Source organism: Nuphar pumila, chromosome 17 (assembly GCF_984573655.1).
Source record: "Nuphar pumila chromosome 17, dmNupPumi1.hap1.1, whole genome shotgun sequence".
Taxonomy (NCBI): Eukaryota; Viridiplantae; Streptophyta; class Magnoliopsida; order Nymphaeales; family Nymphaeaceae; genus Nuphar; species Nuphar pumila.
The window spans coordinates 63626128-63698216 of record NC_143265.1 but is presented as its reverse complement, the minus strand read 5'-3'; the positions used below and the strand labels follow the sequence as shown (position 1 = coordinate 63698216).

The 72089-nt window shown below is 36.5% G+C and overlaps 3 protein-coding genes across 4 annotated transcripts in view; all 3 read right to left on the bottom strand.

Moving 5' to 3' along the window:
- The window catches only part of LOC149812049 (uncharacterized), an 8789-nt gene extending 4485 nt beyond the window's left edge, over window positions 1-4304 (bottom strand). The window contains exon 1 of one of the 2 annotated variants that reach the window (XM_089993269.1): window positions 4169-4304. In XM_089993269.1, coding sequence (XP_089849395.1) covers window positions 4169-4288 — 120 coding nt within the window. In that variant the 5' untranslated portion in view covers window positions 4289-4304. The remainder of the gene's footprint in view (window positions 1-4168) is intronic. The other variant, XM_089993268.1, reaches the window with a different exon arrangement.
- Window positions 4305-17094: 12790 nt separating this feature from the next.
- On the bottom strand, window positions 17095-30005 carry LOC149812048 (ubiquitin-conjugating enzyme E2 variant 1D-like). Its single transcript, XM_089992750.1, has 5 exons — window positions 29860-30005; window positions 17920-18059; window positions 17718-17843; window positions 17509-17635; window positions 17095-17420 (listed from the first exon to the last, which is right to left on the bottom strand). The coding sequence occupies exons 1-5, from the start codon at window positions 29885-29887 to the stop codon at window positions 17362-17364; spliced, it is 480 nt and encodes a 159-aa protein (XP_089848876.1). The 5' UTR covers window positions 29888-30005; the 3' UTR covers window positions 17095-17361.
- Window positions 30006-38328: 8323 nt separating this feature from the next.
- Window positions 38329-70851, bottom strand: LOC149812047 (uncharacterized). The gene is made up of 7 exons (XM_089992965.1): window positions 70686-70851; window positions 69710-69932; window positions 41606-41676; window positions 41377-41454; window positions 39719-39806; window positions 39460-39515; window positions 38329-38935 (listed from the first exon to the last, which is right to left on the bottom strand). The coding sequence occupies exons 1-7, from the start codon at window positions 70849-70851 to the stop codon at window positions 38844-38846; spliced, it is 774 nt and encodes a 257-aa protein (XP_089849091.1). The 3' UTR covers window positions 38329-38843.
- Between the last annotated feature and the right edge of the window lie 1238 nt (window positions 70852-72089).

The following is a 72089-nucleotide window of genomic DNA, read 5'->3' as shown; positions in this document are numbered from 1 at the left end:
TTGTTCACTTTGGGTTATATGGATTTAGATCTAACTTTTAGAATTGACGAACCTTCCGCTCTTACAGAACAGAGTACAATTAATCAAAAGGCTGCCTCTGAAAAGTGGGAGAGCTCGAACAAACTTAACCAGTTGCTTTTGCAATCTCAGGTGGCTAATAATATTCGAGGTGTCATTCCTCACTGCAAAATAGTGAAAGAATTTCTGGGAGTCATTGATGCTCAATTCATCACTTCTAATAAGGCAAGAGCTAGTACGCTCATGTCCAAATTAGTGTCTATGAAATATTCTAGGAACAGTCACATCCGACAACATATTTTAGAAATAAAGAATATTGTGACTCAATTGAATGACATGAAGTTTGACATCTTTAACTCCTTCTTGGTCTATCTAATCTTAACCTCGTTACCTATTGAATATAGACCCTTCAAAATCTCCTACAACACACATAATGACGAGTGGTCTTTTAATGACCTCTTGGCCAAGTGTGTTGAGGAAGATGAGAGATTGAAGGGTGAGAGGATGTCAAGTGCACATATGGCCTCTCATAAGAATAAATAGAGGTCGAGGCCAAAGAAAAGCTCCTTCAAGAAAAAGAATCAGATGGAAGCCATTGAAAAGACTTCAAACTCTCAGGCGAAAGCTAAATTCTAGTCAAGAGGCTCTTCTATAAAGTGTTTCTTCTGCAAGAAGAAGGGGGATAAGAAGGTGGACTGCTTGAAGTACAAGAAGTGACTAAAAAATAAAGGTAATAAGTCATTCATTTCTTATGAGTGCAATTTAATCCATGTTCCATTGCATAGTTGGTGGATTGATTATAGTTCCACGGTACACATTACCAACTCTTTGCAGGCATTTTTGAACAAGAGGGAACCAATAGAGCATAAAAAAAATATTTTTCTGGAAATAGGATGTGTTTGCATGTCAAGAATGTTGGGACCTGCAGAATTGTGTTAGAGTCTAAATTCATATTAGATTTGGTCGATATATTCTATGTTTCATCCTATAGTCGGAACCTGATTTCAATTTCAAAACTTGATAAGTTTAGATTTGTATTTAAATTTGAAAATTCTAAGCTTATTATAATGAAAAAATTAATGAATATAGGTTCTGTATATATGTGTGATGGTTTGTATCGATTAAGAATCAAATTTCAAATTCGGGAATCTCACTTCATTGAGAACACAATGATTGATAATAAATGTGTCCTAAAGAATGATGAATTATATCTGCTTTGGCATCGAAGGTTAGGATATATCTCTAAAGAGAGAGTCCAAAGACTCGTGAAAGAGAAAATTCTTGGATCTCTTGATTTTACGAATATGGAGCCATGTGTTGATTGCATAAAGGTTAAGCAGTCTAACACATATAAGAAAGATGTCAAATACAGCAATGAAAAGTTAGAAATAGTGCATATGGATGTGTGCGGTCTTTTTTTACCGTATTATACGGGTGAAAAGTATTATGTCATCTTTATAGATGATTACTCACGGTATATATATCTCTACTTATCATTTAAAGAATCTAAAGTCTTTCAGATTTTTAAAGACTTCAAGAAAGAAGTAGAGAAACAAACTGATGAAGTTATTAAGGTTGTCAGGTCTGATAGAGGTGGTGAATACTATGGTCATTTCACTGAGATGAAACAAAAGAAAGAGCCATTAGCATGGTTTCTAAAAGAGGAAGGCATTGTACCTCAGTATACCATGTCTGGTAGTGCTTACGAGAATGGTGTAGCTGAAAGGAGAAATCGTACGCTTAAAGAAATAGTTAAAGCGATGTTGAATCACTCAAACCTTCCTTTGACCTTGTGGATGAAGCTCTTAGGACTGTAGTGCATATTTTGAATAAGATTACTACGAAGGTTGTTCAAAAGACTTCTTACGAGTTATGAACAGAAAGAAAATTTTCTTTGTTATATATGCGCATATGGGGATGTCTGACAGAAGCTAAACTGTATAACCCACATATAAAAGCTTTTGATCATAGGACAACTAGTGGTTTTTTCATTGGTTATCCTGAAAGGTCAAAGGGCTTTAGGTTTTATTGTTCATCTCATACACCATAGATAGTGAAAATAGATAAAGAGGTGGACGGTTAATGCTTAGTGGAGGAGGTTACGTGAATGTGGAGTGTCCACATTCACTGAACCACCTCCCTTACCTCCACTATATAAAGAGGTGGTTGGGCAATATATGATGTGTGACACTGCATATCCTTAGCCTAGCCCACGTCAAGTTTATTGGGTTTCGGGTCATGCTCACTGTTGACCTAAGCTCTGGGCTCATCGTGGGCATCGACCGGTTGAGGAGAATGTCGAATACCCTGCACGTGCTCTATGGCGAATACAGGTACGCTTTCTGTGTTTGTTTTACAGAAAATGCCAACATTTTGTCCCCATTTATATCAAAAAGAAAACATAAAGGGGTTGAACAATTTTTATCATCATGTCAATTCTCTGATATGGCACCGATGAAAGTTCATTGTGAAAAAATTTGAGAAAAGAAACAAAATCGCACGAATTATAGGAGAAAGATCGTGAATCATGTTCTGAACTTCACAATATACATGACCAACTTTAGTAAAGTCGATTAACGACTAGTTTTATTCATGATGTAAACATAAGGACAGATGGTGGAACAGTATCTAAGATGCTCTTTTACACCCATCTTTGCTTTTAAGGTATATTGGCTTACAAAGAGTTTCAATTTGTTATATTAGACAAATAAGCTTCAATTTTCAGCGGAAGAGATTAAAATACTACCTTAGAAGAAGGAAGAATAGAGGAGGGGGAAATATTTCAGCATGCAAAAATCACCTAAGATGGTTTAGGCTTTAGAAGTTCCATTTTCTAGTTACAAGATACATGCATGTGTAAACATACACACATGTATGTATGTATGCATGGGTGACACTACAAGGCAAAGAAAATAACATACACTCATGACCATTGTCATTACTAGAGCAATCTGAGAGCTATACAAAATCTTCTTCAAAAAGGAGACATGTCTTTATAAAACAACTCTGTTAGTTTCAAGATTAGAATATCTAACTCCCCATTAACTTGTAACCTGTGTTTTGCTTGAAAACCTTTTTGCAAAGAGCTAGCAATGATGACAAAAAAGGATGCAAGCCAAACATTTTGAAAACAAATTATCTGAGACACTTGTAAAAAGAACGTGATATGGTGCCTCACCCAACAGCTCAAGTTTACGTTTGATCAATAAGTTAACTGCAATCTAAAAATCTTTGGTCCAAAGATTTGGCCATAGACGTGAATGATACATCATAATAAGAGCAGACCCAGTGGTGCACCAATACGCTCTCTGCTACACCGTTCCAAGATGTAGTACGCATGCAAAGAAGTTTCATGAATCATACTATCAACCAGTAAATACTATGTGAATGCATCAAAGGTGCATACACCATCCTACCCCTTTATAGGCAAGGATTTGCAAGAGAGCTTTAATTCAACACAGGCTTAAAAATTGTAAGAAAGTAAACGTACAAGATCTCCAATCTTCAAAAAGTTCAACCAACAAGATCTACCAGATTATGCATATAACTGAGATCTAAGATTTAGGGTGACATAGGAACCTCAAACCTTCAAGGAATTATTTCTAAGGAAATAAAATTATGTTAAGATATTTTATGCTGTCAACAGCTACAACATGCAAACAATTCGTTTGACTTTCTACTGATATGATTAAAAGAAAGCTAGTGGCCTTTATGTGGTTGATAGCTACAACTTGCAAATAATTCCCTTGCCTTTAAGAGAGACAGGATCCTTAACTAAAACAACAAAAGGAGGAAAGACTGCAAAAGAAGAGTTGCACTTGCCAACTGCAAATAAAGCGTCTCAATTATCAAAGAAAACAATTCCAATTGCGTGACTGAACATCATAGACAGTAAAAAATACAGAGGCAACAACAATTAACAACCAGAGAAGACAAACCAAAACAGCCAAATAGTGAAAAAAAACTGAGACCAGCATCACAACAACAGGACCCCAACGAATGACAACCACAGAGAAGCGCAATTAACAGAAACAACTAGCGGTCTAACAAGATACGAGCAGCCATGCATAACAATAAGAACAGGAAGAAGAAGAAACAAAGAAAGAGAACAAAAGAAGAGGAGGGGGTAATTCTGGTAAGAATCACTCACCCACAATCCTAGATCCCTCGAAATCCATCGCCTTTGCCATAGAAATTTTCGATCTTCGAGGCGAAGAAGAAGAAGTCCCAAGCTTGCCAGCGACATGTTTTCAAGAATAAAGCACAGCATCTGATCTCATCAAAACTTCGACAAGATAATATCCCATTTCCCACTCCCAGTTGCTTATATGCTTTTTTTGAGAAAGTTGGTCACTTTTATCTGGGAAAATTACACATACATTTACTAGAAACATTATTTACAAAAAAGTTATCATTTGAACAAAAAAGGACAATCATGGCAGAGTCCATATGTTACATTAGGAATTAATTAATTTACTTGAAATTTATATTCGTACTCTAGCTGTCGCCTTTGGTCAATTTTATATTCCATATCATGCCTAATTTAGTGACTGTGAATCAAGGCAAGTAAAGCTGAACAAGCAAAGCTCCGAGTGTTTAAGCTCAGCTCGCTTAGCCTAACTAGCTTAATTGTAGCTTGGCACACCATGCACTGAACCTAATTCAAGCAAGCTCATCTCAAGTAACACATACACACACACACACACACGAAAGATTTATTAATTACTTGATGAACCTGTACAAGGCGGGCACCTCTTGTTTGTACTTGTCTCAGTACTATAAATGAGCTGGATCATACTTGACCTTGTCAAGCCTACTTTATAATTCTGAACATGGCTTTTACATGAGCTGAACCAAGCCAAACAGTGAGCTGTTTACTCCATTTAACCCTTCATTTAGTGATAGATGGATCAGTAACATTGCCTTAACAAAGTCTTCATATTCAAACTATAGTTACCAGAAGCTTCTTGCTACATGGGGAAGCTCGCTTAGGAAGCGGAAAACTCCTCACTTTTTCGAAATGAGTTGAAGCTTTGAAAAACCCTTTTCCAAAATATGGGAAACTTTTCTTTTAGTGAGAAGGTTGCTTTCTCTTTGTTTCTCAAATTGTTTCCTTTTCACTTCCTTAACATTTCTCTCACTTTGCGTCATTTCTCATTCACTTCCTCCCCACTTCATATGTTTTTTATATTAAAAAATATTAATTTTTATAACATGCTTGCACATTGGTTTTATATGGTTTTGTAATTGTGTTCATGCCATTTTTAATTTGCTTTTGTCCGCACTTCATATTGCTTTCTATGTGTTTCTTTTTTCATTTTTCATGTACTTACATAATCGCTTCACAACAGCTTCACGCTTCCTACTTCATAATACTTTTTAACACTCGTTTCCCCGCTTCAGCTACACACATTGCTTATTGTATCCACTTTGTTTCCTGATAACTATGGTTCAAACCACGCCAGGGTCATCCTCCACCTCCTCCACGAAAAAACAAAAGAAAAAAGCTTCCTATAAAGAAAACTTCTTCACTATGCCATTTTCTAATTGAGCATATTTTTAAATGTTGAAAAGAAAGGAATTATTATCATACAACTTTAGGGCATAAGAATCTCATGGGAGAGTAAAAAAGCTAAAAGTATTTGAACTTTGTTGCCACACTTAGGCTTGTGGTTTATTTATTAAGAGATGAGTACAATGTATGATTACACAATAAAATTACAACCAATAAAAATGTCATAACTAACAGAGCATTTAGTAAGTAAAATAATCAAACTTTGGCACTGAAAAGTGAAACTGCCATACGGGATTATAAGAGCATGAGGGTTCATTAACTCTGAAATTTTAAAAAGTTCAGGAACTTTTGGGGAATGTCACATATATGAACTGTTACTATAGGTGGATTATTAGTTACCATCTGGTTGGTTATTCTTGACTTATCATTGAAAACTAACTTGGTGACCAAGAGTATGAGTCGTGAGCCTTAGCTTTCTTGGTGGAAATTTGCTTAGATTAGCATCATGAATATCATCATGCGATACCCTTGCTCATTTTATACCCCAATAATTAAGGCCTCTTTTGGTGCTTTATGAATCCCATTTTCCTACTCGATGGGCCCTAAAGCACTGATAGAATAAATCTCCTTTTCCTTGCTTTTCTGTTCTTTATCTTTAACGTTTGGCTTTGCACTTTTGTTCTTTCTCATCATCCCAAGTTCGGAGAATGCCGTGGGCAAGAGGTTTCTAGATGGCATGCCTCATTATGTTTCTTTTGTCCAAGCACACTCAATTTTGAAGTCTTTTATAGGGGAGTCCAGGACAACAATTTCAATCAACTTACCCCTTGGTCTCTACTTTTGTGTTTTTTTTTTTTTTTTGTGTTAATATCGTGATCTTATACTGATATTTTTTAAAGCATTCTCCATATCAATTTATGTAGTTCACGCTTGAAATAATTTTGCCAATAAATGTTAATCCATCTTTTAAGGATATCGTTCTTATCATCTGAAATACCAACAAAATCATGAATTATTATCAAGACGAGAACCTTTATTGTTATCCACAAGCTTGTTTGTAGATACCAACCAAATAAATTTTCCATTTATCAAACCATAGGATAGAACAAATGTTAATAATTTTTTAATTTTATGGTATGGTTGGCATCCATGAAGTGCCAACAAACTCATGAAAGATGATGTTGATCATGTTGGATACCTCGAAATTTGTGACCTTATTGAACCTGATTTTTACATATACAAAACTTAAATTTCTAATAAATGATTTACTACATCAGACTACTCCACAAGTTTCTGCTCATACAAAAAGGGTATTTAAGCAGGCTTTGTGCACGTTTGTGTGTGCCTGTGCGCGTGTTCACGTGTTTGTGTATGCCTGCCTCTTCTTGTCTCTTAATTTTCAAAAAACCTTGAATTCTTGCCTTGTATCTAAGTCCATATCTATATCTGTATCTATGTGACAAAGATAGACCTTTTGTATTCTTTTCTTTTGCCCTATTTGATAATCTACATTGTTTAGCTTCAAAGAATATAGCATGATTTATCCACGTCCAATCACTCCTTTTTTGTGTATTTTCAAAACGGTTAGTGTGGTGAGCAATGAGATGATGGCACTTCAATTATGAGTAACATGACTATGTATTATTGATCACAAACTGATGTTTCAACGTAGATTTTCAAATTTTAAAAAGAATAAAAGGAGGGTTATAAAAAATTTAGTTTGAATAAAAAACTAAATTTGAATTTGAAAGGGCTAATGACAAATGTTGTTAGCGACAAATGCAATCTCCTAACGACAATTCACATGTCTTTAGAAAAATGCTAAAGACATATCATAAATTAGGTTCACTGTTAACGACAATCCATATGTTGTTATGTTGACGACACATGGTGGAAAAGGTCAATTGCTGATGACAATGCATGAGATCTGTGATGTGTCGTTAGGAACTAAAAATTTCTTTTGGTTATAACCTTAAATTATGGTATTGGATTGACCTAATTTTCTGGCTTGTTTGAAAGCTAGGATCTTCTAGTTTAATTCTTCTTTTGGTTGAAATAGTTATCTTGAATGCCAAAAATGAGGTTCTTTATTTTGGGATAAGACAAAAATACAAGAACTTTGATATATGAAATAACTCGATAAAAGTTAAGGTGTCTACAGATGCCCCCTTTTATTGTTGAGTGTGCGAAGCTCGATTGATAACAAAGAAGTAGACACACCGACTTTGAAATGAGAAAATGATTAGTGTTAATATTGTTTTTTTTTTTAATCTTGTAAAGAGACAAAGATATAAACGACTAACAATGCAAGATGACAACTAAAGGCATGTACATGGCTCAATGTGAGGGTCTCTATGTGATGCCTGTCTATATAGGCATAGTGGTATTGCCAAATGAGGTTAGATTGAAGACTAAGCTAGTATCTTGTCTCACACGAGGGCTTTCCCTAAAACTCAATAATTGTGAGCAGAAAGTCTTTGCTAAGAGATATCAAACAATTGACATAATAAATGCCTTATCGCTTGGGATCGCACAAAGACTTCTTTTTAAAAGATAAAAAAAGCTACAAACTTTTGAGAAAAAAGCATCAGAAAAAGAGAGACAATTTATAGGCTAAACATCATAAAGCAATGTAGGTAAAGACATTGAATAGACAATAAAGAGTATGCACCTTGAACACTCAATATTAATAGTCTTTCTAGACCCAAGGGTTTGGCATAGTAGAATAGAGCCTAGACCGTTTGATGGGGAGTCTAGGTTCAAATCCCATAGTTGTCACCCCCTGTGTAAGTTGAAGCTCTGTGACTCCCTAGGGTCAAGGGGTAAGTCCTTAGAGTTTTACGCTAACATGGACAACGACCATATGTAACAACCGCAAATTCACCTCAAAAAATCCAAGATTTATTTCTAAAAGAAAGTGAACTGACTCCAGGACTAATCTATGGTCATGCTTCAACCGCAACAAGCACTAGACGATCCTTCTGAGCGCAAGCGTGTCTTAATCTCCTAGTACCAGGTCTAGTACGAAACTACTAAAGACAAGACCTTTTGTTAAAAATCAAGTCATTATTTTAGTTTTCAAATGTGGAATATAACCTGAGGATCTAAGGTCCATCACAAATTTAATTTAATCATTCAAACCATTTATTTTAAACTATAATATAAAATAAATAGTTCAAATCACCATTCCAACTAATCAAACTTCGCAAACCTTAAATTTCAAGTCTATAAAATCTAACACCATCCACATATTTAGAAATCTTGGCCCATAAAACCATTATCATTGCCATGCCAGCCACTCAGTTCTCGCCACCATGCAGGAGCTAAGTCTCAGCCCCACCCTATGAAAATATAAATATGGGTGAGAAGTCACAGTTCTCCATACGAAATCTCACATTATCCAACAATAAATGATAAAGCATAAATCAGCCAACCATATAATTTATAAAACATAAAAGCATACGTAACAATTCATATATGCTTGCACAGAAACAAATTCAAACATACGTGCACTACAACATACTCAACAACTCAAAAATTCTTGCGATATAAATCAAATCAAACATACTTACAATATCACATTATACAAAATCAATGCATATATGACACATGAACCAAAGCATAATAGTTTCAGTATGATAGTTGTCTCACATGATATAGAAACCATGCATATCAATTTAAATATGTGTGCCATCTTACTTAATATATGCACCTATGCATACATGATACATAAACCAATTGCATACATACAACATGAACCAATGCATAACTCATGAGGTAACTTTTATCTCTGTTATTGACACTCATTGTTGCATGCATGAACATCTCACTCATAATTTATTTAGGTTTCCTCCTGACCCCAACGTGGGTACTATCATGATGAAACTCTGAAGAACAAGGCAGTTCTTGAAGTATCTTATTCACACACAAATTTATTTTATTAATGGGGTCCAAACATTCATTGGCTGGCATCGACCATCGTCACCCTAACCGAAACATTGGGCATCGTCACCCAATATCGGTTACGACATGGGCATCATCACCTCATACCAGGACAACTTTAAACATTGTCACCCTAGGTTGCCTCTTTTCTTGGTATACCACTATGTTTTCATCTGAAGGCAACTCTCACCGTCCTCAAGCCAAAATGGTAGAAACATCCTCTACTACCATGGTTGGGAATACGAACATCAATATAAGGTTCTTGGGGAAAACAATAACAAGGAATTTAGCACCACATTGTCCCCCACAATAGCACTGTAATTCCCCAAAATTTTATAAAAAAATTTCAAGGAATTTTTTTTCGACTTATCTTTTTGCAAGCACAACAAAATAGTTGATTTAAATCCCATTCAAACTTTAGGCGAGTTACAATAAACTCAAACACATACACACAACTGGATTTAAAGAATTTAATTTAAGATATTAATTCAAGCCAGTGCTCAAATAAATTCAGAGTTTACAAGTCTCAACAAAAATCCAACTTAATATAAAAATATCCAAAATAAAGTTGGATCCCCCGAGAAAGAGAACAATGATGATCCATTTGACACTGTCGAGTAACCTGCCATCAAAGCAGATCGTGTATTATCTATAAAATTTTAAAGTAGGGAGAATTACTCTCAGTAGTTCATATAGAATTGATTCTTCCTTTGCAGAGATTCAGGATATACCACCTAGGTCACACGATAGTTCGACCCCCTACGATCGATTACTGGAGACCAACAGAGATGCCTAGCTCTCCAAAACAACAAACGGTCGGCCAGGCGAGTGTACCTCCACCGTCTCCAAGGTGGTCCTGAGTTTGATTGGTTCAGTAGGTGTTATTTAAATTTAAGTTCATAAATTAATTTCAAGTGCTCTTAGTACACGGGCTCTATAGCCTAAGCTTCATTCTGGGATGCTTCAATAGCACAAGGTCGTTCATTAACCCATTCAAACAGCTTGCAATGTATACTCCACCATTGGGTAACTTTGTGCTTTGCCTCCTTGAGTCTTATGTGATTATGTGTTTGTTTACTATATTTTATTTTTCGCTTAGTGCCCAACAAGCACTCGTGGGTTTTGTTGAACCCAAACACACTCACGAGCCTTGCATATAGAACATACAACATACTTAATGCATAATGTTATAAAATCCACAACTTTAGACAATAATGCAAAATAGTGCATTTCATATGTCAATTTCATCTCATTGTCATGCAAACCACATTACATCATCAAGCATAGACTAATTTACATGCTCACATATTGACATCATACATTATGTCATTCACTACCATGCTTAATCATCATGGTCACATATGCATCCATCTTATCTTAATATCATGCCTAATGATACACAATTCACATTCTTATGTAAGATGATACATGAATTCTTAGCATAGATGATTCAACATGATAAACATTCATTAGACATGTATAAATCATCATATAATAGGTCTTACCCATCACCGATTATGATTAGCAATATGGCAAAATGATTAAGAATTACTACAAGCATTTAAGAAAATTGGCCAAAAATCACACAGAGTAGTATTGGCCCTTAAACTTTAACTAGAGTTTCCCTAACATGTCAAAAACAAATCTCCAAAGTCTCAGCTCCAAATTCATTCTCCATAAATCTGTGGAAATTGTAATAGACCCTTGTCCAAACAAGTTATAGGATAGATTTTGTAATTGCAAATTTTTTTTTGACTTGGAGAATTTCCTGAGATTTATTGTGAACTCTTTTGAAAAATCATTTCTCAAAAATCTTCTTATATGTATTGGCTTCCACTTAGAATTTTAATAATTTGTTTTGAGTCCTTTTGAATAGGTTTCTAGATTTTTCAAAATAATTGGTCGAAACAGTCCTGCAAATAGGACAAGAAAACTATACTCTATTGCCACAGTTGTTTCACCTTTAATTCTGATTCAAACGATACCAAATAAGATTTTAAAATCAAGCCCTACATGTGTAGAACATTTTAGCATTTTTATTTTTATTTATTGGATTCTTATTTTGAGAGATACAAATTTGTTTTCAAAACTGGTTGGGTCAAAAAAATTAAAATAGCATAACAATAAATTGCAAAATTAATAATCCATCTAATAACTAAGATCAAGAAAGCCATAAATACATTATCAACCTTAAATTCAGATGTTTGAACACATTTACATTGCATCACAGCAATTATTAAAGCTTTGTTATGCAAATAAAAATCAAAATAGCCATATTCATCATTAGGAATTCATACATCTTTCATGTTTTTATTCCAAAACATAAACTTATCAAACAAACAACTTAGCATTTAATCAAAGCATGATCATCATAATTTTACAAAGATATTATCATGCTAATTGACATAACTAGCATGAACTTAATTTAGTAACATGTTAATTTCAATCTATTCTAATCATAAAACATAAAAATCCATATCGATTTTGCCTAAATCCCTCTATAAAATATTTTTTCTTGATGTCAACATAGATCCAAGCTCAAATAAATTTTAGAACTTATAAATCATACTTGCAACATATAAACCCATCATTCATATATTAAATATGCTAGAAATAATTGAGATCTAATACTCAATCATAGATCTAATCCTCCCAAAAACCGATTTTTGCTTTAAGGCTTCAAGTGTTATTTTTCGTCAAACCGGTTTTCAAAAATCAAATATTGTAACGTGGATTCACCAAAATCGATTTAATAAGCCAAAATCAAATCCAATTTTGGTTGTTCCAATGTCTGATCCACCCTTGGTTCAGATCTTGAAATAACCCCTACGCATAACCCATGTATTTAGATCGACCAACACGTATGTGTTTGATGCACCTACCTCATAAACCGTCACATTAAAATGTCAGTCTCCGTTCACCAGCTTCGCACTCGAAAGTAATTCCTCTAATCTTGACTACTACTTTAATGGTTTCTTACAACCAAGGAAGAAAGAGAAGAGGAAAAAGATAAAAGGAAGAGAGAGAGTTGAAGATAAAAATAAGAAAGAGAGAAAAAGACAGGCAAGAGGGTGGAACACCTTTTCTTTGTTTGTTTCCTTTTTTTGTTTTTTTTTAATACATGCCAAAGACAGAGCAGGGGGATCAACCCTCACCTCTTTAAATAGGTGGGTCCCACTAGGGGCATCCACATTAACCTCTTTACACAAATTTAATACTAAATTGAATTCTAGTATTAATTTTAATTTCTTATTTAGTTTTTCCCAAATTGAATTTCGAATCCAATTTGGATCTCATTGGTATTTGGTTCAACCAAAATCTATAACCACTTATAGAATGGATTTCAGATATCCCAGATCCAGTAGTTAATTGGATTTTGGATCACTTTCATATTCAAATCCAAATATTAGATCCAACTTCATTTATTTGGGTCAAAAAGCCATTTTTATTAATACAACATTCAAATACATATTAACTGAAATTCAAGCTAAATCAATCCCAGTTAACTAACTCATTTTCAAATTTACTTAATCAGAACTAAAATTCTAAAATTGAGCAAAACTTTATCTTTAATTATTTCAATAATTGTCAAAAAATTACAGGTATTACAAGCACCCCTCTTAGGATCCTATGACATATGTAGGGCAACTTTAGAGAAATTAAGTACAATGTTTAAGCATTTTTTACCTCTTAAATATTTACTATTCTTGTCACCCATAACACATCTGGATTCACAATATTCTTAGCACATCATCCTGCTACATGAGCTTCATATTGGCTCAAGCATGCACATCATCATGCATCATTCGATTGAGCAATCTCCACTCAGTCACAACAGAGTACAATCATGTGCCAACAAGTACAATTAATCATATGCATTATAACACCATATAAACAATGCATTCATATGATTAATATATCTATACTTACTAGCACACAGCAATCAATAAGCCTACATGTAGCTTACTCATAAGTCATAATACAATCTAGTGCATTCAATTCAAGTAAGCATTACTCATTAGACGACATAAGTATTCATGCTCATAAGCCATATACCATAATCACATGTTGTATATGATTAACATAAGTATTCATATAACATCACAACATTATGCTCCCTACATGGTTCACATCTGGAATGATTACATGCATGTAATTCAACACATCCCATCTAGAGCAATCACATGCAAACAAGCAACAATAATTTACATGGAAAATATATAAAAACAATCTTTTTTCTATTAGTATAATTTTTGCCTTACATCACAGTTAATGAAACATATTCTAAAAATTTTATTGTATGTACACATACGTGTTAGCTATCTACAGCCGAAAACCTAGGTCAAATCTTATCCTGGATCAAGGAAAACTAAATCTTTTATAAAAACTGGTTTTTTGTTCATAAAACAAACATGTCTGATTTGACTTTACCAAAGAACCATTAGTCAACAAATTTATAAAATGAAATAAATTATATAGCTTGATGCATCTAACATATGCCTTAAAAGAAATCAGGTCTAAACTTTATCCTAATTGAGAACTAAAATCCATGCATTACAATCTATTCATGTTCTTGGACAAATTGTATTCTAAAAATTTTAGGTTCTGGAATAAAATTTTATGATTTTTAATTCTCAAACCATAATGAATCTGTGCACAAGGTTTTTATCATGTGCTCTGCAATATATAAACTAACTACTATAAAAATCTTGGCTATAAGCAACGAACAAATTGGGAGAAATAAATTAAACAAAAATATGTAGTATTTAGAGAATTTCTATCAAGACAGAAATTCTATGTTGATTTGTAGAGGTTGTATCTCCCAATTCGGACCTCAAATTAACCTAAATATTTTCTGCAAATTCTCCTACATGTCTGAAATATCTCTCTAAAATTTGAGAATTTTTTGATTCGCCCTTTTGGAGAACCATAAATTTCTTTAAAACTAGTCAGAATAAAAATATAGGATAGAACATAGCTTTCAAAAAATACATCAAAAATTTCATGATTTTCATAAAGAAACACCAAAAATATCAATCCAACAGTTTTAGATCTATCATAATCACATCATACACAAGCATATAAACATCTAAATATGTTATAAACACAGAAACAACCTAAATATCAACACAAGATCCAATATGTTTATGCAAGAAAACACTTTTTTCGTAAAAATGATTTTTAAAAAAATATATCAAGTTTATAAAACCTCCAAATAAAACTTATTACATCAAAATTATATTAGATCTAAGTATAAAGATATCTAACATGCTACAAACATCAAATCTAACGTGAAACATGAATTTAAACATTAATCTACATCATTCTTGGATTGAAAAATGAATTAAATCAAGCCTATAATTAAAAATGAATATATAAAATCAAAACTAGGGTTTAAAAAACTCAATATAACTTAAATCGCACAGTAGAAATATAATTTTATACTTGATCAACCTATACTAAATCCTAAACATGTTGAATAATGAGAAACCTTATACCTTTGATATATAAACGAACGAATAATACAATGAGCATACAAACGGGTATCAAAAAGTGACAAAAAACACCTAAAATACCATAGAAACTCAAAAAATAGATTGTAGATCTCTCTCAACTCAAGTGAATGTTGTTTAGTGCCAAAATACAGATCTTGTATCAAACCAAACCACACAAAAAAAGAAAAGGAAAATGAATGTGATCGGCCCCTACGACTGATCACCGAAAAATAACAATAAAACTCACCTAGGGTTTTCGTTGGTCTTCTTCTTCTTAACTTTCATTCTCTCCCAAAAGGTGTTTAGGGTTTATCTCATTTTTCTTGATTTCTCTCTCTCTCAAACAAGAAAAAACGTGAATAAGGGGAAGGTTAGGAGACTTATATAGAGGGAGAGTTGGGTTGGGTTTCTTAACTAGGAAACCTAATCTAAACCTACTAGGAGGTTCCTCTAGGTGATAGGGTGGCCTATTGAGAAGCTTGCGGATACAAAGACTCAACCAAAATCAATGTTTAAATTATCGATTCGATAGTCCTTGAAACATAGATCATCGTGATGGCCTTCAATTTAATCATACCCACTCGGATCACCCAAAAAAATAGTTGATGTGTTGCAATTAAGTATGAATTTCAGCCAATGATAGAATGCTCAAATCACCACCAATTCGGGCGTATAGATTGTCAATTTTGATGCCCTGAAGACGATGAATGTCAAAGTCGATTCTGATTTAATCAGTTAGCCACTAACTGACTAAAATTTTCTCCAAAACAATAATGATGTTGTTCGGAGCATCCCACCTTGATTTCCTAATTGGGCTCCCTGATCCACTCGTGATACCACTTCTTTATTTAATTAATTAAATGTTGTTAACTTTATTATTTATTAAATAAGTAAATTTTAAAAATTATTATTGATTTAATTAAATTAATTTTTAAAATTATTGAAAAAATGCTAGGCGTTACACCATAAGTATGATAGACTAAGCCAGCACGGCTAGGTCTCTGCACCTGGAGCAGTTTCTCCAAATAAAAAAAACATTGATAGTCTTTATCCAATATAACAAAACAATTGAATATCTAACAAGCCTTTGGCCTCTGGATTTCACCTTATCTCTGGCCTCTTTCTTTGAGTTTCAGACATTGATCAATTTTTATAGCTTTATTTGGATTTAGTTCTCTTCTTTTCTTTGGGTATCATACCCCACAAGTTTCAGCAATCAAGCTAATCAAGTTTATTATCTTCATACCTTAAAACATAAAAAAAAAGAGGAATTTGGCCCTGTGAACGTTCATAAATAGGAATTACAATGTGAACATGCAAGCCTTTGAGAAAACAAGCTTGAGAGAATGCGATTTGTTTTCCTTTTTTTCTTTTCGATCATCAAGATGGGTTATAGTTGAATGGGATTAATGATCACCAATACACCTCGTTTATGACAGTGCGACCAAACCGTCTAGTGTCCTATTCAACACATCCAACACTCTCAACAAATACACGCAAACAAGTCAAAATGCTACTAGCGTGCTCCCCAATCAGTCGTTTGTTCGATCACGTGAGATTCACCTTCTCATTTGAATGAGAAAGTGAACCTCATTTGAATGAGCAAGCAAACATAAAAAGGTAAGCTGTGAGAAAGTGAATCTCATTTGCCTTTGCAAATGAGAGTCACTTTCTAATTTACGTGAGATCTCAAAATCACATGTGATCTCAAAATCATTTCTTAAAGGAGCAGCCAAACATACCCTCAGTGCAGAACATGTTAAGTTCTTTGCAATTACAGTTTTGCCCTTTTCTCAACTGAAAAATCAGGCCCATTGATTTTTCAAGTGAGAAGCTTAGAAAAGTAGTTTTGATCAAGAAACCTAATTTTTCAAGCGAGAAAAGGGCAGTACCATCAAGGAAAAAAATCCATGGGCCAGATTTGTCATATTTTCTAGTTCGCAGCCCAAAAGTTAGTGCCATCTGCATCATTATAGAAACAAAGAATTAGTTTTGTGGACTAAATATCTTCCATATAATGAGAGATCTGGCAACCAGCTACATTATTATCAGCTGCCAAAGGTTGAAATCAAATTCCAGCCGAACATAACCAACAGAAGCCAGAGTCCATACATTAACTCCTGGTTTGAAAGACTAGTTGGAGAAATTCATAGAAAAGATATTAAAAAGAGCCAATCTCCAAGCCAGTGGTAGCCTTTCTTTCGGATGTTCTATTCTCTCCAAGGGTAGCGTTAAAGAATACTGCATAGATACATGTATTTCCAGGGCCAAACTCCAAATTTATCCAAATATGCCTAAAAGCTAACCATGTCTTCATTCCAATACTCCTTAGAGGGGGGGGGGGGAGTCTCCATCCACTGATCTTAGTTACATATTTACATATGACCTCAATTAGAGAATGCAACACCTGAGAACCACAGTTTTCTGATCCATTCGTTGATCCTCATTTCCTGAAGGAAAGAAATAAATGAGAGATGCAGAGTTAGTATTGCAAAGTCCCTGCTAAATTAGATCCTGTGAGAAATTTAAAATAATAACCTTCTGGTGGCTGAGCCAGCTTCCGGTTCTGAGGAGATGTCATTTCTTTCTTCAATTGAGTCAGGATGTCCTCCATTGTGTACTCACGTTGCCAGTTTCCTAGAATAGAAATTTGATTCGGGTCGACCTAAATCAGGATGAAATGAAAAAGTGAAGAAATTCTTCTGCCAAAGACCTGAAAATAACACAGCTAAGATCAATCCGCATACCAGTCCAGTTTCTTGATCAACACAGGTCATGTTTATTCGGGTCTGGAATCTAACAGTTGGAGGTTTATCTGGATAATCTTTGTCGCAGAATAGTTTTAATTGATAGATTTTTCCCTCGTGCACAGTCTGAAAAGAGAAAGAGAACTCGGTCATCCAGCCACAAAACTCATACACCAAAGTACAGTGGTCTGAAGAGACATACACCAGGAGGACCAATAATGGTCCCAGTCCATGATCGCATGTATATATCATCAGCATCATCCATCCCATAGCTGACAGTCCCATCACCAATCCCTTTTTCTCCCCTCTCAAGTTCTTCTAGCAATCTGAAATTTCTAGGAACTGCACAGCATTCACCACAATATAGTCATCATGAATATGCACGAAACATGAATGTGTAACTAAGAATTTTAGCCAAAAGTATAGAAAATGCTGATTTTAGTTGCTTGTCCTGTGATGTGGAGAACAAATAATTACCTAGGCAGTGCACCGCTAGATAAGGATACATCATGGTGGAACGAGGATGTCAAATTAGCTATTAAGGTTAAAAGAAAGTGTTATAGAAATCTAAGTAAGAGTCGTGATAATGAGAATTTGGAGAAGTATATGATAGCAAAGAAGGAAGCTAAAAAAGTAGTTCGAAACGCGAGGGATAAGGTATATAAAGAGGTTTATGACAAGTTGGATACCAAAGAGGGCGAAAAGGATATTTATAGGCTTGCAAAGATGAGAGATAGGAAATCGAGGGATCTGGGTATGGTTAGATGTATCAAAGATGAAACGCAAAGGGTTTTAGTCAAAGATGAGGAGATTAAGGAAAGATGGAAAGATTATTTTGATGAGCTATTTAATGGAATTCATGCTCAGGATCTTGGAGACTTCTTCATTTCTTTTCATGAGATGAATCGTGACTTCATGCGCAAGATTCAAAAGAAAGAAATTGCAGAAGCTTTGAAGAAAATGAAATAAAGAAGGGCAGTTGGCCCAGATGGTATACCTATCGAGGCTTGAAAATGCTTGGGAGAGAAAGGTTTAGAATGGTTGACAAATCTTTTTAACAAGATTTGGCGGACAAATAAGATGCCGAATGAGTGAAGGAAGAGTACTTTGATGCCTCTATATAAGAATAAGGGTGATATACAAGATTGCACAAACTATCGTGGTATAAATCTCATGAGTCATACTATGAAACTTTGGGAGAGGGTGATTGAGTCTAGGTTGAGGAAGGTTGTCATGATATCGGAGAATCAATTTGGTTTTATGCCTGGAAGATCAACTATGGAACTTATACATCTTCTTAGACAACTTATTGAGAGATATAGAGAGAGGAACAAAGATTTGCATATGGTTTTTATTGATTTGGAGAAGGCATATGATAGAGTACCTAGGGACGTTCTCTGATGGACAATGATGAAGAAAGGTGTTTCTCTCAAGTACACTAGTATAATTAAAAATATGTACGAAGGAGTAGTAACCAATGTCCGCACTTGTGAAGGGGTGACAACCAATTTTCCTATAACGGTTGGGTTACATCAAGGATCTGCTTTAAGCCCTTTCCTATTTGCAATAGTGATGGATGCGCTTACGAGATCAATTCAAGAAAATGTGTCGTGTAGAGTTGGGGTTAATGCTAAGTTAGAATTATGGAGACAGACATTGGAAGCAAGAGGTTTTAAGTTGAGTAAAAGTAAGACAAAATATATGGAATGGCGGTTTAGTAAGCAACGAAGTGTAGTGAAGCTTGGTGAGCAAGAAATATCGATAGATGATTGTTTCAAATATTTGGGATCTATCATTCAAAAGTATGGAGAAATTGATGGAAATGTAAATCATAGGAAGTAAGTTGGGTGGATGAAATGGAAAAGTGCAACTGGAGTGTTGTGTGATCGTAAAATGCCATTGCAGTTGAAGGAAAAGTTTTGTAAGACGACTATTAGGCCCGCTTTACTATATGGTATGGAATGTTGGGCTGCCAAGAGACATCATATTCAAAAAATGAGCGCAGCTGAGATGCGTATGCTTAGATGGATGTGTGGAAATACAATAAAAGATAAGATTCGGAACGAGGAGATACGTAAGAAGGTAGGCGTTGCACCCATTGAAAATAAGATGAGAGAGAATCGTTTACAATGGTTTGGACATATTCGGCGAAGGCCTAATGATGCTCTAGTTAGAAGGATGGAGAAATGGAAATATATATTAGTTAAAAGAGGTCGGGGTAGGCCTAGGAAGACTTGGATGGAGATGATAGGAAAGGATATGAATGCTTTGAACCTCACCGAGGACATGGCATTGGATAGAAATGATTGTAGGAGAAGGATTCATGTGGAAGACCCAGAATGATTTTCTTTTTTGGTTCATGTCGCTGACCCCAATTGTTTTGGGATGAAGGCGTAGTTGTTGTTGTATATATGCAAACCAAAATAAAAAGGAAACGAAAAGGCTAATACAAGGTATTCCAAAAAACAAGAACCCAGCGGATGTAAGCACCAAAGGCCACCATAAATGGATTCAACCAAAACATAAGCATAGGAAATGCTGATTTTAGTTGCTTGTTCTGTGATGTGGAGAACCAATAATTGCATCTATATATATGCAAAACAAAATATAAAGCAAACGAAAAGGCTAATACAAGGCATTCCAAAAAACAAGAACACAACTGCTGTAAGCACTAAGGCCACCATAAATGGATTCAACCAAAACATATTCTGGACAAAGTTTTCAATGTTTTTTGTCCCCATTTATGTCAAAAAGAAAACATAAAGGGGTTGAACAATTTTTATCTTCATGTCAATTCCTTGATATGGCACCGATGAAAGCTCATTGTGAAAAAATTTGAGAAAAGAAACAAAATCACACAGATTACAGGAGAAAGACCGTGAATCATGTTCTGAACTTCACAATATACATGACCAACTTTAGTAAAGTTGATTAACGATTAATTTTATTCAGGATGTAAACATAAGAAAGGATGGTGGAACAGTATCTAAGATGCTCTTTTACACCCATCTTTGCTTTTAAGGTATATATATAAAGAGTTTCAATTTGATATATTAGACAAATAAGCTTCAATTTTCAGTGGAAGAGATTAAAATAATACCTTAGTGAAATGAAATGGGGATCTTCGAAACACGAGCTTAGATTAACAAGGGCAAGTGTCAAGAATGACACTAAAGCATAACCCTTAAAAAGGGTATAACTGGAAACAAAATAAAAATAAAAATGTATTCTTTATTGATATGAAAAACCAATTGCTTAAGAAGCATTGGAATGAAATACAAGAGGGGCTGCACCCCTTTATATACACAGCTGAAAGAAGACTCAATAGAGTTGTTGGACACAGTCCAACAGCTCTATTGCTAGTCAAGTTTGGACATGACTTGACTAGCAACAATCATTCTAGTTCAAACTGAACTAGATGACATAAAGACAAAAAATAAAAATAAAGGAAAAAAATTACAGAAATGAAAGAAATGAAAAATGTATTTATATATATATATATATAATAATATAATATTATTATATATACATATGTGTACAGTTTTACATTTTAACACTCCCCCTCAAACTTACGGTACAATGAGCGAAAGTTTGTCTAAGAGAAAGTGAAATCGGAGAGAAGCGAGAGGCTTTGTAAAGAAGTCTGCTAACTGATATTCTGAAGTGACATATGGCAGATCAATTATCCCGTGTAGATATTCCTCTCTGACGTAGTGACAATCCATTTCGATGTGTTTGGTGCGTTCGTGGAATGTTCTGTTACTGGCAATGTAGATCGCACTTTTGTTGTCACAACACATTTGTGAAGCCTTTGTTGCTTCAGCTCCCATGTCAGCAAGCAGTCGTCGGAGCCAAACTACTTCCATGGTTGTGGTTGCCATGGCTCTGTATTCAGCTTCGGTAGATGAGAGAGATACCTTCTGCTGCTTTTTACACCTCCACGAGATCAATGATTCCCCTAAAAAGACACAAAAGCCAGTGGTTGAGTGTCTGTTATTGGGATCACCTCCCCAATCAGCATCAGTATATGCAATTAAATCAAGAGAAGAGGAGGAAGATAAGAAAAGTCCTCGTGAAAGAGAGGACTTGATGTATCTGATAATACGCATGACTGCTCCCATATGAACAGAAGTAGGAGCATGTTGAAATTGACTTGCTGTATGAACAGCATGTGCTATATCTGGTCTGGTAATGGATAGATAGGAAAGTGCCCCGACAAGCTGTCTGTAAAGAGTAGGGTCTGCAAGAAGTTCTCCATCATCAATCTTCATTTTAACATTAACAACTTATGGAGTGTCAACTTTCTTATCATCAGTAATACCAGACCTGAAAACAATATCAAAAGCAAATTTAGTCTGAGATAATAAATATCCTTTAGGAGAATAAGCAACTTCAATGCCTAAAAAATATCTCAACAAGCCCAAATCAGTCATTTTAAAATGAGATTTAAGAAGTGTTTTGATTGTTTTAACTCCCTATTTATCGCTTCCGGTGATGATCATATCATCCACATAGAGAAGAAGCACAATGATCCTTGCATCAGAATTCTTAATAAACAAAGCAGTGTCAGTTAAACAGAATTGAAAACCAATATCAATCATAACACGACTAAACCTATCATACCAAGCTTTTGGTGCTTGTTTAAGTCCATAAAGAGCTTTTTCTAAGCGAAGGACTTTACCCTTAGGAATACTTAGACCAGGAGGGGGTTCCATGTATACTTCTTCAACTAGCTTTCCATTTAAAAAAGCATTTTTGACATCCATTTGAAAAATAGACCATTTTTTGATAGAAGCTAAGGCAATTAAGGTTCGGACAGTAGTCATACGAGCCACCGGAGCAAAGGTTTCTTCATAATCAATCCCATATTCTTGGGCATAACCTTTGGCTACTAAACGGGCTTTATATCTTTCAAGAGTACCATCACTCTTGGTTTTAATTTTATAAACCCATCGACATCCTATAGTTTTCTTCCCTGAAGGAAGATCTTGAATATTCCATGTAGAAGCCTTTTCAAGTGCATCTAATTCAGCTTTCATGGCTTCTATCCATTTAATATCATTTTTTGCTTGAAAATATGTGGATGGTTCTTCATATGAGTGAATTAATGCAATAATTGCCCTATATGTGGGTGAGAAAGACTCGTATGATACAAACTTTCTTGGAGGCCTCGAGATTCGGGATGATTGTCTAGTTGGAATGTTAGAATATTTTTCAAGTGCACATGGAGGATTAGACTCTTGTCGCCTGGAATATTGAATACTAGTATCTCTATGAACTTCTTCATTTTCAACATTAAGATCAATAATTCTTTGATCATCATCAAAGTTATAATCAAGGTCATATTCATCAGATGTTGATATTAGATCTAGCAAAAAGGAGTACTCAGTGACGTCTTTTAATTTTCTAAAATCAAAGAAGCTCTCCTTTTCAAGAAAGGAAACATTTCTAGACACATATAGTTTATTATTTTTGAAGTCAAAACATCTATAACCTTTCTGATTTTCAGCATATCCTAAAAAGGCACAGGGAATCGCACGAGGGGAAAGTTTATCATTTTTGTCAGTAAATATGAAACACTTGCACCCAAATATTCTTAGTCTAGAGTAGTCTGGAGAAATGTTCATAAGTTTTTCAATGGGAGTGATATTTTGTAACAAAGATGGCATCCTATTAATGAGATAGGTGGCAGTTAAGGCAGCTTCTGCCCAAAAGTCTTTCGGGACTTGATTTGCTATTAATAAAGTCCTAGTGTTTTCTATAATATGGCGATGTTTTCGTTCTGCCAGTCCATTTTGTTGAGGTGTATAAGGACAAGATCTTTGATGTGTGATGCCATGCAATTTAAGATAATTTTGAAAATCTATGGATAAAAACTCTCCCCCTGAATCTGTGCGAAAAATAGTAATATCATTTTGAAACTTGTTTTTAACCATATTATGAAAAGTTTGAAAGTATGAAAATACTTCAGACTTATGTTTGAGAAAGTACATCCACGTATGTCAGGAGAAATCATCGACAAAAATAACATAGTAAACAAATCCTCTTTTAGAAATTACTGGTGCAGGACCCCAAACATCCGAGTGTATTAATTCAAGTGGTCTTGAAGAGAAAAAGGTTCTGTTCTGAAATGGTAATCTTTTCATTTTGCCGAGAATACAATCTTTACAATCAAATGATTCAGAGTTACAAAATTTCCCTAGATTTGGAAAATGTTGGATTTTGGCTATATGTGGGTGACCAAGTCTCTTATGCCGCAGTTCCAACTCTATTTTTTGAATATTATAACAAAAAGCTTTCTTCGGCATTTCCAAAAAATCCATGTAATAGAGTCCTCCTTCTCTATGGCCTTCCCCAATCAGCTTGCCTGACTGGCGATCCTGTACCCAACAACCATGAGAAGAAAAAGAAATATTACACCCATAATCAGAAATTTGAGATACAGATAAAAGATTTAAATTTAATTTGGGAACATGTCTAATTTCTGGAATAAATTTTTTTTTTGTTTTATGAATTTTTTCAAAATTTCCTATTCCTTCTATTTCAAGAGAAATCCCATCAGCAGTAAAGACCTTTGACACACTTGTTTTATTTTTAACACATTTGGATAGACTTTGATTATTTGGGGTCATATGAAAAGATGCACCAGAATCAAGAAGCCAAGAAATTTTACCTAGATCAGAAAAAGATGAGGCTGCTGCGCCAGTTGAAGCTTCAGATGAGGAAGAGGCACCTTTGATGAGAGGCTGGAGAATCTCCATTAGTTGGGCCAGGGAAACTGGTGCATCCTGATCTTTAGGCTCCGATCCAGCAATTGCAACTCTTTTTTCTCTCAGCTCCTTAAGTTTGGGACATTGTGGCCTGTAGTGTCCCGGTTCATGACAGTGATGACAAATAACTTTCTTCTTATCATAGTCACCATTTTGTCGGTTAAAGTGAGGAGGCCTATATGATCGAACATGATTCCCTGGTCTAGACACGGCTAAAACGGAATCATCTTCAATTTTTAAAGAACCTTTCCGGAGGCGATTTTCTTCCATTGTTAACTCTTCAATAGTTTCAACAATAGAAAGAATTTTTCCCCGGTGAAGTAGGGCCGATTTAGTGGTTTCAAATTCCGGCCTTAATCCAGTGATAAACTGGTAAAAATGTTCAGCATCGAGTTGTTTTTGACGAAGCTCGATGTCTTCGGCACAATGCCGCTTTGGTTCTAAAATGGAAAGTTCTTCCCAAAGTTCGGACAACCCATTGTAATATTCACGAATAGTTTTGTCTCCTTGTGTCATCATTCGAACTTTTTCTTGGAGGTTGCACACGTGTGCAATATCTTTAAGGGAATACATATTCTTAAGGTATTCCCATGCCTTATCGGCATGATCAAATTTGGCAAGACTTGAGCATTTTTTAATGTCAACGCTATTGATAAGCCATGACATTATCTTCGCATGAGATATTCTTCATTCTTTCCATTTCTTCTCGTATGAGGCAATAGCCTTGATTTTCTCTTCTTCCGATAGAGGGACCTCTTTATCTCCCTTCTTTTTAGTAAGAGATAGCTTAGGTTCCGAATCGGAACCATCCACAATCCCCCATAAGCCTTTTCCCCATATATGGTGCTTCATGATTGAAGCCCATGTTACATAGTTCATATCGCTTAGTTTCATAGGCATGATGGTGACTTTATCATTGTCATCCATCGATTACAAGGAGAGAAAGAATAGGGATAAAAGAGAAATAAGAAGGAAAATGAAAAAGAAAGAAAAAAAAAAACAATACAACAAGATGTGAAATCTTCTCCAATGAAGTGATAAAACACTTCTCTTCAAGTGGCGAACACTTTTGCAAACGGGCACGGAAACCGAGGCAGCTTTTCCTCAAGATTTAGTACTTCCGCGGCTCTGATACCATGAAATGAAATGGGGATCTTCGAAACACGGGCTTAGATTAACAAGGGCAAGTGTCAAGAATGACACTAAAGCATAACCCTTAAAAAGGGTATAACTGGAAACAAAATAAAAATAAAAATGTATTCTTTATTGATATGAAAAACCAATTGCTTAAGAAGCATTGGAATGAAATACAAGAGGGGCTGCACCCCTTTATATACACAGCTGAAAGAAGACTCAATAGAGCTGTTGGACACAGTCCAACAGCTCTATTTAGAGCTGTTGGAATGTGTCAGTCCAACAGCTCTATTGCTAGTCAAGTCTGGACAGGACTTGACTAGCAACAGTCATTCTAGTTCAAACTGAACTAGATGACATAAAGACAAAATAAAAATAAAGGAAAAAAATTACAGAAAAGAAAGAAATGAAAAATGTATTTATATATATAATAATATAATATTATTATATATACATGTGTACAGTTTTACATTTTAACACTTAGAAGAAGGAAGAATAAAGGAGGGGGAAAGTTGCAGCATGCAAAAATCACCTAAGATGGTTTAGGCTTTAGAAGTTTCATTTTATAGTTACAAGATACATGCATGTGTGCACATACACACATGTATGTATGTATGCATGGGTGACACTATAAGGCAAAGAAACTAACATACACTCATGACCATTGTCATTACCAGAACAAGCAGAGAGCTATACAAAATTTTCTTCAAAAAGGAGACATGTCTTCATAAAACAACTCTGTTAGTTTCAGGATTAGAATATCTAACTCCCTATTAACTTGTAACCTGTGTTTTGCTTGAAAACCTTTTTTCAAAGAGCTAGCAATGATGACAGAAAAGGTTGCAAGCCTAATTTTGAAAACAAATTATCTGAGACACTTGTAAAAAGAACGTGCTATGGTGCCTCACCCAACAGCTAAAGTTTACGTTTGATCAATAAGTTAACTGCAATCTAAAAATCTTTGGTCCAAAGATTTGGCCATAGACGTGATTGATACATTTTAATAAGAGCAGACCCAGTGGTGCACCAATACGCTCTCTGCTACACCGTTCCAAGATGTAGTATGCAGGCAAAGAAGTTTCATGAATCATACTATCATTCAGTAAATACTATGTGAATGCATCAAAGGTGCATACACCATCCTACCCCTTTATAGGCAAGGATTTGCAAGAGAGCTTTAATTCAACACAGGCTTAAAAATTGTATGAAAGTAAACGAATAAGATCTCCAATTTTCAAAAAGTTAAACCAACAAGATCTACTAGATTATGCATATAACTAAGATCTGAGATTTAGGGTGACATAGGAACCTGAAACCTTCAAGGATTTATTTTGAAGGAAATAAAATTATGTTAAGATATTTTATGCTGTCAACAGCTATAACATGCAAACAATTCGTTTATCTACAGATATGATTAAAAAAAGCTAGTGGCCTTTATGTGGTTGATAGCTACAACTTGCAAATAATTCTCTTGCCTTTAAGAGAGACAGGATCCTTAACTAAAACAACAAAAGGAGGAAAGACTGCAAAAGAAGTGTTGCACTTGCCAACTGACAAGTCATGATATCTAGAAACTTGACCTCTTAATGCTTGAATTTCCTCAGTTGACATGTAATTTGATGGCTGCATGAGCAAGCCATTACCAAACTATCTTGACCGTTGCCCTTGACCATTGGCATCGTTATATGATTGTTTTATTTGCAGTAACCAAATGGTTCTTCCCGCAAAGGGCTTGGTAAAGTAGCCCTAACAAACAAATATCCGAATTCAGAAGACCAAAAGGTTCCTAGCTTCCTACCAATGTGGGGAAAATAACCAAAGAGGATCTACTAAGAATTCTCAAGAGAAATTCACCCCAATGAACTTCATTGGCACAAAAATGCCTCACCCAATAAGTCCCAGATCTCCCAATGAAAAAATTGTAGAAAGTTGACCTAGACTGGATCATCAAAGAGGCCCAATGAAACATGAATAGAGGACATAGAGAAGGCAATGCCCTCCATGGCCATCACACACGAGGCTCCCAATATGAGGTCTCAGCACTTCTTCCCTTATCCACTGTCACTGACCACCATGCAACACAAGGACAGACAACACATAGTATTCCACATTATGGTTCCCACGTGCAATTAAAAGCAAATTAACCACAAATCCAGAGGCGGAGCCACATCAAGGGGAGGGTGTCCACCCTGACCCCAGAGATCCCTCAAGGGGGATATGGGTCATCGTAGGCAGTGCCCACCTTGACCCACGTAACTCATGGGCAGTGCTCATCCTAACCGGGTCAGGGTAGGCATTGGTGCCCGACCCAAAGGCGGCCAACGGGGTGCTCTCTCTCTCTCTCTCTCTCTCTCTCTCTCTCTCTCTCTCTCTCTCTCTCTCTCTCTCTCTCTCTCTCTCTCTCTCTCAAGGCTTTTCATTTTTCTTATGAAAATAGAGCCGTTTGGAGACAATCAAGTTTTTTTTTTCTTTTTTTCTCTACTACCAATTTGTTTCTGTATAACAATTCCATTTCCCAATAGTAGTGTGCTGGTGTTAGTTTTTCTTTTTTGTGGGTATAATTTGTATGTTTTTATCTTCTTCTTTTTAAATCCCCCCCCCAATAGGCATAGTTTGTGGGTTAACATAGAGGGTCTTTTCTTTTTTTTCTCTTAATTTTCTTTCTTTTTGGTTCTTCTTCTCTGGTGGATTGTAGTTTTAGAAATCAAGAAGGGTGTTTTCATCTTTTCCCCTTTGTTGGTGTAAAAGTTTCTAGAGATTTTGTTTGGGTTATGTCTTGGTATCTTTTGTGAGCTCCATTTTTTTTATGGTGTGAAGATTCTAGAGATTTGTTGTGGGAGGGTAGGAGTCTATACATCTTGTGTGGGATCCAAAATGAGACGTTGGAGAGTTGGACGCAAGCAGGGAGGTTTCCTCTTTGGTGGTATGAGAAATCCTTTCTTTTCATAATCATGTAAAGAGCCCCAACTCCATACCCTCAACCAACAACCATGGCTTCAGTTTGAGAGGGGGAAGCTCACCAAGCTCTCTACATACTCCTGCAAGTAAGTTCTCTCTCTCTTTTTTGTATGATTCAAAATGAGACATTAAGATCTTTTGCCTTTGTTTGTTTTCTCCGATTTATGTGGGCACACAATAATCAATATTTGGGTTAGTTTCTATTTGGGCAATCCATTTACATTTAGCCGCATTTTGGTTGGTGTTTGTGGATTCATTATGAGCTTTTGGTTTTGTTTGTTTTTTCTGCTTTATGTGAAGCACGATAATCAATATTTGGGTTAGTTTCTATTTGGGCATTCCATTTACATTCAGCTTTGTTTTGGTTGGTATCTGTGGATTATTCTGTGTGCTCATGTAATGGATATATATATTTTAGTTTTATGGGCATCTGATTCATATTGAAGTTGATGTTTCCTAATGCAAAAATTATCATTTGGAACCCATTTTTCTTTTTCCCCTAATATCTTTTTGAGGATTTCCCTCGAATGGGGGATTAATTGTATAATTTAGTTTGGAATGCATTTGGGTTAATTACTTTAGTGGTGTGATTGGATTCTACCCCTTTAACAGTTGTTATGAGCAATTGGCCTTGGTAGTTTATAGTTTGTGCTTCAATTAAGTTCAACTTCTTTTTTGTATGATTCACATGCTTAAAGATTATGTGTTTGGTTGTCATAGTGAATCCCTCGTCAAGGTAGCAGAACCATCAGTTCTTCCATATTTTAAGCCACTCGTTTTTTTTACTGTGCATTTGTACCCACCCTAGCTTAAATTCCTGGCTCCGTCCCTGCACACATCCCATACTGCTTGCCAATTATTGATTCTCAATCCCCTAGGAGACCCAAAACTAAAAGAAAGTACAAAAGAAAAAAGAAACAAGGAAGAAAACCCATGCAATCAGCAATTAAATCGATCAAACAAAGCCTCTCAATTATCAAAGAAAACAATTCCAATTGCGTGACTAAACATCATAGACAGTAAAAAATACAGAGGCAACAACAATTAACAACCAGAGAAGATAAACCAAAACAGTCAAATAGTGAAAAAAACTGAGACCAGCATCACAACAACAGGACCCCAACGAATGACAATCACAGAGAAGCGCAATTAACAGAAACAACAACTAACGATCTAACAAGATACGAGCATCCATGCATAACAATAAGAACAGGAAGAAGAAGAAACAAAAAAAGAGAGCAAAAGAAGAGGAGGGGGGAATTCTGGTAAGAATCACTCACCCACAACCCTAGATCCTTCGGAACCCATCGCCTTTGCCCTAGAAATTTTCGATCTTCGAGAAGAAGAAGAAGAAGTCCCAAGCTTGCCAGCGTCTGCAAATTCGAAGTAGTTTCAAAGTCTCTCTCTCTCTCAAAGGTTAAAAGGTTTTGTGGTTTATATAATGGGAGAAGGGCGACCGATACCAAAACCCTCTTTCGTGCCTTTCTCCCTTGTCCTCTTTTGTTCTTTTTTCACAACATTGGTTGGTTGTTCTGGACGATACGGATGCGTTGCCACTCTGGGAACATGTATGGGTCGGATCCGGTCCAGATCGGGAAAGACCTTAGTTAGTACTTAGTGGTGGACCTAATGATGTAAACGGGTCGGTTTCAAACTTGCGTTTTATGTAGTATATTATCGTAATAAAGACATGATATTTTCAAAATATCAGCAATATTTGTGACATATAATCAGATTCATATGTCTTCAGATTTGGGTTCGGTTTCTAAGCCGATTTTGATGTAAAGCTTTATACCATATCCCAATCAGACTTTTAATAATACATTGTTTTCTCTACCTAATCAAATTAAACAAATTCGGATTTGGTCAGAATATCCGAGCCGAATACAAACTGTTGCGTCCCTACTAGTAGTGGTAATGCATGATTGGGCTATCCATGTTTCCCACTTTATTTTTCATGTGAGTATGACTTTTGATGTATAAGTTGTCACCTTCAGGGCCTGGGTCCGATCTGAGGTACAATCAGCCAGGTTGATCCAGCTGGGGTAGGATCTTTATTGGGTTGGACCAAGCTCCAATTGGCCCACCTGCCACAACCCAATACCACCTGCTCCAATTGAGTTGTGAATATCTATATCTCAGTCCATCCCAACCTGTCTGGATAAAGTGTGTCATGATCAGTTGCATGGCACAAAATTTGTGCATTAAGCACCTGATCGCCCTCCATCAGGCCTTGGGCCCCCCCACAACTGACTGGCCCAGTCCTCAAGATGGAGGGTGATTAGGTGCTTAATGCACAGATATTTGTGCAATCATATTGCACCTAATCTTTTCAGATCAACCAGCTGTCTAGTAATTTGATTAGTTAAATTGTAAGTAAATACACCATTATATCTCTTCTCTTGGAAGATGCCAATCAGGGGGGTGGTCCTTCCTCATCCCCACTCTAGCTACAGTGACTAGCCTCCTGACTAGGGATGGCAGTGGACCGGGGGAAAGCGGGGCCCCGCCTCTCCCCGTTTGGACCGGGGATGAGAAGGGTATGAAACGGGGATGGAGGCGGGGACGAAGGTTAAAATCCATCCCCGTCCGGGGGTGGAGGCGGGGATGGACGTGCACTTTTCCCCGCCCCGCCCTGTCCCCGCCACGATCCCCGCCCCGACCACTTTTCCCCGCAATATCCCCGCCCCGCCCCGCCCCGCCTCATCCCCGTTTGGACCGGGGATGGAGGACATGAAACGGGGATGAAGGCGAGAGTGGAGGATAAAATCCATCCCCGCCAGGGAGGCGGGACGGGGGTGGAGGATAAAATCTTGAGGCGGGGTGGGGGTGGAGACCTTGTCCCCCACCCCGCCCCGCCCCACTGCCATCCCTACTCCTGACCATAAAATTTGAGTTACGAAATGTTTTATGTACATTATTACTGTACAAAATTGTCCTGAACATCCCACCCATTGCCTCTTCCTTCTCATGCCCATTGATTCTTACCCACAAGATCAAACCTTGCACTCTCAATGATGACATTAGTGTTTTTCCAGCCTACCTTCCATTGAAAAGCAACCGGCCTCCACAAAATGACCCAAGAAGGTGAATCCAAAAAGCCACTAAGATTGATAGATACTACATATGTTGTTGATGGGGAGACCATGATTCCTGTTGTATCCACTTAATAGCTATTCCTTCTTCCCAGTTATGAAGGATTCACAGATTGTGTCCTCCTAAAGTGTGAAGACACTACTTGGGTTGACTGGGATTCTTTCTTTAGCTTCAAAGATCCCAAGGTTCCACTGGTTCCAAATCTTCCATATCACAATCTGAAAGTAAAGAGATTGGAGGTCATATTACATAAGAATCTCGCCACTCAACATTGCAAAAACATGGGTTGCATCTTCCACTATGATGCAAACTGAGACCCTTGATTCACCAAGAAAAACTAGGTTGTGCTACTCTTATTCATGAAAAAGCAAGAAATACAAAAAGAAATTGCATAAATTCAACAAAAATAAGAACAACCATCATCCATCCAACTTTAATCAATCTCCTTACATAACAAGTATTTATAAAAAAATAAAACTCTAATCTTATTTTTAGATCTTGGATAGATCTGATATCTTAATACAAAGATCCAAAAATTCTAAAATCTAAAATAGATCTTTATGGACCTGGGTATTATGCTCTGCTACTGCATCATTTTTTCTGGGTTGAAAAAAACTTGTCCTCAAGTTAGGAGCTTGCTTGCGTATTTTTTAATCCCATTCCACCTTGTGGGTTATGGGCTCACAATACATAACTAGATTCTTATACTGCACCATAAACTGAGTAGACCAAGCATGATCTGCTCCAATAACATTCTTCTCGAACCATCCATTGTCCTTGACTGCATCTTTTTAAAATTTTGGATCAAATTGATCGAATGGATCTAAGGCTGATTTAATTCAATCTCAAGTAGTACATGAACAAACAATCTGGATCTTTGGTTCCATCATCTCATGTTTCACATACTAATGATATTGCATCCTAAACCGGCTCGAGTTCTGGGGCAGGCTTAGTTTAGATAAGGTGGGTACGAGTGAAGTTGAGATGATGAATGGACTGATTTTTTTGAGACTGGGTCAACCAGATTTGGGTTTAAGCCTAGAGTGAGTTTGTCTTGGATCGAGATTTTACTAGGCTTTGAAGGAGAATTTGGATGGGGTTGTAGTTATACTTCCAGATCCAAGGCACCTTGAAAATCTTGTTCTAAGGTTGTAAGGAAGTTTTTATATAGTTTGGAAAAAAGCAACCACGAAGTCCAACAATAAACTTAACTATTTGTTGATCAAGGGTCTCACAATAATGGGTATCATTGGGATTGAGTTGGAATTAGATAAGGTATACGGGATTTGGGGTTGATCTGAATGAAAAAATGGATTAGACTCGTTTTAAAGAAGTGGAAACCAAGTTTGAACCGGGTCCAAAATCTATATGGATGAAATTCTTGGGTGGTTTAATCATGGGATGGACGGTGGGCGGTGACCCTCCACCGTCGTCGACAGGGGAGGGGCGTCGTAGTGATTGTCCCCCTCCCGGCCTGCCCTGCTCGACGATGGTTGATGGTTGGTGGAGACCTTCACCAAGAACAGGGGTGAAAGGGGGCATAAACGGGGCAACCATAGCGATCAACAGGAGCTCTCTCGTTGACAGACTGGGGTCCCATCGGTTGTACCTGGGTGATGATAGGTCATCGGTCAAGTACTGGCTGGTGGCTACAGAACGTGAACGAAGAGGGATGGAGAGAGACATAATTGAGGAAGAAGAGAGAGAGTGAGGAGGGGTTGTCGCCAGTGGCGACCGACTAGGTGTATCGTTTGTTTTGGTTGGCCAGCGACCAGCTTTTGGCGCCATCGGAGGAAGGAGATGGGTTGGCCGTTGGCGGTCAGTCCCACCACTGGTCATTGCTAGAAAGAAGAGGAGAACAAAGAGGAAAGCAGAGACGACGGTGGTGGTGGGGAAGAAGAGGAAGCCCAAGGGGAGGTGGGAAGCAAGAGAAAAAAGGAAGAGGCGACTGGTGGGAGCTGATGGACGGGTTCTGGCAGGGATGTCAGTTGGGTAGGACAGAGAAAATGAAGGTGGGTGTGCAGATTACGTGGGGTTAGGGTCGACGATGGTGAATATCGCTAGTTTAAGAAATCAATTGGGGAACTATGAACTACCTTATGTGTAAATAATCATACCTCGCATGGAATGCCATGTTTGTGACATGTATCCAACGCTGTTTCCTCGGTTGAACGTTTGGCGCCTATTGAAATCAATAAAACCGTTCCTTAAATGGAATCGAGGTGAAGAAACTCACTTTGATACTACTTTGATGCAAACTAAGACTTTCAATTCGCGGAGAAAAACTACATTATGTTACTCCTATGCACAAAAATCGAGAAAAATAAGACATATCTAAAGAAATTGCATAAATACAATGAAAATAAGAATTATCAATCATCCAACTCTGATCCCCCTTCCTACGTAACAATTATTCATAGAAAAATAAAACTTAATATTAATTTTAGATCTTGAATAGATTCAATATTCGAATACAAAAGATCCAAAATCTCTAAAAATTATAATAGATTCAAATGGATCCTTATAGACCCAAGTCTTTTGCTCTGCTCGTGTATCACACTACTTCCCCCACACCTACTCAATAACTGAACTCTCATTCTATGTAGCTTGTCATGCACTAGTATCCATCCCTCCACTACCCACCTAAGTGTGATTGTGGTTCTAGAAAATGCCTTCTTAATCCAAATTATTTTAATGATTGAGTTTCTTTGTCCCTTTTCCTGAGTTTCCTCCCAAAAATGATTTCATCGAGAACACCTTGGATGGAACTCATATTAAGTTATCTTGTTTATCAAAGGCCCAAGATTAGGCATTTACCATATTCTTGACATCATCCAAGACCCAAAAAATAGAATTTAACATGATACATTGTGGCTTCCATGCTTTGTCTATAGTATCATTGAATTGGATTTGTCTCATACTATGATACATCACTATCCTTCAAGGGGGAGTTTATTGGATCCATTCCTAATTTTTCATTTAACATGTAAAATAGCTATTGCTCAATGTTGAATTCCCTTCCACCCATGAGCACCACATTTAGGGTTACTAGACGTAGATCCCCAAATTTTGAAAAACAAAAATAGGATTTTTTAAAAACATAATAATAATTTGGATAGAAATTTGGATCCGAACATGAGATTAATGGAAGTTGTGGAGTTCGCTCTTCAAGTTGTGTGCCTTTCCTCCTCCGTTGATCAGGGATTAGTCGCATTAGGAGCTTGAAATCTTCAACATAGGCTTTAGCTTGCGGGTTCTCATACCTCGTATGTAAGTTCTAAAAAAATGGCAAGCTTGATGGTGTGAGACACCACCAAGACTAGAAAATAAGAAGAAAAGAATGAACAATATATAAAGGCTAAGGAATTTTATACTTATAAAATAAATGAAATGAACAATAAAAAGCAAATTAAATCTCACATTAAGCTTAGGTAACCCTTTTCTATGATGTGATGAGCGTGGTGAAACTCGGGCAGCAATTTGGCTAGACATGGGCACTGAAGGTGGGTGAGATAAAGGATTTAGGTTCTAGACCAGCTAAGTGGGATTAGCTAAGCTAGAGTGTTAAGTCTAGTTGTGTAGAGATTTTGGTAGAATATGTGTGCAACTAGGTCTCAAACTTCATACGTGAAATTTGAGAGGGAGAGGGTAGACCTCAATTTATATTTTTTTTTTGCAGATTTTGGCACAATTTTCATAAATTTTGGATCTGTAGATCTGAATCCATCCAAGGATAAATTGGCAGAATCCTATTGGCTAAAGTTTGAAAAGGATCTTCTAATTGGCCAAGGGTTTTTTTAGCCTAATATGTAAGAATTATGTAGGTTAGATAGGATTTAGAGATTTAAGATTGAGCTAGATCTTATCTCGCAATTTTATGAAATAGGGATAATGAAATAGGTGGTTTATCTTTAAAATAATGCATGTTTTTCAACCAAAAGAATCGCTAACGTCACATGCTCCTAAAGACACATGCTACTAACCACATTACACGTATAGTTAGCATTTTCCTAACGATACATAGTTAGTAAAATGGGCTAAAACAAGCATGATAAATTATTTTTTTGTCACAACTTTTTATCTGAGTGTTCTTTTGAAGTAATTTTAAAGTGTTTAAAATCTAACATCTTCTACTTTGATTCATCTTTTAAGTGAAAACCCAAATTCGATCATTTTAGTAATAAAAAATATGATTAAAGTGAGTTCTACTTGAAAAACATGATTTTTATTGAATAAGTAATCTTGTTTTGACTATGACGTAGGATTGCCATCATTTTTATCTTTTTTGAAAGTTAAGATCTTCTAGTTTAATTGATATTTTGGACAAAAAACTTAAAGATATCGTTTTGAAGGTTAAAAATGAAGTTGAAGTTAGTATAACTTTAAAATAACTGAAAACATTGGATTTTGGCATATGACTTTTTATGTGAAATAACTCGGTCAAAATTGAGGTGTCTACACCAGGAACCTACAAGGATTCGATAGATAAATATTTTTCATTTACCACACCCTCACCCATGTACATGAACCTTTAAGCAAGTTGTGTTCTTCTCTTCTAAATTCATGAGATCCCGTCTCCCTTTCCATCTTGGTTTATTAATCTTTTTTTCCCAACTCATGAGGTGGACATGTTTATAAGAGCCAGAATCAAACCATAAAAAGTTCCTGATAATTGGTTTAATTTTCTTGATGACATTAACCGGTAACTAAAAGGAACCCATTCAATAAATAAGGGCAGAACCGACCTTATCAATGTTACTCGGGCTACCATATAAGACAGTTGTTTGCCCTTCTAGGTTTCCAGCTTGCTTTTGAATTTGATAATCAATTTCTCGCACATCACCTTTTTGAGTTTCCCTTTGAATAAAGGTAAGCCCAAGTATGTCACTGGAATATCAGTGGGATGACATCAACTCCATCCACTGATAATGTTGACTCTCTGTTGTGACATATTGCAAGAGATGAATATTGTCTTATCCATGCTTATTTGAAGGCTCGAGATAGCTTCAAATTGTTCTATCACCTTCAAGATATTTTGTATCGAGTACTTGTAATCACAGATAAAAAAAATAAGGGATCGCCAGTATAAAAAGAGTGGTGCCATTCGATATCGTTAATATTGATTGGTTAAATTTCTCTATGTGATACTGCTAGGTTAGATGATGAGACAACTTTTCCATAATTATTAAAAACAAATATGGTGAAATAGTTTGCTTGCCTTGCCATTTATTATCACTGCAAAGGAGGGGGTTCTCACGCGTGTCAGGACCCTCTCCATCCATTCTTTTTTTAATCCGAAAAAATGGTGTTTTTCATAAAATCCCAATCAATACAATTGTAGGCCTTTGTTAGGTTTGTTTTGAATATAGTTTCCCTGTTTTTGCATATCATCATCCAATCAAGCATTTCATGTGCTAGCAAAATGCTCTCTTAGATGCTTCTTCCTTTAAAAAAGGTTTGTTGATTATGGCTGATGATACGCTCTAAGATACCCTTCATCCTGATATATATATATATATAATTGCACAATCCAATTGGATAAAAGTGACTTGTTCGCTCTTCCCACTTTTGGTATGAGAACGATATGGGTACAATTAACTCTCTTCATTAGTTTTCATGTTGCAAAAAAGTTATTTATGGCTCTATTGATATCCTTGCCAACTATGAGCTGGGATTTTTGGAAGTGCCTCGGAAATCCATCAGGACCTAGGGCACTATCAGCTTCGAATTCAAATTAAAATGACACTTTTTAATTTTCTCATTTGTCACTTTCATTGCAAGCCATTTGTTTTCTGCTTCAAACAACCTAGGGGTTATCTCTCTTTGAAAAACACTTTGATCAACCTCTATATTCTAGACTAAATATGAGAAGTATCTTATAGCTTCCACTCTCACTTCCATTGTTGAGCTCATGGTGGTGCCACCTTCGAAAATAAAGGAGGCAGTATGGTTTGAATAACGATGGTGTTTTTGTCTCCCTCATTTAGCCAACGGCGCCTCGATTTTTGCTTCCACATTAGTTCTTCAATTTCCTCAAGGATTTGGAGTTCATCCCTCAAATGTAATTCTTTGGATATAGCTTTAATTCTTTCAGGGACACCCTATCGATGAGTTGGCTCTGTAGTGGTCTCCTGCCTGATTGCTGTTTCATATAAAGGTTGAACATGGGATATGGACCTCAATGAGACCACATATCTCTATCATCATGTTGAATTATGGCTATCAGGATGACCCGTGAAACGGGTGGTGTTCCAATCCCATGTCACAATCTAAGGAGTTTTCATAGGGTGTTGGGCCAACAATCGCCAAAGCTCTCAGCGCTTCAATCGAAATCAACCCTTTATTCTTAAGGTCTAACATAATTTTTATCAAAAAAAAAATTATTCTTTTTATCAAAAATTTGATTCAAGTGCTCGTATCCAATTTGGGAAAAAATGATTTTAGAAGGGTTTTTATTTTAAAACTCCTTTCTATTTCATATTTCAACAACCCTAAGTCAACCCCACGTATAGGAGGTATGGTTTAAAGTACGTCCATACAAAATTTTAAAGAAATTTGTGCCTATGAATTCCAATCTAAGTGTAGAGCATAGAACCCTTACCTTTTTTGTTAAATTTGCTCCTTTGCATGCGAAATCGGGTTCCAAGCATGACACAACTACCAATTCTTGAGATTGCTCCGCAATAGCAAACATTTTGTGCACAACATTACATCCACTGTTACCAACTGCTTGTTCCAGATACAAAGGATCTGACTACTGTTAAAAGCGTCAAAATTATCACCCATTTCAAAACCAGGGACTTTCTTACTTGAGATAGTTGATCTTTATTTTTTTTCTTGAAAGGCAGACCCACCATTCCAGATATCTCTTAAGCCCATGTGGCAGAGGGATTCGAACCTGGGCCTTCAGATTGGCACAGGACCACCATGTTCGACCCTTTTCAGAGTTGGGGGACTCGAGTCCCTGATCACCGTGTTCGATCCTTTTGAGACTCCTTGATAAGAGGAAGAACTAGGTTGTGCACAAAAGCTTCATACATTTTTTGTACGATTACAGGTAAGTCTTGATCATCAGTCTTAACAGGTACATGCAGAAAATAAATCCTCAAGCAAAATATGCATGTACAATTAGAGTTACATGACAAGTGTCAGATGATGCTGATCACATTCAATCATTAGCTGTTGAAGCCGACTTGAACTGCTTCCTTTTAAGCTCATCCATGAGGAAATGTGCCACTGATTTGTACCCCATCTCTCGAGCTTTATTCCACATGTCAGCCGACAAAGAGTGCAACCTGTTAGCTATATGTTCAACCTAAACAAGAATACTTTGTACCTTTCTCAAAATCATCATGTGATTAGCTTTTGACATTATAAAAAAAATACTGCATTTGCACATTCTTGCATGAAATTGGCAAAGCAATTCCTCACATTTCTCCCTCTTCCTGTTTGAATGGGAAAAGGCGATTCAGAACTACAAGTGGCAACTACTCTGCCATGAATGGCAGAAAGAGATGCTTAAATGGATGACTCTTACTTTTCCATGTAAGTCAGGAAAAGCAGGAAGTAAGTTGGGTGGCAAATGCTTTCCAGTGCATTAAGTGAGCTCTTCAATGAATAATGAATCTTTGCCCATCTCCACTGAAAACTTTCAAATGGCATTTCGTGCATATTAGAAATCCAAAAGCCAATACCATCCCCAACAGAAATCTTGCTACTCTTGACCACGGCTAATGTAATGTAGTTAGCTATTAATTAAACCAGATACATGTGAAACGTCAAACCTTTGAAAATGGCGATGCCAGTAGGCGCTATGTTGTGCTTCTTTAAGCAGAAGGAGCTGCAAATTAAAAGTTTCAAATTTCTATTAGAGCTCCTGCCAAATGAGGTTTTAAAGGGAATTACCCTAATGTAAAAGATGTCATGTAACATGGTTGAGCAGTTGTGCAGCACGAGCTACTTTAGCTTTGATCTTTCATTTATTTGACAAAGGTTTGTCAAGTTTTGGAAGTTCAAGAATATTCACATAAGAATGAATGATACCTGTTACATATCCAATATGGTTTGCTTCCTTGAGATTCAACACAATGTGGGCAAATCCAATTCTTATTTTCCCTCACTTCCCCTATATCTGGTGAATATAAAATGCAAGATTAGCTTTTACCAACTTTCAAATTCACTAGTATCACTAATGGACTGAGGGAAAGTTTAGTAGGCAATTGAATATCACAGGAAACATATCTAAGTTCATGAATTCCTATATTTCATCTATAGTTATTGGCAGTTCAGCACCTAATTGTGGTGATAGTAAACAATACATACATATATGCATACTAGTATAACTCATACTTGCAGGTATTTTTTATAATTCTGACAGTATGGATGTGATCCCCATGGTCAGAAACCTAGGAACCAGCCCTTGGATTAAATTTATTTGATATGTAGATAGAATCAGTCACCTATATCGTTCAAGGTAGTTTCTCACCGAGGGTTTTTCTGGGAGAGTTTTTCAATGTGATTTTTCTCAAGAAAATCTCAGGAGTTTTAAAAATTAAAAAATGTAAAAAATAATAAAAAGATAAGAAAATAATAGGTTTCGTATCACTTTCCTTAAAAAATATAAGGAAATAAGTTTGAAAAGTTTTTAAAATACAAAAGAAACAAAAATTGGGGTTAAAATACAAAAAATAAGTTTTTTTTTCAAAAACATCATGATAAAATTGTGACATTTTCATTTCTGGTACTATTTTGAAAATATCGTGATATTTTGCTGATGTTATCGGCTTACTTGATGCTGACGAAATTATCACGATATTTTCAAAATATCGGCGATATCAGTGACAACGGATATAATTTTATAACAAGAAATTCAGAATATTGATTATTAGTTTCCTAACAAAATTCTTTCTATCCATCAAGAAAATTTGATCCAAGCACCTGTTCTTAACCTTCTGACATGGAGATCACATCTGTATGATCAGAATTGCCAAAGAACACTTATATAGACATTCTTGTCCATATACATATATATATATATATATATATATATATAGTTATAGTTTTCACCAATTGTATATATAGACACACACATATTCATATACATGTGTGTGTGTGTGTGTGAGAGAGAGAGAGAGAGAGAGTAGAACATCCATCAATTCTATTAGTCCCATTACAGTACACTAGCTATTATATGAAATAGTTTACAAACTCTAGCATTTCCATTGACCGGTCACCTTAGGGCACATATGAATCGCCATTCACGGGATGCACCAAGAGCGGGCCCCACGAGCGTCTGCGGACGCTTATTTGGCATCCGCCACTGCTCCATGCCCCCTACGGAACAGTAGTGGACAGACACTCAGACAAAAAAAAAAACAGGGCAGGACAGTGCGTCCGGTCCTGTTTGCGGACATGCGTGGACATCCCAGTGCATCCTGTCCACGCGCATCCGAGGTTCAAACGCACCCTTAGTTTTTGTTGATTGAATAAAGTTCAAGTTGTATTATTTCCATGTCTCAAACTTTTGATAGTGGATATTAACATCCTGGCAAAGGAATTAGTTCTAACTGGAGGTGGATCACCCACATGCAAGTCAATCACATCTGGCAAAGGTGGGTTGAATTGGTTTCACTGCTTGAGTGACAGATAAATACTCAAATGCAACATCAAAAATATATTGTCCTTGTTTTAGAATGACTCACCTTCTCCATACCTGACCTCGAGACAAGCTCTGCAGAAGACACCATTGCTGGAATGACACAGAGAGCAATCTGTCTTTCCTGAAAGAAACCAAATATTAGAAAGATGATGTATGGGAAGTTTTCATGATTTTAAAGACATAGTTACACAAATGGGATTTTAGGCAGTTTTGAGACGATAAGGAGCAGAAAGTTCAGGAATTTTTATGATGAGTAGGATACGCACACTAACCTAAACAAGGCTGATCCATGTCACGTTTTCCACATCGTAGGCAATTCTCTTCTCCACATAGCTTTTTCTGTCTGAAAGAACTTGATCAAATCAATAAAATTGCCCAACAACAGTTCGAAGCAATTATACCTCACAGTTAAAGAATAAACAAGTAAATGGCCCTATGGTGTTGATTTTTACAGAGATTGAACAATAAACATAACTCTCATTGATGTGTTTTCATTAGAGTTACCGGAAGCGCCTAGGTAAGTGGGGAAGTGTGCTTCCCCGAAGCGCGCTTCGGAAGCGCGAAACATCGCGCTTCCAAAATGCGCGAGGAAGCGCCATTTTTAAATGGGAAGCACGCTTCCCTTTTATGGGAAGTGCGCTTCCCCCATTTTTTTATTTTTTTGTATTTTTTATTTTTTGTTTTTATTTTTTTCGCTTCCTAGGTCGCTTTTGGGTCGCTTCCGAGATGATTCCCTATTCGCTCCCTAAGTGGTCCCATGCTTCCCGCTTCCTGAATTTTTGAAAGTGCCTCGCTTCCCGCTCCTGCTTCCCGTATCGCTTCCCGCTCCCGCTTCCTCAGCTGACAACCATGGTTTTCATTCTAGAAGATATAAAGTGCAATGTTGTAATGTGTATCAAAACCCATATCGCATGAGCCTGAGATATGAGTGTATTGTATCGTATCATAAGATGTAGGAAAAAACTTGAATTAAAAATCAGAAAAAATTTAAAAATTACAAAAACTTAGAGAAAAATCAACAAAAAATTCAAAAAAAATGGGAAAAGAAATTATAAAATGCAATAGAAAAAAAAATATGAATATATACATTATGAGCAATTAAACATAAATATGCACCAGTAAAACATTGGATATGATACAGATGACACAACTAACAAACATTTAACAAAAGTCACAACTCACATGCATCAATGTTTGATATCAAAGTTATATATTTCATAACAAAACAAAAGAAGAAGCATCCTAATCTATCAATCATAATGAAAACAATATTCAAATGATAGATCTTCTTTTGAGTTATCTTTTTCTCTTCCATCCACATTCATCTCTAGGCCAACATAATCATTGTCATCATCCACCTGAGCCTCCATCTTAGCCTCCATTGCCTCTAATCTTCATCATCATCCAAGATACCAGGCTCTTCTTCTACTCGCTCATCCAATATATCGAGGTTGTCACTACTGATGGGATCATAGTTGCTCTTCTGACGCCTTCTCGATTCTCTTTGTATATGTTTGCAACTTTCACATATATATTAGAATACAAGTATTTTAGTAAATCCACTGACATATTTCTTAATGTTATCTTTGCTTCAATCTCATAGGGGATAAAACAAGATCATTTAATTGAGAATGTTCAATTTCTTTGTGTGGATGCACTAAAAAAACTTCAATTTCTCTCACATCCACTCACACTGCATCCTTGACTCAATAAACGCTATGCAAACCTAGATAATGAAGGAGCATTTCCACCAAACCTATTCTGCCATTGATCTGAACCTACAAAAGAAATATATCACGAGAAAAAATCATTGCAACACAAAAATACATAATTAAATATAATAACATTGAATTTCAAATGCATGCCTAGTCGCAATGTACTACACAATTGGATTGTGTTCCTTCATCCAAAGACCCTCTCGTTTTGTTCATATTTGGTTAACTCCACATGAATTTGTCTCTGGAAACTATGATTTACATTAAGTTTCTCAATGGAGTTCAGGACACCCATTTGTACTACCCTAACATATACAAATGTAGGGGAGAATTTGATGGCATGATTAAAGTAATAGGCAACAACATGAATGTCTTGATGGAGCTGGTGAGTTCATCTCTTATCAATCACCTTCTAAGCTGGCATAAAATACTTTTTCTTACTGTTGAAATTTTCTCTAATATGCTCTTTTTCCCTATCCATATCATCATACAAGTACAGCATAGTTGGAGCCTCATTTCTGTCCACTTTCCTCAACATTTTCACGAGTGGCACTGTCATCCTCAAAAACATAATGCACTACTTACAAAACTCCATAGAAAAGATTATCTCCACTATCTTAACCCTAATAGGTTTCTACAGAGTACTCATTGCAAACTACTCATATAAAGCAAACATTTGCTTTAAATCATTCAGATGAATGACAAGGCTTTGTACAATCAAAACATTGGTAGCAAACCTTGTCAATGAAGGGTGTATCAACTCGGTTCCCTTGGTAAACCAACTCATCAAGTTTATGTAAAAATATCTTTGAAGATGTGCACTATAAGTACCAACACCGTAAAAGAGTCTTTTTTTTGAGTCTTTTTTTTTCCTTTTGTTTTCGCATTCCACTCTCCATCTTTTGCTATTAATAATAGTTTTTTTAAAGTGTTCTAAAATGATTCCTATACTTTTATGATGCAGATATATTTGTCTGTTCTTTGCTTCATTAATGACCATCACAAGCTACAATCACGATAATTATGATGACGATGATGATTCTTTTTACAATTTGAAGCATGAATCGTCTAGTGGTGTTGGGAAGGATAATGCAAGAAAAGGCAAGATTCCATATGAGTTTGAGAACAGAAATGAAAATTGTTTTGATGAGAAAGATGAAGAAGAATATGACTACTATTCTGAAGATGACCAAGATGATGAACCACCTAGCATGCATAAAACAACAGTGCTATGGCGCCATGTATTGAAACAAAAGAAGAGTGGGCAAGGAAAGCAAGGTGGAACCCAAGTTTTTATGTGCAGGCACTGCAAAAATATTTATCATGGGTCATATACTCGAGTTTTTGCACATCTCATGGGATCTCCAAAGGGACAAAGTGTTGGGATTGTCTTTTGCCCTGTAGTTGCAAAAAATGCAGAATTGACAAAAAAACTTAAGAGGCAAGTTCGTCGAGTGGAGGTTTCATCGAGTGCATTTGAGTTGAGGAGATCAAGAATTGATACTCTGAAGAAGCCTATTAGTATGACTACTGTTAGAAAGTGACTTGAAATACATTGGGTTCAATAATGAACCCATATCTATGCACGTGAAGTGCAAATATACCCATTAAAGGGAAACAACATAAGCACATAATGTGCTAACACATAAAACCCATGAAAAGGGAAAAATATGACATAAAGTCATAAGTTGCATATCATTGAAGAATAATGGAGAAGGGGTAAAAACCCCATTACAATGGAGCATAAGCTCCCTCAAGAAGTGCCTTAATACAAAGGGGAGAGCCCCTATTTATAAGCAAGAAAAGGAGCCACAAAGGGGGCTCCCAAGAGAGTCGTTGGGAGCCCCCAACGGTCACATATGTGACCGTTGGAGGCTCCCCAACGACTCTTTGGGGAGCCTCCCTATGTGGCACAAAAGCCGAAAATTAAAAAGGGAAAAAAGAAGAAAAATAAAAAATAAAAATGGAAAATTACAAGCAATATTCCAAAGTGGAATATGCGCAAAACAGGAATTTACAGAAATACCCTTTTGGCAAAAAAAATTAAGAGGCAAGTTCGTCGAGTGGAGGTTTCATCAAGTGCATTTGAGTTGAGGAGATCAAGAATTGATACTCTGAAGAAGCCTATTAGTATGACTACTGTTAGAAAGTGACTTGAAATACATTGGGTTCAATAATGAACCCATATCTATGCACGTGAAGTGCAAATATACCCATTAAAGGGAAACAACATAAGCACATAATGTGCTAACACATAAAACCCATGAAAAGGGAAAAATATGACATAAAGTCATAAGTTGCATATCATTGAAGAATAATGGAGAAGGGGTAAAAACCCCATTACAATGGAGCATAAGCTCCCTCAAGAAGTGCCTTAATACAAAGGGAGAGCCCCTATTTATAAGCAAGAAAAGGAGCCACAAAGGGGGCTCCCAAGAGAGTCGTTGGGAGCCCCCAACGGTCACATATGTGACCGTTGGAGGCTCCCCAACGACTCTTTGGGGAGCCTCCCTATGTGGCACAAAAGCCGAAAATTAAAAAGGGAAAAAAGAAGAAAAATAAAAAATAAAAATGGAAAATTACAAGCAATATTCCAAAGTGGAATATGCGCAAAACAGGAATTTACAGAAATACCCTTTTGGCAAAAAAAATTAAGAGGCAAGTTCGTCGAGTGGAGGTTTCATCAAGTGCATTTGAGTTGAGGAGATCAAGAATTGATACTCTGAAGAAGCCTATTAGTATGACTACTGTTAGAAAGTGACTTGAAATACATTGGGTTCAATAATGAACCCATATCTATGCACGTGAAGTGCAAATATACCCATTAAAGGGAAACAACATAAGCACATAATGTGCTAACACATAAAACCCATGAAAAGGGAAAAATATGACATAAAGTCATAAGTTGCATATCATTGAAGAATAATGGAGAAGGGGTAAAAACCCCATTACAATGGAGCATAAGCTCCCTCAAGAAGTGCCTTAATACAAAGGGAGAGCCCCTATTTATAAGCAAGAAAAGGAGCCACAAAGGGGGCTCCCAAGAGAGTCGTTGGGAGCCCCCAACGGTCACATATGTGACCGTTGGAGGCTCCCCAACGACTCTTTGGGGAGCCTCCCTATGTGGCACAAAAGCCGAAAATTAAAAAGGGAAAAAAGAAGAAAAATAAAAAATAAAAATGGAAAATTACAAGCAATATTCCAAAGTGGAATATGCGCAAAACAGGAATTTACAGAAATACCCTTTTGGGTGAATAAAGAATATATATTTATATTCATATATATAGGTATACATATACATATATATATATACATATATATGTATATGTATCTATATATATATATGAATATAAATATATACGAGATTACAAATGACGATAATACACATATTTTAACATCCCCCCTCAAACTTTGCGGGGAAAAACCCGAAAGTTTGGAAAAACAAAGGGAAGTCTTGAGACGAAGTCCAATTCTTCAAAAGACTTTAAGAACAAAACTCCATCTTCATGACAGTTTGAGCTAGGTCTTCAAGTCCAACTCCCAATCGATCGAATCCATGATGCATCTAATGTTCCACGTCTTTAGCGATCCTGTAGAGAATCAACAAAGAAACAAGTAAAACATATATTTGCACTTTTACTCAAATGGACCATTTCTACCTAGCATAATCATGGATGACCTATGTTAAAAATTATGCAAATTATGCAGAAATGACACTTAAAGTTTCAAAATCATACATCATGTTAAAACAAACTGAGCGGAAGCAAATTATGCAAAAATAAATTGCAAGAATGCATAATGCATTCATAAAGTCCATCATTGGACAAATATAACCCCATAATGAGGAATAACAAAAATGATCCACAAAGGGATACCACAAGAAGCCTATGAAGGGGCATAAAATACCTATGCTTTATTGAATGAGAGCCCAAAAAAGGCCATAAAGAGCATATGCATATACTTATCATTAAATGAATTAATACTCAAGGAACTCATTAACGATCATGCTTCAAATATGTAATGAAGTCCCAAACAAGAGAAACGAAGTCTTCAAGCATACTATAGGCAAAATAAACTCAAGAGTTCACAAGGTTTTAAAATCATTTATGAAAGTCATACTTAATTGACAAAATCCACATTTTGCATATAAGGGTGACAAAAACCATAAGCACTTAATATATAGGTTAAATGCTAAGAAATCAACTTTATATCCATATCAAAAATATGAGTTACTTGAAAAACACAAGTCATGAATGAAATTTTGCAAATTTCAATAATAGTTTATTCATTACAAACAACTTCCTCATTAGTCATCCAAAACCCATAAATCAAGTGTATAAGCTACTAGATCAAGAATATAAAGCCATTAAAGGCCAAAGACACACACAAAGGTGTGTAAACGAACCTCTTGTCTACATATAATAATACTTGAAATAAGTGCATCTACGACAAGAGCAAGAGAATACATGCCAACATGGACTAAAAAGTATCTCTTGTCTACGTAAAAAATACACTTAAAACCAAGTATGTTCAGCTACTAGAACAAGAGTAATAAGCCAACCATGGGCTAAAACAAAATACATCTCTTGTCTACATAAGATGGCACTTGACATGAGTGAAATAAGCCAACCATGGGCATACATCTAAGCGACTAGAACAAGAACACAAACGCCATCATAGACTAAGATCACACACGATGGTGTGAATCAACGTGTCTTGTCTACATATAAGATCACTCAAGACAAGTGTGTTCAGCTACTAGACCAAGAGAGCAAAAGCCAACAAAGGGCTAAAAACACACGAAGGTGTAATAAAATTCTTGTCTACATATGATGACACTTAGATAATGGGCATAAAAGGAAAAGACTTTTGAGGCAATAAACTTGTAATGACAACAATAAAACCTTGAATTAACATAATATTCCTTTTAAAAAGAATTCTCATAACAATAACATTTTGGAATAAATGCATGTAAAAAATATCTTCAACAAGATACTATAATCGATAAAAATTCTTGAGAACAAATGTGTGAACATACACACACTAAGAACACTTAGAACACTTGTGCAAAAACACAAGAACACAAAATCATAAATGTGCAAATGCACTCATAAGATCCATAAGCAAGAAAAGGTTGGGCAATAATCCCAAAACCCTTAATTTTAAATATACCTTAAAACATTTAAGGTTTCAAAACACCATATGTCCATCACATTTACATGGAAGCATCAATAATATCAATGGCCACAAGAGAGAAAATGAGTGACACACTCATAATTAGAGATCATACAACAAATCATTTTAGAGTCCCAAGGTGCTCATAACTCACCTCAACAACCATCTATAATATGAAAGGTGGACAATCTAAAATGATATAACACGAGGTGCCCATAACTCACCTCAACAAACATCTCTAATATAACAATAATAATGCCAAATAAATGATGCATTAAATAACATGTGATGGACAAATATAAATGCCACAAAAAGGCAATAAACACATTAGGAATCATTTTTCAAAGAAGAGAGGACCGATTAAAAAATTGAATCGAAAGGTCCAATAACCAATAATATGCTTCGTAATAACAATTTTGCATAAACACAAATTATGCTTAATCTTCAAACAAGTCATTTATACCAAAAAGACTTATTTAAGCAATAAACACAACAACATAAAGAATTCATCAAGACAATCAAGCTTTTAATCAAAGAAATCATAAGAACCGTAATGGTTCACAAAGAAGGCTTTAACACAATATCCAAGGAAAGAATATTTAAGAAACACTTGAAAATTTATAGATTTGGGATTAAATCCCATACAACAATTTTTAAATATTCTTTGATTGTGATGAGATATGCGGAAACATACAAAGTGCTATAAGCACTTACAATGATTTAAAAAGGACTCAATATCTAAATTCATTATATTTTTCACAAAAAGAAATGTGCATAAAGTCTCCATAATGCAAAAATTTCTACGAAGAGACAATACACATGTAAGCACAAAAGGCTTTATAAAAGATGTGCACGAAGGCACGCATACAATACTTGAACAAATACACACCAAGGTGTAAACATGCACTAAGGCATGTATTTCATAAAAAAAGAGGGAATGCCTACAAGCGCAAATATTTGAGAAACAAATGTGCACAAAATACAAAAATACACAAAGGTGAGCAAGTATGCACTTTATAAAAAGAGCAATGCTTGAAATTCTCAAACTTTAGCAAGTGCAATTGAGGACAAAGAAAACCATATTATGGCCAATGTAGGCATTTTTTAAAGATATTATTAAGAGGTTTCGAAACCTTATGAAAAATACAAACCAACAAGTTTATAAAGATGAAAAAATGAAGTCATTTATACCAAAAGGATGCAATAGATGAACTATGCACTCTATGTAGTGTGAGAAATTCCTTTTAAAAAATCTTTCCTAATGGTTTATCATAAACAATTTTTCAAAAAAAAACCATTGAAAAACTTTTAGGAGTTCTTATAAGTTATCATTAACAAGAACTACTTTAGGATTCAACAAAGATTTTAGATGTGAGAGATTTTCATATAAGGATTATATCAAATTTTTCAAAAATGCACTAAAATCCATAATCAAAAGAGGAACTCAAATCAAATTAGGGTTTATATGAGAGTTAAGAAATTTTAAGAAAAGATCATTACTTTAGCAAGAAATCACATATATAATTTTAAACATTAACTTATAGATCAATCATGAGATACTTATGTAAGAATTATAAATCTCACATAATTGAAGGTAATTTTAAAAACATAAATTGCTATTATATGTGACAAGTAGTTCGAACACAAATTATATATTTGGACAACAAACGAGTTCACCAAATTTAAAAGGGAGATATTTTTAAAATATACGAGCACACGAAATGTGAAGAGACATAATTCAACTTATCATTAAACGAACAAACTATATGCAAGAAACATATTTTCAAATGCATAATACTTTAAGAAAAGGGATACATACCGAATAACTTCAAAAAAAGGAAGAGCAATGAATATTTCACCATTTCTTGAGTGACACGCTTTCCGTTGCACCAAAGGACAACCACATCGTGACCTCGCTCTGATACCATGTTAGAAAGTGACTTGAAATACATTGGGTTCAATAATGAACCCATATCTATGCACGTGAAGTGCAAATATACCCATTAAAGGGAAACAACATAAGCACATAATGTGCTAACACATAAAACCCATGAAAAGGGAAAAATATGACATAAAGTCATAAGTTGCATATCATTGAAGAATAATGGAGAAGGGGTAAAAACCCCATTACAATGGAGCATAAGCTCCCTCAAGAAGTGCCTTAATACAAAGGAGAGAGCCCCTATTTATAAGCAAGAAAAGGAGCCACAAAGGGGGCTCCCAAGAGAGCCGTTGGGAGCCCCCAACGGTCACATATGTGACCGTTGGAGGCTCCCCAATGACTCTTTGGGGAGCCTCCCTATGTGGCACAAAAGCCGAAAATTAAAAAGGGAAAAAAGAAGAAAAATAAAAAATAAAAATGGAAAATTACAAGCAATATTCCAAAGTGGAATATGCGCAAAACAGGAATTTACAGAAATACCCTTTTGGGTGAATAACTCCGCCTGTGTAGTTATACACTGCCGGTCCCAAGCCCGGATAAAGGAGGAGGGTTGCGGTAGGCCTGTGACAGCCAGCATAAAAACTTTGTCATATCCTATGAAAATGAACCAATATGAGAATTTCGTTGGGGCGTTCCCTACTGAGCGACGCGCTGTACTCTCTAGGCCCGGAGGCAGTAATAAATGTGCAAGGGTTGCTAGGTCGTCGCCCAGAAGCGACGCGTCACATCGGCGCCCGGGTGTGGTGTCAAATAGGCAAGGGTTCCCTCACTTTGTTGGACGGGTGGGGGTAAAGAAGTTAGTCCAAGACCATAAAATTAGGTTAGCCACTTGGAACATAGGGTCTTTAACTGGTAAGTTGGTAGAGTTAGTAGATGTTATGTGTAGGAGAAAGATTGATATTTTATGTCTTCAAGAGACCAAATGGGTAGGTGAGAAAGCTAAAGTGATAGAACCTTGGGGATATAAGATTTGGTATACAGGAATAAATAGGAATAGGAATGGAGTAGGGATTGTTATGAGTCGTCAGTTTATAGATAATGTAGTTGAGGTCCGTAGGAAGGGTGATAGAATTTTACTTATTAAATTAGTATTAGGTACGAATATTATTAATATTATTAGTGTTTATGCACCTCAAGTAGGTTTAGATGATTCCATTAAGGATCAATTTTGGGAAGATTTAGATGGAGTAGTACAAGAGACATCTTATGGAGAAAAGTTTTTCATCGGCGGTGACCTTAATGGACATGTAGGCATTAGTAGGGATGGATTTGAGAATATCCATGGAGGCTATGGTATAGGAGAAAGAAATGAAAGTGGAGAAAGGATTTTAGATTTTTGTTTGTCCTATGATATGATCTTAGCAAACACTTGGTTTAGGAAGAGGGAGTCTCACCTAGTAACATTTAAAAGTGGGGTTAATACGAGTCAGATAGATTTTTTCCTACTTAGAAAGAGAGATACGGGTTGTTGCATCGATTGTAAGGTTATACCAGGAGAAAGTGTAGCTACACAACATAGAGTCTTAATTTTAGATCTTAGAATTAGACAATGCCGCAAAAGGGATAGACATAGGATAGATCCTAGAATTAAGTGGTGGGCACTGAAAGGAGCTAAACAAGGAATGTTTGTAGAGCAGGTAGTTAAGGAAGTTGATTGGTGTCTCGAGGAGGATTCAGAATCAATGTGGAATAAGATAGCGGGTGGTATGAGAAAAGTAGCTAAGGAGGTATTGGGTGAGTCTAAAGGCGGTGCACCACTAGGTAAGGATACATCATGGTGGAACGAGGATGTCAAATTAGCTATTAAGGTTAAAAGAGAGTGTTATAGAAATCTAAGTAAGAGTCGTGATAATGAGAATTTGGAGAAGTATATGATAGCAAAGAAGGAAGCTAAAAAAGTTGTTCGAAACGCGAGGGCTAAGGTATATAAGGAGGTTTATGACAAGTTGGATACCAAAGAAGGCGAGAAGGATATTTATAGGCTTGCAAAGATGAGAGATAGGAAATCGAAGGATTTGGGTATGGTTAGATGTATCAAAGATGAAACGCAAAGGGTTTTAGTCAAAGATGAGGAGATTAAGGAGAGATGGAAAGATTATTTTGATAAGCTATTTAATGATAGTCATGCTCAAGATCTTGGAGACTTCTCCATTCCTTTTCATGAGATAAATCGTGACTTCATGCGCAAGATTCAAAAGAAAGAAATTGCAGAGGCTTTGAAGAAAATGAAATCAAGAAGGGCAGTTGGCCCAGATGGTATACCTATCGAGGCTTGGAAATGCTTGGGAGAGAAAGGTTTAGAATGGTTGACAAATCTTTTTAACTTGATTTGGCGAACAAATAAGATGCCTAATGAGTGGAGGAAGAGTACTTTGGTGCCTTTATATAAGAATAAGGGTGATATACAAGATTGCACAAACTATCGTGGTATAAAACTCATGAGTCATACTATGAAACTTTGGGAGAGGGTGATTGAGTCTAGGTTGAGGAAGGTTGTCATGATATCGGAGAATCAATTTGGTTTTATGCCTGGAAGATCAACTATGGAAGCTATACATCTTCTTAGACAACTTATTGAAAGATATAGAGAGAGGAACAAAGATTTGCATATGGTTTTTATTGATTTAGAGAAGGCATACGATAGAGTACCTAGGGACGTTCTCTGGTGGACAATGATGAAGAAAGGTGTTTCTCTCAAGTACATTAGTATAATTAAAGATATGTATGAAGGAGTAGTAACCAATGTCCGCACTTGTGGAGGGGTGACAACCAATTTTCCGATAACGGTTGGGTTACATCAAGGATCTGCTTTAAGCCCTTTCCTATTTGCGATAGTGATGGATGAGCTTACGAGATCAATTCAAGAAAATGTACCGTGGTGTATATTGTTTGCTGATGATATTGTTTTGATTGATGAGTCTAGAGCTGGGGTTAATGCTAAGTTAGAATTATGGAGACAAACATTGGAAGCTAGAGGTTTTAAGTTGAGTAAGAGTAAGACTGAATATATGGAATGTCGGTTTAGTAAGCAACGAAGTAGTGATGGGAGTGTAGTGAAGCTTGGTGAGCAAGATATACCGGTGAATGATTATTTCAAATATTTGGGATCCATCATTCAAAAGTATGGAGAAATTGATGGAGATGTAAATCATAGGATAAAGGTTGGGTGGATGAAATGGAAAAGTGCTACTGGAGTGCTGTGCGATCGTAGAATGCCATTGCGGTTGAAGGGAAAGTTTTATAGGACGACTATTAGACCCGCTTTAGTATATGGTACGGAATGTTGGGCTGCCAAGAGACATCATATTCAAAAAATGAGTGTAGCTGAGATGCGGATGCTTAGATGGATGTGTGGAAATACAATAAAAGATAAGATTCGGAACGAAGAGATACGTAAGAAGGTAGGTGTTGCACCCATTGAAAATAAGATGTGAGAGAATCGTTTACGGTGGTTTGGACATATTCGGCGAAGGCCTAATGATGCTCCAGTTAGAAGGTTGGAGAAATGGGAAAATATATTAGTTAAAAGAGGTCGGGGTAGGCCTAGGAAGACTTGGATGGAGATGATAGGAAAGGATATGAATGCTTTGAACCTCACCGAGGACATGGCGTTGGATAGAAATGATTGGAGGAAAAGGATTCATGTGGAAGACCCAAAATGAATTTCTTTTTTGGTTCATATCGCTGACCCCAATTGTTTTGGGATGAAGGCGTAGTTGTTGTTGTTGTTTTGTTGTACCCTTTTGGGTGAATAAAGAATATATATTTATATTCATATATATAGGTATACATATACATATATATATACATATATATGTATATGTATCTATATATATATGAATATAAATATATACGAGATTACAAATGACGATAATACACATATTTTAACAACTACATCATCTAGTGGAAGCCGACAAACTGTTGATATTCGTGATACCTTTAAAAAGGTAGAAAGAGATGATGTAGATCACAAAATTATCAGATTTTTTTGTGCAAATGGCATACCTTTCAATGTGCTTCGATCACCATATTGGGAAGAGATGATATCTGCAGTTAGTAAAGTGCCTGGATATAAACCCCCATCATATGAAAAAGCGCGAACAACGTTGCTTGACAGTGAGAAAGAGTGTGTTCACAGGGAGTTAAATGAATTTCGAGAAAAGTTTGAGGAGTTTAGAGTTTCCATTGTCTCAGACGGTTGGACAAATATCAAGAACAAACACTTGATAAATATACTTGCCTCAAACTGTTTTGGCTCGATGTTCTTATATGCAAGCGATTTTTCTAATGTGCAACAGTCAACTGCAAACATTGCCGAGTTTTTGAAGACCGGATTTAAACTTGTGGGGCCTTCTAATGTAGTGCAAGTGATTACAGACAATGCAGCAAATTGCAAGTTAGCAGGTGAAGAATTAAAACAAACGTACAAGTATATTTTTTGGTCACCTTGTGTTGTGCACACACTTAATTTGATCTTCAAGGATTTGGCACATGAGTTTCATTGGTTGGGAGAAACATATTTGCAGAGTAAAGAAATTGTGAAGTATATCACAAATCATTCAAAAGCACTAGCAATCTTTAGAAGTAATGAAAAATTAAAATTAATAAAGATTGCAAAAACAAGGTTTGCTTCACATTATACTACTTTGAAACGCTTGCTTGATGTGAGGGAGAGCTTAAGGCTCACAGTAATTTCAGATAGATGGAGCGATTGGAAGCAATCATGCACGGATGACACTATGAAAAAAAGGGTTGTTACAACAGAAACAACTGTTCTTGATGAAGAATATTGGGATTTTGTACGTTTAGCATTATTGATTACAAAACCCATCTATAAGATGATTAAATTTTGTGATCAGGAAGGCCCTATAATTGGTGAAGTGTATGAAGGCATGGACAACATGTTGGGGGAAATCAAAGACAATCTAAAAGGACAACCAGATTTATATGAAAAGATTCATAAGATTGTCTCAAATAGATGGGATAGAATGAATGTGCCTCTCCATAGTCTAGCCCACATGCTTACTCCAAAATATTACGAGTTGGAGTATCTCAAAATCCCAGCAGCAGGAGGGGTCAAACGAGTTTCTCCTGGTAAAAATTTTATGCTATCAATTTAATAAAGTTTAATGATTTAATTATTTTATTATTTCAATTGCATTTTCTTGTTATAGTTACTAAACATTTTTTTTTTGCAGAAAAGGATAATGATATCTTAGACGGTGCAATGCTCGCGCTTGAAGTCATATCTTCTGGAAATGAAGAGCTATCTACACTTTATAGGTCACAACTTATGGCTTTTGCATCAAGAAGTGGAAGATTTAGCCGAAATGCAGCAAGAATAGATGCACTGAATCCTACAATGTCGGTGCTTAATTGGTAGCGTTTTTATGGTGGTGATACACCTGAGTTGAGAGCATTAGCCATTAAAGTTTTATCTCAACCTATTAGCACATCTTCTGCAGAAAGAGTGTGGAGCACCTATAGTTATATTCACAATGTTAAAAGAAATAGACTCAATGAAGATCGTGCTGATACCTTAGTGTATATTCATTCCAATCTTCGATTGATTGACAGGTATAATTAAACTGTGTTGTACTTTTGTTTTGGTATTTTTTTTTTCTCCTTTTCTATCATTGATTGTTTATTAGAATTCATATTTTATATTCTTGTTATAAAAAGTGCAACGATCGCTACAAAGAAGGGCCTAGTCGAAAATGGGATATCAATCCAGAACTTCCTATTGTAGAAGAAAATACGTTGAGATTAGAGGATATGCGATGGAGAGATTTGGATGATAGTGCACAACAATCAAGCACTATTTTCAAATCCAAACATAAAGATGCACAACCAAGAGCTCCATTACCTCCAATAATCATACGTACAAATGAAGTTGAAGAGGATACAAATCAATCCATCAGAGCTAGTAGAACTGGAGATATACAAGAGCGACCATCAGTTCCTCATGGTCGGATTGATCGTTTTTTTAGCAGGAGACCTAGGCAAGGTATGTTGATATTGTGTTTTTTATATTTTAAATTATGGTTTTTGAACATTTTAACTTTTTAACGTATTCATTATAGGAAATGAAGGAAGGAGCAGAAGACATGGTCGTGGAGGACAAGATGCACGTGATGATGCAGAAAGTTCGCGATCTATTGCTGACTTAAAGGGGAAGAGAAAGATGACAGATTAATGAACTCTTGAATTATTATTTTTTTTTTATGATGTAGTTGGAGTAGTCCAACTTAAAAACTTTTATGTTACTTTTTTGTCATGGTCTTATAATATTTTTTTGGTATACTTTTATTTTGAATCTTGCATGATGAAGTGAAGTAGTGGATTATGTTAATTTTAAGGTTAGACTTAGAGTTTAGAACTTTGTAGCTTATAATTTACAATTTAGAAATTTATAGCTTCTTAGGTCGCTTCCGGTTCGCTTCCTATGTCGCTTCCGAGACGCTTCCCGGTTCGCTCCTAAGTGGTCCCACGCTTCCCGCTTCCTAAATTTTTGAAAGTGCCTCGCTTCCCGCTTCCCGCTTCCGCTTCCCGTATCGCTTCCCGCTCCCGCTTCCTCGACTGGCAACTCTGGTTCAAACACACACCAAGAACACTTGAACAAAAGTACCAAAAAGGTACAAAGGGGACACCCACAAATGCATAAGTTGAATCCAATAAGAGAGGGTGAGCACTAAAGGCTCGCAACAAGAATGCATCTTAAAGGAGGGGAAGCCCCCTATTTATAATACAAAAGGAGACCAAGTGGGAGGGGCTCCTACTAGCCGTTGGAGGGGGTCCAAGGTCTACCCCCTCCCACTTTGACTTAGTTAAAGCAATAAAAAAATAAGAAATGAAAAAGAAAAAAATAGAAAAAGAAAAATAATAAAAATTACATGCATGTTCACAATTGTGAAGATGCGTAAAAAGGGAGAATGCTGAAATGACTGAAATGCCCCTAGGGCTTACAAAATAGAAATATATATATATATATATATATATATATATATATATATATATATATATATATATATATATATATATATATAAGAGTGACACATTTTAACAGTTTAGGATAGCCGAATGAGTATAAATGATTTTTGTTACTTTTTTGCACATTTCAATGCACTCAGAAATGTCATCTATCTCACCAATACCTTTAAGCATGAGATCAATACAATGTGTTGCACATGGACACCAAACAAAGCATTAATCAATAATGAATTGGACCACATTTTCAGGCTTAACATCCTCCACCACATCTTTAAAAATCACAAACAACTCCTTTGCCATCTTTTGTCTATTAGACATATCAACACATTTAGGACAAGAAATCAAAAAAATTACTAGATTTCTTTGTTGCTTGTCCATCCACCCATCTGCCATGATGGTGCAGCTCGTAATCTTGAAAGACTCTTTGAACTTACCACACCATTGTTTCACTTTTACAACTTTCTTCAAAATCCTACCCCTCAATTCATGATAAGGGGCATTTTGTAAGCAGATTTTATATTGGCTATTGCATCAGCCATAGCCTGAAAATGATACGAGTTTGCAGTGTTGAATGGTGTGCAAGTCTCATAAAAAAATGCTCAACTGCTAGATCTATCTGCTCAATCATTTGCTTAGAGGTCATGGCAGAACGTATATTTGGTTGGGCTCCAAGGGTCATCCTAGGTGAAAAATTAGTACCAATCCCATGTCCTTGACCTATCTCCTTCCCTCCTTCCCCTACTACTACCACCAGGTCCACCATGAGTTGGTGCACATCCAGTACTATTGCTACTTGTCCCCGCCTGCACCTCCTTGCCCTTCTGCTTGCTCCTCAGTGGGGTCGATCACACTGTCAGCTGCTTTCTCATATGCCTTAGGCGGCACTTCTGGGTCTTTTCAGGGTTGAGACATATTGTAGCCCCCAATTTCTACTGCCTCCTATTGTTTTTTCGCCTTTTCCTCTGAGATTTCTTTAATAGCTCATGCATCTACCATTTCACAGCATCTAGTAGATGCTTAGAATTGCATGATGCTTTATCCTAAAAATGCCTACATGAATCTCCCTCTGACAATAGTTGCACAGGTTGAGCAAACTATTTCTTTCATAAACTGGTGCACAATGATCCCATGCTAGTGTTAATATATATATATATATATATAAGTATATATACATATATTCTCAATTTAAATACCCGATAGGGGTATTTTTGTAATTCCCCATGTATTTTTTACTTTTAGGTTTTTGTTTTTATTTTTATTTTTATTTTTACTTTTATTTTTATTTTCCTTTTCTTTTTTTCTTTTTTCCTTTTTTCTTTTTTATTTTTAAACATTGTAATAGGACCACTAGGGACCCCATCTTCTAGTCGTTGGGGCCCCAACGACTAGAAGGGAGGCCCTATGTGGTTCCTCTCTCTACCTTTTTCTACTCTATAAAAAGAGGGGTCTCCCTCTTGCATTGTAAGGGTTTTCATCCCATTTTTTCTTTCCTTCTTCAATATATTTTTGCCTCTAAGGCACTTTACCCCTTAGTGGGTTATTTGCGCACTTTACGTGCTTGTGTTCTCGGCTCCTTGTTTGACTCTTTTAAAGAGTTTGTTCGATCATTGGTGCTTCCGCTATTTTCATTACATGGTATCAAAGCCATTGGATTTTCTATATTCTTGAAAGATCTTTGGAGCTCCTCGTATTCTATCCTTCCCGTCATCAATGGAGCATGAATCAAGAGTTGGGCTCTCCTTCAAACTCAATGGCGCAATCTATCTTATGTGGGCATCGACTATGAAAAATCATCTAAGAGGTAAGAAGTTGTGGGGCTTTGTGATGGGCACCACTCTTGAACCCACCTTAAAGCTCACCAAAATTGAAGGAGGCATTGAGAAAGGTCTCGATGGTGATTACCGCATCAAAGCCATTAATGAGCACCAATCCAAGGTAGAAGATTGGGAAAGTAACCATGCCAAGATTTTGGCATGGTTCATGAACAATGTTGATATTAAAAATTATACCAACATTGCTAAATTTAGGAGAGCCAATGAAGCATGATTCTTCCTTAAGGGTATGTATACCCAAAAGGATCTAGCTAGACAATTTTTTTGTCAAGAAAAAATTAGATCTACTAGAAGAGGGGACATGAGTGTCCGATATTATTTTAGCTCTAACCCCTCTATGAGATGAACTTGCTCTTCTTGAACCCAAATGGGTGGCTCCGAAAGATAATGAACTTAGAAGAGAACAAATTGAAAAAGAGCATTTCTTTCAATTTCTTCATGGGCTTAGGCCCGAATTTGAACAAGATAGGGCATCTCTTCTTCATAGAAGTAAAGCCTTACCTATTGAAGATGCACTTGCCGAAGTATGCCAAGAGAAAACTCATCTTGGCATAAGTCTTAAGAATGATGAAATTTTGACCGTTACTAGGCGAGGAACAAATGTTAAAGCTTATAGACCGCCCCTTTTTTCAAAAAATAATGGGTATAGAAAGGGGGTGATTTGTCACTATTGTAATGAACCGGGACATATTAAGCCGGTTTGTCCTAAGCTTAAAGGAAAGTTGGCACTGGTTGAAGAAAACACTCCAAAGAAAGAAGAAAATATCAACGGAGGAGATATCAAAGAAACTCTTTGCCAAATTTTCGAAGTCTTCCAACTGTAATGAAATAAGCGGAAGAAACCAAGAATGCTAAAGCATTCACTATGTCCCACACGGACAAATGCAACAAGCACAAGAGAGAAAATCCACTAAGGGATATACAAAGGGCCTTATAAAAAGGCTACACACATGAAAAATAATATCACTATTATTGAAGAGGAGCTCTCAAGAGCAATACAACATACATGGGGGGTTCCCCCTATTTATAAGAAGAGGAGACCAAAGGGGCTCCCAATAGAGTCGTTGGGAGCCCCCAACGGTCACATATGTGACCGTTGGGGGCCCCAACGACTCCATTGTGGGGCCCCTTTTCGGTATCCAAAAAATACAAAAATAAAAATAAAAAGAAAAATAAAAAATAGTGAAATACGAGAAACAAAATAAGTACCCCTATGGGGTACTTTGTGAAATGACCATAATACCCCTATCGGGTATTATGGTATTATTACATATGTTTTAACACCCCCCCTCAAACTTTACGGGGGAATGACCGAAAGTTTGCCGAGGAACAAGAAGCGAGGAGCAGGCAGGGCTTTGGTGAAGAAATCAGCAAGTTGATATTCTGAAGTGACATATGGCAGTGTTACTGTCCCACGAAGATATTCATCACGTACATAATGACAATCCATTTCAATATGTTTCGTCCTCTCATGGAAAGTGTGGTTGCTGGCAATGTAGATAGCACTTTTGTTGTCGCAACAAAGCTTCGAAGCCCCGGTAATTTCGACTCCCATATCTTGAAGAAGACTTCGAAGCCACACCAGCTCCATTGTAGTGGTTGCCATAGCCCTGTATTCTGCTTCAGTAGAAGACAATGAGACTTTCTGCTGTTTCTTGCACCTCCAAGCAATTAGCGAATCTCCTAGGAATACACAAAAGCCAGTAGTTGAGATTCGATCATTTGGGTTTCCTCCCCAGTCAGCATCAGTATAAGCTAGTAAATCTAAGGAAGAGATTGAGGATAGGAATAGCCCTTTAGTCAAAGTATTTTTAATATATCGAATGATCCAGAGCACAGCACTCATATGCACAGATGTAGGAGCATGCTGAAATTGGCTTGCAGAGTGCACAGCATGAGCAATATCGGGCCTGGTGATAGTCAGATAGGTGAGGGAGCCTATGAGTTGCCTGTAGGGCGTAGGATCGTCCAGCAGAACTCCATCCTCCAGTCGTAGTTTAGCATTGATAACCTCGGGAGTCTCCACCTTTTTATCATCTGAAATCCCAGATTTGGAACATATGTCTGCAGCAAGCTTCATCTGTGACAGTATATACCCTCGAGGAGAGTATGAAACTTCTATGCCAAGAAAGTACCTGAGAAAACCCAGATCAGACATATCAAAATTATGTTTTAACATATTTTTAACTTTAAGAATACCGCTTTCATCATTGCCAGTGATGATCATATCATCAACATAAAGCAGAAGGATGATGATACTATTACCTGCATTTTTAACAAAAAGAGCAGTGTCAGTATAACATGAGCGAAATCCCAATTGTAACATGATAGCACTAAATCTATCATACCAAGCCTTAGGGGCTTGTTTAAGACCATATAAGGCTTTTAATAACCGAAGGGTTTGACCTTGGTTAACACTGATTCCCGGCGGAGGATCCATATATACTTCTTCATTCAACTGACCATTAAGAAAGGCATTTTTAACATCTAATTGGAATATAGGCCATTTCTTAGATGATGCTACCGCAATTAAAGTTCTAACGCTTGTCATGCGAGCCACGGGAGCAAAAGTCTCCTCATAATCGATGCCATATTCTTGTGAGTATCCCTTAGCAACTAATCTAGCTTTATAGCGCTCTAGGGAACCATCACTTTTAGTTTTGACTTTGTAGACCCATCGACATCCTATAGCTTTCTTATTTGGAGGAAGGTGAACTATTTCCCAAGTTTTAGCTTTATTTAAAGCATCTAGTTCAACTTTCATTGCTTCAACCCAATGAGGTATACTTTTTGCTTGATTATAATGGGAGGGTTCATAGTAAGAATGCAAAGCTATTAGACAAGCTCTATATTTAGGTGAAAGAGTTTCATATGAGACAAACCTATTAGGTGGAATTGATTCTCTAGAAGAACGCCTAAGGGAGGTTTCTTCTAGGGGTTCATTAAACCGCAAGAATTTTTCTAAAGCACTAATAGGTTGGGCTTCCTCACGCCGAGTGTATACTTGGAGATTGTCACCATTAGTTGGTGATACATCATCATTATGAGAATCATGAGTATTTTCTAAAATTTCCGGGTGACTCAAAGAGTCATCATTTGAATCTTCTAAAAGATCATTGATAAACATATAATCAATTTCATTTGATTTTTCCAATATGTCAAATCCATTTTCATCTTCTAAAAAGGTTACATCTTTGGAGACAAATAACTTATTGTTTTTATGATCAAAGCATCTATAGCCTTTTTTATTTTCACCATATCCTAAAAATACACATTCTATTGCTTTAGGTGACAATTTATCTCTTTTATGTAAAAGAACAAAGCATTTACACCCAAAAATCCGAAGACGATTGTAGTCGGGTGTCATATTAAAAAGTTTTTCATAAGGAGAGATATTATTCAATTTTGAAGATGGCATCCTATTGATTAAATAGGTGGAGGTTAACACGGCTTCGGCCCAAAAATTTTTAGGAATATTTTTAGAAATGAGTAAGGATCTAGTGGTTTCCAAAATATGCCTATGTTTTCTTTCCGCTAGACCGTTTTGTTGAGGAGTTCTTGGGCAAGATTTTTGATGACAAATGCCATGTTGTTTTAGATATGCTTGAAAATCATTTGATAAGTATTCTCCACCCGAATCGGATCTAAGAATGGATATTTGACTTTGAAATTGATTTTGAATTTTTGCATGGAATTCTTTAAAGAAGTTAAAAACTTCCGATTTAAAGTTAAGAAAATAAATCCATACATATCTAGTATAATCATCAATAAAAGTAACATAATATGAATAACCACCTTTAGATAGAACCGGAGATGGCCCCCAAACATCGGAATGCACCAATTCAAAAGGTCTTGTTGTCACAAAGGATCTAATAGAAAAAGGAGTAGACTTCATTTTGCCAAAAATGCAATCTTTGCAATTGATATCTTTTTCTTTACAAAACTTGTGTCCAAAAGGAAAAAGATACATTTTAGAGTAACTTGGATGTCCAAGCCTTTTATGCCAAGTTTCAATATTTTTGTCTTGGACATAAGTACAAAATGAGGTATTTGGAAGCATTAAATTATCCATAAAATAAAGGTCTCCCTTCCTATGGCCTTGCCCAATCCGCTTCCCGGACCGGAGATCCTGCACAAAGCACCCTTGGGATGAGAAAGATATTTCACATCCATGGTCGGCTATTTGAGAAACGGAAAAGAGGTTAAGATTTAATTTTGGAACTATTCTAACTTTTGGGACAAGGAAATTTTGAACATTTTTAGAATCAAGAGTTCCAACACCATTTATTTTGAGAAAAGTTCCATCGGCCGTAGAGACACAAGACATTTTTGAATTGGTGTGCACATTGGTTAATGCATTTTCATGAGGGGTCATGTGAAAAGAAGCTCCGGAATCTAAAATCCAAGAGTACGTACCGGGAGGTGATGATGAGGCAATGGCGGCACCGGAGGTGGAAGAAGTGACCTTTAAGATTTGTTGAAGAGCCAAGGAGATTTGTCCAAGAGTGTCTTTGAGATCCCCGTTCTTGCCGTCATCTTCTTTGGTGGTGGATTCTTCAACGGAAGCCACCTTTGGCTTGAATGCCCCATTTAGCTTTGGGCAAACGGGTTTAATATGTCCCGGCTCATAACAATGGTGACATATAATCATTTTTCTTTCACCACTCCCTTGCTTACCAAAATGAGGTGGTTTGTATGTTTTAACATGATTGCCGGGTTTAGATACGGCAAGAACTTCCTCTATGCTTTTACCCATGCTATGCCTAGTCTCTTCTTGAGTAATCTCGGCAATAGCTTCTTCTAAGGGAGGAAACGTGGATCTATGGAGAAGTGAGGATCTCACTTGTTCAAATTCGGGACGAAGCCCAAATAAAAATTGAAACAATCTATCTTGTTCCATTTGTTTTTGTCTTAGAATCACATCCTCCATAGATACCCATTTAGGCTCTAAAAGAGCCAATTCATCCCACAAAGGATTTAGAGCACTATAGTAATCTTGTATGCTCATGTCGCCTTGTTTTGTGGTTCTTACTTTTTCTTGCAAGAAATAGGCTCTTGCAAGATCCTTTTGGGTAAACATACCCTTCATAAAAAACCAAGCTTCATTTGCCCGGCGGAATTTTGCAATATTTGCACATACCTTAAGTTCGACATTATTCATAAACCATGCAAGGATTTTTGCATGGTTGCTCTCCCAATCTTCCATTTGATGATTATAATCTTCAATGGCCTTGAGACGAGCATCGCCTTCAAGTGCTTTCTCTTGATCTCCTTCCATCTTTGTGAGCTTAAGTTGGGGTTCCGGAACGGTTCCCATTACATAACCCCAAAGCTTCTTGCCTTTGAGATTATTCTCCATTGCGGATGCCCACATCATGTAATTTTTTCCATTGAGTTTGAATGATAGATCGATCTTGACTTCCATTGCTACACAAGGAAGATGTGAGAAAGAAAGAAAGTAGAGAGAGACAAGATTTTACCTTTAGAAGATCTTATGGCTCTGATACCATGTAATGAAATAAGCGGAAGAAACCAAGAATGCTAAAGCATTCACTATGCCCCACACGGACAAATGCAACAAGCACAAGAGAGAAAATCCACTAAGGGATATACAAAGGGCCTTATAAAAAGGCTACACACATGAAAAATAATATCACTATTATTGAAGAGGAGCTCTCAAGAGCAATACAACATACATGGGGGGTTCCCCCTATTTATAAGAAGAGGAGACCAAAGGGGCTCCCAATAGAGTCGTTGGGAGCCCCCAACGGTCACATATGAGACCGTTGGGGGCCCCAACGACTCCATTGTGGGGCCCCTTTTCGGTATCCAAAAAATACAAAAATAAAAATAAAAAGAAAAAGAAAAAATAGTGAAATACGAGAAACAAAATAAGTACCCCTATGGGGTACTTTGTGAAATGACCATAATACCCCTATCGGGTATTATGGTATTATTACATATGTTTTAACACCAACATCTTCTCAAGACTTCTTCAACATCTACTTCTGGAGCCACTATAGCCCATTCATCATCACCTCCAGGTATGTGGATACTAGACTCCGGTGCTTCCTTTCATATGACATCTCATAAAAATTCTCTTTCGAATGTTTTTTTCGACTCTATATCTTCGTATGTTTCAACGGCCGATGAAACATCTTTAAAAATCAAAAGTATTGGAACACTTGACTTGAAATCCTCTCAAAAAAATTTTGTCCTGAAAGTAAGAGTTGTTCCAAAAGTCAACTTAAATCTTTTTTCGGTCTCTCAAATTACCGATCATGGTTGCCAAGTCTCTTTCTCACCTAAAGATTGCACTGTGCAAGATCTCCAGTCAGGGAAGCTGATTGAGCAAGGTCATAGGAGGGGCGATCTTTATTACATGGATTTTTTGTCTCTTTCATCCAAGTCATTTTATAATTTTGTAAATGTCAAAAGTATTGAAGTTTGGCATAAGAGACTTGGTCATCCGAATTTTTTAAAGATGTCTGTTTTTCCTTTTTTGGACAATACTTGTAAAGACAAATACATGACTTGTAAAGATTGCATTTTTGGGAAATCTAAAGTATTCAATTTCTTCAAAGAAATTATGTTTCCACACGGCCATTCGAACTTATTCATTCCGATGTATGGGGTCCTTCTCCTGTTATATCCAAAGGAGGCTTCGCATATTATGTTGTTTTTGTTGATGATTTTACTCGATTTACATGGATTTACTTCCTAAATCATAAATCTGAGGTTTTCTCTGTTTTCAAAGAATTTCATGCAATGATTAAAAATCAATTTTTAGAAAACCTTTCAATTCTTAGATCTGACTCGGGAGGTGAATACATGTCCAATGATTTTCAAATATATTTGGAAGAAGATGAAATTTTTCGTCAACGTTCTTGTCCAAACACTCCGCAACAAAATGGTCTTACGAAAAGAAAACATAGACACATAATAGAGACAACAAGAACTCTATTAGTTTCCAAAAATATTCCAAAATCTTTTTGGGCCAAAGTTGTTCTGATGTCAACATATTTAATTAATAGAATAACCTCAGCTTCTTTGAAAAAAAATCTCCTTTTGAAAAACTTTACAATATGTCTCCCGACAATAAAAGACTAAGAGTTTTTGAATGTAAGTGTTTTGTTCTAACTCACAAGAACGATAAACTCTCTTCAAGGGGAATTGAATGCATTTTCTTAGGATATGGCGAAAAACAAAAAGGTTACCACTACTTTGACTTACTAAATAACAAACTTTATATCTCAAAAGATGTCACTTTTTTAGAAGAAGAAAATGGTTTTTCGCATAACCTAAATGAAAATATTGATTATTCCTTTTTGTTTGACTTGTTATCTCAAGAAAAAGGCATTGACAATCATGTTGAATCTATTGATCCTCCTGAAGCTATCATTAAAGATCATATCGAACCTCAAAATAATGAGCAACATGAATTACATGAAAATCTAAATGAAAATATAACAAGTCACACACAAGTTTATAATAAAAGAAATGAAAGTAATCCTCCTTGTGCTCTTGAAGAATTCTCTCAAAACGAATCGTTAGAAGAATCCTCTCAAAGAAGATCAAATCGTATTTCTAAAATACCTAATAGATTTGTATCTTATGATTCTTTTTCTCCTAATTTTCGAGTTTGTTTGTTAGATCTTCATTCTTTTCATGAACCATCCCATTATAATGATGCCAAACAATATGCTCATTGAAATGAAGCAATGCAACTTTAACTTAATGCACTTAACAAAGCACAAACTTGAGAAATCATTTATCCTCCTAATGGCAATAAACCCATTGGATGTAGATGGGTTTTTAAAGTAAAAACGAAAAGTGATGATTCTTTAGAAAGATTTAAGGCTCGATTAGTAGCCAAAGGATATACCCAAGAATATGGGGTGGATTATGATGAGACTTTTGCCCATGTTGCTCGAATGACTAGTGTTCGAATCTTTATTGCAATAGCCTCTATTAAAAAATACCAATTTTTCAACTTGATGTTAAGAATGTCATTCTAAATGGAGAGTTGGGTGAAGAAATCTATATGGAACCACCTCCTGGTATGAATTTAAATGGAAAAATCTTGAAATTAAAAAAGGCATTATATAGCCTTAAACAAGCCCCCAAAGCTTGGTATGACAAGTTTAGTAATGTATTAATCAAATTTGGTTTTATTTCTTGTTATACTGACACTGTTTTTTTTGTTAAGAAAACAAGTGACTCCATTGGTATTCTACTTCTGTATGTTGATGATATGATCATCACTGGAAGTGACAAAAAGGGAGTAGATGTTAAAACTATGCTAAAAAAAACTTTTGATATGTCTGCCTTGAGGTTTTTGAGATAGTTTTTAAGAATTGAAGTGGCATATTCTCCTCGAGGATACATTTTATCTCAAATAAAGTTAGCAGCAAACATCTGTACCAAATCAGGAGTTTCAGATGAAAAGAAAGTTGAAATTCCTAAAGTTATAAACGCAAAGTTAAGACTTGAGGATGGCGTTCTTCTTGAGGATCCTACTCTCTATCGGCAATTGATTGGATCTCTTACTTACTTATCCATCACCCGTCTAGATATTGCTCATGTGGTTTATGCTGCAAGTCAATTTCAGCATGCTCCTACAGTTCACATGGTGGTCATGATGCGAGTTGTGTGATACATCAAAAACACCATTTTCAAAGGGCTTTTCTTATCCTCTTCTTTATCTCTTGAATTAACTGCTTTTATTGATGCAAACTGGGGAGAAAATCCCAATGATCATATCTCAACTACTGGTTTTTGCATTTTCTTAGGAGAATCCCTTATTTCGTGGAGATGTAAGAAGCAACAAAAAGTCTCTCTATCATCCACTGAAGCTGAATATCGGGTCATAGCGATGACAACTATGGAAATTATGTAGCTTAGAAGTCTCCTTTGTGACATGGCCGTCCTCATTTCTTCCTCCACCAATATGTGTTGTGATAACAAGAGCGCAATTTAAATCGCAAGAAATCATACATTCCACGAGCGTACCAAGCATATTGAAATGGATTGTCACTATGTTCGAGACGAATTTCTCAAAGGAACCATCACACTACCATATGTTACTTCAGAATATCAGTTGGCAGATTTCTTCACTAAAGCGCTTCCAACTCCGCATTTTTTTGTTTCTTCTTGGCAAACTTTCGGTCTTCTCCCCGTAAAGTTTGAGGAGGCGTGTTAAAATATGTATATATATGCATACGTATATATATAAGTATATATATACATATATTCTCAATTCAAATACCCGATAGGGGTATTTTGTAATTTCCCATATACTTTTTACTTTTAGGTTTTTATTTTTATTTTTATTTTCCTTTTCTTTTTTATTTTTTCTTTTTAAACATTGTAATAGGACCACTAGGGGCCCCACCTTCTAGTCATTGGGGCTCCCAACGACTAGAAGGGAGCCCCTATGTGGCCCCTCACTCTACCTTTTTCTACTCTATAAAAAGAGGGGCTCTTCCTCTTGTATTGTAAGGGTTTTCAACCCACTTTTTCTTTCCTTCTTCAATATATTTTTGCCTCTAAGGCACTTTACCCCTTAGTAGGTCATTTGCACACTTTACGTGCTTGTGTTCTCGGCTCCTTGTTTGACTCTTTTAAAGAGTTTGTTGAAAAATAGGTGCTTCCGCTATTTTCATTACAGCTAGATCTCTTCATGTAACCATGCTCTAAATACGTTGAATCAAACCCTCTAGGGTTCAGATTTGAGGGTTAGAGGACACAAAAATTATGTGTGTATGATAAAAATGGGCAGATTTAGGGTAAATCACACCACTATGACTCGGTTTTGAGGGTTAAATGCCAAAAAATGAGTGTGTAAGATGGAAGTGAGGGGCTTTAGGGTTTGGTTTTAAGGGTTAGAAACCAAAAAAAGGTTGGGTAGAATGGAAATGGGTGAGTTTTGAGGCAAACCACACTTTTAGGGCTCGGATCTAGCAAAAGCCCCAATTTGTAGGGTGCATTTGATCTCAAAATAGGGTTGATATGTTAGAAAAGGGGTTTGGAGAGGGAGAACATGAAAAAATGGGGCAAAAAATGGCCTTCATAAGTGATCAATCGACACTATTCCAGTGCCAGCAAAGAAAAAAAATGGGGGTCGACTCGTATGACATACCCATGCATGATACAAGTCATATTGTATGGATATGATATGACCCTTATATTACTGATAACACTAATACAGTGTTCTAGGCTTAGCACATGATCTTGAGAATGTTACTGTATTTATCTCTCATGTTAACAACAGCCATGGCTCATGAGTTTGACATCCACATGGCCTACACACCAAGATCTCACCCAACCTATCCTAGTCTCTAGTTACAATCTGACAACCATTGTTAGTGGGCTCAAATAAATCTTATATTCAAATATTCAGCCATGCAGCCAGGCCTTCCCAATATAACTGCCAGAACCTGGTCAGCTTATAAAAGTCAGGCTGTGCCTCGCCCTCTAGGTTTAACTTGTTCTGTCCAACCAGCCTAGTATGGCCAACGTCCAACCAGTATATGCCTTAGCTCTACCAACTCATGCCTATTTTAGCGCCACTACTTGGCCAAACCCGGATGACCAAAGCCAGTAGTTATCACCAATCTAAAAGAAAGATCCATATGTAATTTACAGAATCTAGCGGGATATACTTGTTACTGGAGTGCAGGAAGAAACTGAAACAGTTAGAAAATGAGAAAGGAGTAAGACCTACAAAAATGGCAGCATATGCCTAAAATAGGATCATAGATACTTCCTCTTCCTTTGCTGTTGCACCGCTGTGCCAGGATGTGGTCAGGCAGCTGTAGATCAGCAGGCTTGATGCAAAGAAGTGGTGCATTTGCTGGCCTTATCGCCTGAAGGTCATCATGTTCTACTGCTTTTCGTGGTTTTTTCTTCTTGGACAACTCCAACAGACCAGCCTTCTGGATATCTAGTTTAAACAAAAACAATAAAAATCAGAATAAAGCAAAAAACAAATACTCAATTGAACTAACACTGGATACTAAATTCCATTTCTTAATTATCATTCAAGCCAAGAAAAGATTTGGATAGCTACATGGTTTTTATTACCTCTGACATGGTCCCTATTAATTTTAGACCAGCAATTTCTTAAAAGGAACATGATTTATGGAGCTCCATACAACTTGCTACCAAAGTTTTAAGACTCGTCCAACTTGGAGCACTTTCCGATTGAGAGTTGCATAATGTCAACCCCCATGAGGCTACAGACTGATTCTTGTCAGTTTAAGCTGAGATGTAAAATGGAAACTGAATTCAACCTGTCAGCTACTGTTAATTTGATCCTAGATTGAAACACGATTTGTTTTCCATAATTCAATCTAGTCTTCATAATTCTCGAACGTATACTAATGGTATGGAAGTAATTACAGTTTGCTGTTAATGCAACCACCTAAAGCAATCTGGTGCAAGGCAAGAGCATTTCGAGTTGGTCTGGTTTCTGGAGAATTTACATATACGAGTACTTGCCGCACTGCCTCCGATGTTGCTGTATCTGGACTCTACTGGATCAATTGATGGCTCATGTCATGGTCCAGCTGCCAAGGATCGACTCAAGTTTGGCATAGGGTACGGTAGGCAAGTTCAATCGAGCTGTGGATTATTGATTCCGAGCGAGCACACTGCCAGTCTAGGTGATCCAAAATCCAGACGGTGTATCTTCAACCTAGAGCGACGATTCGTCGAACAGATAGAGGTCGCTGAGACCACTTTCTGTAAGATGCATCCATTAAGCCTAGTGCAGAAGTGAGAGTTGTGCAACCTGAGCTAAGAAACTTGGCCGCATTCTCTAGGGTCTTGTATGAGCCAACATGAGTTAGCCCAGGTTCCATTATGCACCATATGCAGCAGTCTGCGAGTCTAACCTCTTGGGCGCCTATTTTCCCTCCCCACCATGGTCAGTTAGGCTAATCACATGGTTTGCTCGTAAGAGAAGGAGAAAGCATATGCTTAACTTGCCTGGCTTGGAAGGAGTAGAGACATCTTGTAGGATGGATTGGTCCCTCAATCTGCTTGATCGACGTAGTTTGCCTGGTTTGGAAGGGGTAGACTCATCTTTGTCCTTCAATCGGCTCGATCGACGCAAACAGGTGAGGTCGTATACATGTTTAGTCCATTTCCGGCGCGTCTTGGTGGATTTGATGGGCGACAAAGTCTCTCTGAGGATCTCTGCGGTCCTCTCAGAGTCCAACCCCAGAGATGCCAATTTCGCCTTTGAATATGAAAAAGAGGAAGGGGGCAATGGGTAATCGTGAACACAAAGGAAACAAATACACAAAAAGACAGAGAGAGAGAGAGAGTTGGGGGTGAAAAGGGAAGCCACCTGGTTCTCTGCGACCCTGGCATCGCGGACATTTTCGTAGTGGCTGCTTGCGCGTAATCTAACCATGGATGGCCCCGGGAGACAGAGAGAGAGAGAGAGAGAGAGAGAGAGAGAGAGAGAGAGAGACTATATTAACGGCTATAACTTTCAAATTTCGAAAGCCTCTTACACATCCCGTTTCCCAAAGGCAATGCACACCATAACATTTCCGTACAACAGGAGGAAGGTGTATATCGTACAAGGGGTGTCAACGGGCCTGGTTTACCCGGACCCGACAACAACCAAACCCTATAGGGTCCGGGTATGGTCATAAATAAGAAGATCCGATTAAAATCCGGGTCCAGACCCGAAGGTCCGATTAATACATGGACCCGGGTATAGTTTGTGAAATTTTATGTAAGATAAGGACCCGACCCGAGTTCCGATTAAGACCTTCAATTTTTCAATGTAAAAATGATTTGGTTCATGTACCCGATACCATACCTAAAAAACTGATCCAAGTCTGATTCTAGGGGTTCTAACCAAACCCAACCCGTTGACAGCCCTAATCATACGTAACAAGGTGGGTGAAAAAAGCGATGGGGTAAATGCGAAGCCACAAGATTGTTTTGAAATTGGCTTAATACGTAACGTTTTTGAAGCATACTAACATGAGTAACAAGTGAGAAAACAAAACAAGACAAGGTACCATTTGGATGGCACTGGTTTTGGGCGTTAACCACGTTTTCAGCAGAAAACTTGGTTTGG

Excerpts from the sequence above, each read along its gene's own strand:
- LOC149812048 (XM_089992750.1), bottom strand. The coding sequence starts at position 29,887 with ATGGGTTCCGAAGGATCTAGGGTTGTGG. Across the intron at positions 18,060-29,859 it reads CGAAGGATCTAGGGTTGTGG|TTCCTAGAAATTTCAGATTG; the intron begins GTGAGTGATTCT and ends AATGCTGTGCAG. Across the intron at positions 17,636-17,717 it reads TTGATCAAGAAACTGGACTG|GTCGACCCGAATCAAATTTC; the intron begins GTATGCGGATTG and ends ATCCTGATTTAG.
- LOC149812047 (XM_089992965.1), bottom strand. The coding sequence starts at position 70,851 with ATGGAACCTGGGCTAACTCATGTTGGCTCATACAAGACCCTAGAGAAT. Across the intron at positions 41,455-41,605 it reads CATGGATCAGCCTTGTTTAG|GAAAGACAGATTGCTCTCTG; the intron begins GTTAGTGTGCGT and ends GGTTTCTTTCAG. Across the intron at positions 39,807-41,376 it reads CGAGGTCAGGTATGGAGAAG|ATATAGGGGAAGTGAGGGAA; the intron begins GTGAGTCATTCT and ends TATATTCACCAG.